At 48.3% G+C, this 51,150-nt stretch overlaps 2 protein-coding genes, 2 non-coding genes and 1 pseudogene across 4 annotated transcripts; 4 read left to right on the forward strand and 1 right to left on the reverse strand.

Annotated features, from left to right (window-relative positions):
* The first annotated feature begins 18,708 nt into the window (after positions 1-18,708).
* LOC105468763 (ribosomal protein S3) lies at positions 18,709-25,295 on the forward strand. Its single transcript, XM_011719096.2, has 7 exons — positions 18,709-18,848; positions 20,012-20,142; positions 20,973-21,066; positions 21,665-21,759; positions 23,329-23,516; positions 23,978-24,174; positions 25,217-25,295. The coding sequence occupies exons 1-6, from the start codon at positions 18,819-18,821 to the stop codon at positions 24,169-24,171; spliced, it is 732 nt and encodes a 243-aa protein (XP_011717398.1). The 5' UTR covers positions 18,709-18,818; the 3' UTR covers positions 24,172-24,174; positions 25,217-25,295.
* Positions 19,712-19,859, forward strand: LOC112424478 (small nucleolar RNA SNORD15). Its single transcript, XR_003015230.2, has one exon. It is a non-coding gene; the product is annotated as a small nucleolar RNA SNORD15 (small nucleolar RNA).
* On the forward strand, positions 23,727-23,872 carry LOC112424477 (small nucleolar RNA SNORD15). Its single transcript, XR_003015229.1, has one exon. It is a non-coding gene; the product is annotated as a small nucleolar RNA SNORD15 (small nucleolar RNA).
* A 7,767-nt stretch (positions 25,296-33,062) lies between the features above and the next one.
* Positions 33,063-41,396, forward strand: LOC139357542 (SIN3-HDAC complex-associated factor pseudogene; annotated as a pseudogene).
* Positions 41,384-50,236, reverse strand: LOC105468764 (kelch like family member 35). The gene is made up of 6 exons (XM_011719097.3): positions 49,058-50,236; positions 47,740-47,924; positions 45,844-45,962; positions 44,376-44,564; positions 42,696-42,884; positions 41,384-41,763 (listed from the first exon to the last, which is right to left on the reverse strand). Exons 1-6 carry the CDS (start codon positions 49,927-49,929, stop codon positions 41,575-41,577), a joined length of 1,743 nt encoding a protein of 580 aa, XP_011717399.2. The 5' UTR covers positions 49,930-50,236; the 3' UTR covers positions 41,384-41,574.
* Positions 50,237-51,150: the final 914 nt, after the last annotated feature.

A 51,150-nucleotide genomic window follows, 5' to 3' on the forward strand; every position in this document is an offset into this window, starting at 1 on the left:
TTAGTAAAGATGGGGTTTCACCATGATGGCCAAGCTGGTCTTGAACTCCTGACCTCAAGTGATCCTCCCACTTCGGCCTCCCAAAGTGCTGGGATTACAGGCATGAGCCCCTGTGCCAAGTGCTCTCACCTCTTTTTGGATCTGCCTTTCCAGTGGGAAACTGGATCAAGAATCCAGTTGGTGGTGGTAGTGGTGTTGCCGTCCCAACACTGTGGTCTTTGAAGTTGAGCTATCTAAACTCTCCAACCTCCTGAATCCTGAACAGCTCTGTTCTCAGACCAGAGGGGAACAGAGAGACAGGGGTAGCCACAAAAGTTTCCTAATCTGGGGCATGACAGGCTAAGCTGCATTTGTTATTTTATTATATGTTTTAATTTTTTTGAGACAGGGTCTTGCTATGTTGTCCAGGTTGGAGTGCAGTGGTGTGATCACAGCTCACTGTAACCTCAAACTCCTGGGTTCAAGTGATTTCCCTGCCTCAGCCTCCCCAGTAGGTGAGGCCACAGGTGCTCTCTCTCTCTCTCTCCATATATATATATATAATTTTTAAAAAACATATAATTTAGAGACAAGGTGTCACCATGTTGCCCAGGCGTGTCTCAAATAATCCCCCCCGCCTCAGCCTCTCAAAATGTTAGGATTACAGGCATGAGCCACCATGCCAGGCCCATGCCTGGCTAATTTTCAAATTGTTTTGTAGAGACAGGGGTCTCACTATGTTGCACAGGCTGGTCTCAAACTGCTAGGCTCAAGTGATATTCTCACCTCAGCCTCTAGAGTAGCTGGGACTACAGACATGAGCCACCATGCCTGGCTGAAGTTTTGTTTTAGAAAGCAGCTCTGAGAGGCTGGGCGCGGTGGCTCAAGCCTGTAATCCCAGCACTTTGGGAGGCCGAGATGGGCGGATCATGAGGTCAGGAGATCAAGACCATCCTGGCTAACACGGTGAAACCCCGTCTCTACTAAAAAATAAAAAAAAATTTTTTTAAAACTAGCCGGGCGAAGTGGCGGGCGCCTGTAGTCCCAGCTATTCGGGAGGCTGAGGCAGGAGAATGGCGTGAACCCAGAAGGCGGAGCTTGCAGTGAGTTGAGATCTGGCCACTGCACTCCAGCCTGGGCGACAGAGCGAGACTCCATCTCAAAAAAAAAAAAAAAAGAAAGCAGCTCTGATGTAGCAAGGAGGAGGCCTGAGGTGTGAAGAGAGAGACAGCAAGCATCCAGGAAGTGTGTGGGGCAGGTGTGGGCTGGCAGGACTGTGGGCAGGGCCAGGAGAAACCCTGAGCCTAGCCATCTCCCAGGGATGCTCTGAAATCCTCCTAAGCCCTTGTGCCGAAGCAGGTACTTACCTGACTAAAATTATCAGTAGCCACAAGTGGCTACTGAGCCCTTGAAATGTGACTAGTCCAAATTGAGAAGGGCAAGAAACAAAAACCATCAGATTTCAAAGACTTAGTATCAAAAAAAGAATGTAAGGTGTCTGTCTGAATGATATTTAGATTAATAGCATGTCAAAATGAGAACATTTTTGAATATATGGGGTTAGATTGAAATAGTATTGCAATTCAAGTCACCTGTTCCATTCATTTTTTTGAGACAGAGTTTTGCTCTTGTTGCCCAGGCTGGAGTGCAATGCACGATCTCAGCTCACTGCAACCTCCACATCCCGGGTTCAAGTGATTCTCCTGCCTCAGCCTCCCAAGCAGCTGAGACTACAGGTGTCCACCACCACGCCCATCTAATTTTTGTATTTTTAGTAGAGAAGGGGTTTCACCACGTTGGTCAAGCTGGTCTCGAATTCCTGACCTCAGGTGATCCGCCCGCCTCGGCCTCCCAAAGTGCTGGGATTACAGCGTGAGCCACTGTGCCGGGGCCCTGTTTCATTCTTTTTTTCTTTTTATGGTTCTCTTTTTGAAATGGAGTCTCGCTCTGTTGCCCAGGCTGGAGTGCAGTGGTGCAATTTCGGCTCACTGCAACCTCCGCCTCCCGAGTTCAAGTGATTCTCCTGCCTCGACCTCCCAAGTAGCTGGGACTATGGGCGTGCACCACCACGCCTGGTTAATTTTTGTATTTTTAGTAGAGTCGGAGTTTCACTATGTTGCCCCGGCCAGTCTCGAACTCCTGACCTCAAGTGATCCTTCGCCTCGGCCTCCCAAAGTTCTGGGATTACAGGCGTGAGCCACAGGGCCCGGCCTACTTTATTTCATTTATTGATTTTTTTAAGTGGCTACTAGAAAACTTGAAATTACCCATATGGCTCACGTTGGACAGAGCCACACATCCCTCCTGGGAACCTGCCTTCTTTCCCTTTCACAGAAGCTGGGTGCTTAGCGGCGAGGGCTCGGCATCAGAGGCGTCCTCCTGGGGCCAGGCTCTTTCTGGGTTCGCTCCTGCTGCGGAACCACAGCGCGGCTCCTGCAACCCGCCGGCTCCGCTGTGCTCTGCCGCCCCCTAGCGGCGCCTCTTCCAAGCTGCCCTCCCGCTCTTCAGCGACATCCCACCTTGGTTGATGTGACTGGGCTGGCTCCAGCTACTCAGGAAGCTGAGGCAGGAGAGTCGCTTGAACCCGTAAGGCGGAGGTTACAGCTAGCTGAGATCACGCCACTGCACTCCAGCCTGGGCGACAGAGTGAGACGCTGTCTCAAAAATAAATAAATACATAATATAAACAATTGTTTGTAGGTTTGGGGAGTGTTACTTGCCCCTGCATGCATTCTAGGGTCCTAGCTCAGAACCTTTTTGACGAGTAAACAGAGGGGGTGGGAAGAAACTAAATTTCTTTTTTCTTTTTTTTTTTTTTTTGAGCTGGAGTCTCACTCCATTGCCCAGGCTGGAGTGCAGTGGCACAAGCTCGGCCCACTGCAACCTCTGCCTCCCGGGCTCAAGTGATTCTCCTCCTCAGCCTCCTGAGTAGCTGGGATTACAGGTGTATGCCACCACACCTAGCTAATTTTGTATTTTTAGTAGAGACAGGGTTTCACCATGTTGGCCAGGTTGGTCTCGAACTCCTGACCTCATGTGACCCGCCCGCCTTGGCCTCCCAAAGTGCTGGGATTACAGGCATGAGCCATCGTGCCCGGCCAGGAAATAAATTTCAGTGGGTCACTGGGCTGGGAAAACATCCCGCTGGACAGGCTTTTCCTGGAAAATTACCCAGTGAGACCAAACCGAAGTCAACTCTGCCACCCTGGGCAAGGGGAGCGAGTGGGGAAGAGGTCATGGATCAACTCCACAGAGAACTCTGGATTTCCAGGGTGCATGAAGACATTCCCAGGGTTGTGCGGAATGGAAATATAAGTTCGAGAAGGAAATGAAACAATAAAAAATGTTCAACTGTTCAAGAAAAGCTTATTTGTGGCCAGGCGCAGTGGCTCACGCCTGTAATCCCAGCACTTTAGGAGGCTGAGGCGGGCAGATCACGAGGCCAGGAGATCGAGACCATCCTGGCTAACACGGTGAAACTCTGTCTCTACTAAAAAAATACAAAAAATTAGCCGGGCGTGGTGGCGGGCGCCTGTAGTCCCAGCTACATGGGAGGCTGAGGCAGGAGAATGGCGTGAACCCGGGAGGCAGAGTTTGCAGTGAGCCGAGATGCCCCACTGCACTCCAGCCTGGGTGACAGAGCGAGACTCCGTCTCAAAAAAAAAGCTTATTTGTGTATTTTTTAAAGTGGATGATTATGGGTATCAAATCACGGTGACATTTATATTATTCCCATGGATGCATTTTATTTTTTTTATTTTTTTTATTTTTTTTTTCTTTGAGACGGAGTCTCGCTCTGTCGCCCAGGCTGGAGTGCAGTGGCCAGATCTCAGCTCACTGCAAGCTCTGCCTCCGGGGTTTACACCATTCTCCTGCCTCAGCCTCCCCAGTAGCTGGGACTACAGGCGCCCGCCACCTCGCCCGGCTAGTTTTTTTGTATTTTTTAGTAGAGACGGGGTTTCACCGAACCCGGTGGTCTCGATCTCCTGACCTCGTGATCCGCCCGTCTCGGCTGCCCAAAGTGCTGGGATTATAGGCTTGAGCCACCGCGCCCGGCCCCATGGATACATATTAACAAGAGACTAACTGCTTTAAAGTGTCAACATTAGAGTAGTGCTGGAAATGATAGATTTTGCAAGTTTATTTAAACTTACAGTGAAAAGTTCTACTTATGTCAAGGTTCTACATAACTTTTTAAAAATTTATTTATTTATTTTGAGGTGGGGTCTCACTTTGTCACCCAAGCCAGAGTGCAGTGGTGTTATCTTGGCTCACTGCAACCTCCGCCTCTCAGGTTCAAGCGATTCTCCTGCCTCAACTTCCTGAGTAGCTGGAATTACAGGCGCATGCCACCATGCCTGGCTACTTTTTGTATTTTTAGTAGAGATGGGGTTTCACCATGTTGGCCAGGCTGGTCTGGAACTCCTGACTTCAAGTGATCCATGCACCTTGGCCTCCCAAAGTGCTGGGATTACAGGCGTGAGCCACTGCACCCTACCCAAAGTTCTACATGACTTTAAACACACAGAAGAAAAACACATCCTTCAAATTCTTGGAGGGGGAATGTGAGCACACCCTGAATCCCAGGACTCAGGCTGTATACCTGGGAGTGGTTCGTCTGAGTTGTAGGACTGCAGGATCAACATTCCTTAAGGATATACCAGACTCCACAAAGCGTCTGTGCTGGTGTACTTCCCCCCGAGCAGGCTTGGCAAGATCCATTGTTCCACATCCCTGTGAACGGGTAAAAGACGCGCCATCCTGAAATATGCCAGATTGGTATATTGACTATTGCAAGATGAAAACACTGAGAAATTGTAGTTTCTGAAAGGGTGAACTGACCTGTCTCTTGCTACATGCAGCAAGCAATAAAGATTCCTATGGGAGGAGTCCCTTCTCCACACCATAGAGAGAAAATAGCCCTTATCACCGGAGACTGGGAATTAGAGGTCACAATGGACCTGAATAAACATACTTAACAGTAACCCTTATCTTCCACTTGGTTCACACCTCCCCACCACCATGTATCTCCTAAGTGACTTCCCCAGAAAATCTACTGCCCCACAGCCAGATTTTCTTGGTTCTGTCATTTCTTCTCACATGTATCACTCTAAAAAGTATAAAAGTGTCTTGCTTTGGCCACTTCTTCATGCTTCACCCTCTTATGAACATCCCCATGTGCATGTAAAATTAGTGAAATTTGTATACTTTTCTCTTGTTAATCTGCCTGTTGGTGATTTCATTTCTAGATCCAGGGGAAGAGCTCACTAAGAGTTAAAAGAAGGAGTTAGAGGTGATCTCTGGCTCCCTGACACTTCATAAACTTGATGACTGGGTGGGGGTCTGCAGCATTCGTGAGGCAAACACATCCATCATCTCTCTGGGGAAGTTCAAACTAAGCAGAGGTTACTTGGAGCCAGGACCTCAGACTCCCAAGTCTGGTGAGTCAGGTTTTAGGGTTTTTGTATGTGTGTGTCTTGCTTTTTGTTTTTTTTTTTTTTCAAGACAGGGTCTTGAAAAACAAACTTGGCTCACTGCATCCTCAAACTCCTGGGCTCAAGCAATCTCCCACCTCAGCCTCCTAAGTAGCTGGGACTACAGGCATGGGCCACAATGCCTGGCTGATTTTTATTGTTTTTTTTTTTTTTTTTTTTTTTTTTTTTTGAGATGGAGTCTCGCTCTGTCGCCCAGGCTGGAGTGCAGTGGCTGGATCTCAGCTCACTGCAAGCTCCGCCTCCCAGGTTTATGCCATTCTCCTGCCTCAGCCTCCCAAGTAGCTGGGACTACAGGCACCCGCCACTTCAACCGGCTAGTTTTTTTTATTTTTTAGTAGAAACGGGGTTTCACCGTGTTAGCCAGGATGGTCTCTATCTCCTGACCTCGTGATCCGCCCGTCTCGGCCTCCCAAAGTGCTGGGATTACAAGCTTGAGCCACCGCGCCCGGCCAATTTTTATTATTACTATTTTTTGCAGAGATAGAATCTCACCTATGTTGCCCAGGCTAGTCTTGAACTCCTGGCCTCAAGCGATCCTCCTACCTCGACCTCCCAAAGTTCTGGGATTATAGGTGTGAGCCACCGTGCTTGGCCAAGAGTCAAGGTCTGAACTAGATTAGATGGTTCTAATAGCTTCTCTTTACGAAAGCCCTCAGCACTCACCTCTAAGTTAAAGCTCTCTCTTCCCTGTCATACCTGGCTCCTGTCCCTCCCTGGTCAGCTTGGCTGCTTGCCAGTCCTTGGCTCTTCCCCTCCCCACTTGCCTCCAAGCTAACCAGCTGCCTGTTCACACAGCCTTATTCTGCATAGGAAGCTGGGAAATTCCTGTCCTCCAGCTACCTTGGTGGAGTCACACAGTATATTCAGACCTATATGTGTGGATTTCACTAGTCAAATCCTGGGAAGTCAGCCTCCTGCCTGTGGTTTCTGTGAGGCATGCCCACCATCCGCTATGTACTGTTCTACGTGCTCAGACCTTTGAATGGAGTTTGAATGGGATTACCAATGGTGTCCACTTGGTTGGGGGCCAGGTTTGTAATGGCGGTAGGATGCGGAGAGCAGCAGCCCCAACCCTTTCTGGGAAACAAATTGACCACGTTGCTGTAGTTGGTTGTTATGGCCACCAGAGGGCGCAGTATGCACAGTTTTGGGAGAGCCACTTTGGAAGGGTGGCTTTTTTTTTTTTTTTTTTTTTTTTGAGACGGAGTCTCGCTCTGTCGCCCAGACTGGAGTACGGTGGCGCGATCTCGGCTCACTGCAAGCTCCGCCTCCCGGGTTCACGCCATTCTTCTGCCTCAGCCTCCCAAGTAGCTGGGACTACAGGCGCCCACCACCACACCCGGGTACTTTTTTGTATTTTTAGTAGAGACGGGGTTTCGCCATGTTACCCAGGATGGTCTCGATATCCTGACCTCGTGATCTGCCCGTCTCGGCCTCCCAAAGTGCTGGGATTACAGGCCTGAGCCCTAGGGTGGCATTTTAAATGTAAAATTAAGTGATAGCAAAGACGGAACTGATTATGAAGAAAAAAATGAAAATAAAATTAAACTGGATAAACCTACTGCCTCTGGGTATTCCAACTGTGTTCCCTGTCTTCAACCTGGGCTCAGTAACAGCCCGTCAAGAAGGATTCAGCTGGTCTTTCTTACCTGGCTGACCACTGAAACTGCCCTCCTGCTCCTGGCCCTTATTGGCCCTGGGAAGGCCCTTGATGCAGCTGCCCTTGGGCTCCATCTCTCTAGAACAGATGCTGGTCCCTTGCCCCTGCACGATACCTGATGGGGCTGGGACATCCTTGGCCTTTCTGTTCCAGCAGTCTGATCTCTGGCCAACTGCTTCCCACATTTTTCCTTCAAAGGAGCTTTCTCTGTCCTCTATGTCTTGGTAGTGTGGTCCTTTTGCCTGTAACGAAATAGTGCCTGGTGTGTGTGAGAATGAAAGGCACTGGTGTCTTGTGGTCTTCTGCTAAGAGCTGAGATGTGAACCACATGTTCGTGTTGGGTAGGGCATGTTGAAACTGACTCACTAAACAAAAACACTGAAGATTAATGTAAACCTAAATGCCAAATTGTTTGTCTGCATTAAAAGCAATGGTAATCCATTCCATCCTATAAGGATTTTCCATGTGCTAAGCACTAAGCTAAATGCTTTACAGATACCATTTAATTCAATCATAGAAATTCTATGAAATTAATGATAATTCCTCCACATTATGGATGAAGACTCTTAGACTCAGAAAGGTTAAGTGACTTGCCTGAGATCACAAAGCTTGCAAGTGGCAGTACTGGGGTAGCAAACAGACTGAGTTGGTTTCCAGTTTGCCCACTGTCTGCCTCCCCCTGAGCTGCCCACTCCCTTTCCACCCTCCAGGCACGGCGCCAGCGTCCCTCACCGGCCGGTGGGTGTATTGTGCGCCCCGTTCGTGTGATATTGCAGGTGCACATTGACTCCTCACAGTGGGTATCGACACCTAGGGAGAGATCTGGAAACGTGTGCCCCCGGAGTTTACACTGCCTTACCAGAACGGTGTCATTTTTATTTTCCCGGGTCTTTTTTCTTTTTTGAAAAGGAGTCTCACTCTGTCGCCCAGACTGGAGTGCAGTGGCGCAATCTCAGCTCTCTGCAACCTCCACCTCCTGGGTTCAAGTGATTGTCCTGTCTCAGCCTCCTGAATAGCATGAGGTTTCGCCATGTTGGCCAGGCTGGTCTCAAACTCTTGACCTCAAGTGATCTGCCTGCCTCGGCCTCCCAAAATGCTGGAATTACAGGCGTGAGTCACCATCTCCAGCCTTTCCTGGGTCATTTTTATTTCCTTCTTTGCTCTTTTCAATATTTTTAAATGAAAGCATTTTATTGCTTAAATCAAAAAACTATTTTCATAACTCAGGGGTGTTCTCTTGCTCCCAAAGTGTTCAACCCATTTACGCTGCCTGGTGTGTCCACTACTCTGGTAAACACCTGAGCCTCTTGTGAACCTCCACTGAACTGGAACTCTGCGACATCTTTTCCAACACCCTGCCTTCCCCAACGCCTTCTCACTGTAATGCCCCTTATGATGCCTATCACACTCATTTATCTGTATCCCCACTCCCAGCTCTGAGCTCCTGGAAGGCAGGAGCAGAGTCAGATTCTTCAGTGACCCTAGGATCTGGCATTGGCACTCGTTCCAAGCAAGAATAGCTAATGCCAATTGAATACACTGCATCCCAGGTGCTTTACTATGTGCTAAGCACTTTGCCTGTATTAATTCATTTACTCTTACAACTATTCCAGGGGGTGAGTTTACTATTATTTTCATCCCATTTTAGAGATGAAGAAACTGATGCAGAGATAACGCACCTGAGGTCACCTAGCTGGTAACTATAAAAACCCAGAGCAGGAATGCGAGACAGGCTGTCGGGCTCAAACATACGCCACACTGAAGAGGTGATTTGTAATGCTTCGCTAAATGAAAAAACCTAGAGTTTTTCCAAAGTATCATTCAATCTGAAAAGTGTTTTGAATACAGCTGGGAGCAGTGACCACACCTGTAATCACAACTATTTGGGAGGCTGAGGTATGAGGATGGCGTGAGGCCAGGAGTTTGAGAGCAGCCTGGGCAACATAGCAAAACCCTGTCTCCAAAATAAAGAAATAAAGAAATAAAATTGGTCATGGGGAGTGTTGAATAGTCCCAAAGGCAGGAATTCAAATCCACATCCCAGCCCACTGTGCAGATCCAGTGGCTACACAGCCAGTTTGTTCAGGAAAACCTGAACAAGGTTAAGTGGTTGCACTCCCTGAGTTCACCTCTCCTCATTTACTAAACCATTTGGACCTCAGTTTATAGAAGAGAAAGAACACGTATATGTGGGCGAGGGGCTGTGGTGGTCTCACTTCCCTGGCTCCAAGGCTCCAGGCCTCCAGGAACAATCCTGGACTTCCCTTAATCTGCCTCTTCCATCCTTATAAAACTAATCGTCTAGGTCAGGGTGGGGTCCCAGAAACTCACCTGACTATGAAACTTAACTGTGAGTTTGCTATCAACTGTCTCTAAAAAAGAAAAAGGAATTGCCACAGTCACTCCAGCCTTCAACAACCACCACCCTGATCAGTCCGCAGCCATCAACATCAAGGCAAGACATTCCACCAGCAAAAAGATTACAACTCACTGAAGTCTCAGATTATCATTAGCATTTTTTATCAATAAAATATTTTTAATTAAGATATGTACATTTTTATTTTAGAAATGCTACTGCGCACTTAATAGACTACAGTTAAGTGTGCAATAGTGCAAATATAACTTTTACATGCACTATAGTATAAATATAACTTTGATATGCACTGGGAAACAAAGCAAATTCAGGTGACTCACTTTGTTGTGATGTGTCTGGAGCCAAACCTGCAACATCTCTGAGATATGCCTGTAATTCTAAATGTCCTAGTAGCAAAAAACAGATGAACTTAATTGTAATAGCATTTTATTTAACCCATTATATCTAAAGTGTTATTGTTTCAACATGTAATCAATATAAAAATATTAATGAGACATTATATTCCTTTTTATATTTCCAAATCTGATGTGTATTTTCCTCTTACAGCACTTTTCCATCCAGACTAGCCAGTTTTAAGTGCTCAAAAGCCCCATGAGGCCAGTGGCTATGGTATAAGATGGTACAAATTTATAGTCTGATTAAGAGACTCTGAGTTTTTTGTTTTGTTTTGTTTTGTTTTGTTTCCAAGACAGAGTCTTGCTCTGTTGCCCAGGCTGTAGTGCAGTGGCGTGACCTCGGCTCACTGCGACCTCCGCCTCCCAGGTTCAAGCAGTTATCCTGCCTCAGCCTCCTGAGTAGCTGAGATTACAGGTGTGTGCCACCACACCCGGCTAATTTTGTTATTTTTAGTAGAGATGGGGTTTCACCATGTTGGCCAGGCTGGCCTTGAGCTCCTGACTTTTGGTGATCCACCTGCCTCAGCCTCCCAAAGTGCTGGCATTACAGGCATGAGCCACGGCTCCTGGCCCTAAGACTCTGAGTTTTCTATCATAGAACACGTTGTAGGTGAAAAGAAAAATTAAAAAAAAAAGACTGAGTTTTCAGAGGAAAGGATTATGACATTTTGTGTTGTAGACAAAGACATCCCCATTGTTTCACAAGTGGCCACATTATCAGAAATCCATATATGTTCGTGTTTCCTTACATTTTTTCTTTGTTTTCATTTCACAAGTAACACGTGAATATACTTTTTTTTTCTTTTTTGTGTTTTGAGAGAGTCTCGCTCTGTCACCCAGACTGGAGTGCAGAGGCTCCATCTGGGCTCACTGCAACCTCCGCCTCCCAGGTTCAAGCCATCCTCCCACCTCGGTCTCCCGAGTAGCTGGGACTGCAGACCCACGCGCCCAGCTAATTTTTGTATCTTTTTGTAGAGATGGAGTTTCGCCCAGGCCCGTCTGGAACTCCTGAGTTCAAGCAATCTGCTCACCTCAGCCTCCCCAAGTGCAGGGATTACAGGCGTTAGCCACTGCACCCAGCCAATATATTTTAAGAAAAGTCAAGCCGGTCGGGCGCGGTGGCTCAAGCCTGTAATCCCAGCACTTTGGAAGGCCGAGACGGGCGGATCACGAGGTCTGGAGATAGAGACAATCCTGGCTAACACAGTGAAACCCTGTCTCTACTGAAAATACAAAAAAAAAAAAAAAAAAATAGCCGGGCGTGGTGGCAGGCGCCTGTAGTCCCAGCTACTCGGGAGGCTGAGGCAGGAGAAGAGAATGGCATGAACCCGGGAGGCAGACCTTGCAGCGAGCCGAGATGGCGCCACTGCACTCCAGCCTGGGCGACAGAGCGAGACTCTGTCTCAGACAAAAAAAAAAAAAAGAAAAGAAAATTCAAGCCATAATTGCTCCTTAACCTCCCCTAATACTGCTGCATTCCCCAGAGGTAACCTTAGTTCTCTGTTAGTTGAGTATAAATCCTTCCATTCATTTACATGCATAGATATGTTTTATTATATTTTACATACATATTATAGAGTAATATTGTTCTGCAACTTGCTTTTTTTCACATAGCAGTATCACTTGGTGCTTTTTTCGTGCAAATACATAGATCTATTTCTTTTTTTCTTTTCTTTTCTTTTTTTTTAAAGAGTCTTGCTCTGTTGCCCAGGCTGGAGTGCAGTGGGGCCATCTCGGCTCATTGCAAGCTCCGCCTCCAGGCTTCACACCATTCTCCTGCTTCAGCCTCCGGAGTAGCTGGGACTACAGGCGCCCGCCGCCACACCTGGCTAATTTTTTTTTGTATTTTTAGTAGAGATGTGGTTTCACCGTGTTAGCCAGTATGGTCTTGATCTCCTAACCTAGTGATCCGCCCGCCTCGGCCTCCCAAAGTGCTGGGATTACAGGTGTGAGCCACTGTAATTTTTCTTTCTTTCTTTTTTTTTTTTTTTTAGTTATTACATAATATTCCACAACCATTTTCCTACTGCAGGGCTTTTTGGCTGTTTATAATTTAGTTTTTCACTATTACTAACAATGTTCTAATAAGCATTCTGCAATCACCCCATATACATTGTGTGAGTGTTTTTCTGAAGTAGATAAAAAGAAATATATTTTCTAGGCCAAAGGGAATCTACATCTTCAATTTTAGTGGATACTGCCAAGCTGCCCTCCAAAAAGGAAGAACCAGTTCACACCTCACCTACAGAGTGAGGATGCTTGTTTTAACACACCCTTCCATACACTGAATCTTATTTTTATTTTAAGTAGGGGTATTCAGAAGTGTGAGTCTTTTAAGCAATGATACAAAAGCAGTGAAAAAAGATCTGTTCAAATTTATTTGACAGCATTCTTCTATGAATATGCAGAGACTCAATTTGAGGCCCAGAGTGAGTCACCGATCTATTTTAACCAAATCACTGAGAATCCAATGACATCATTGTGTCTCTCTGGGGGTGTCAGACTCTAAAGTAAGTGACAACTGAATATGGTCGCTATTGCCCTAGAACAGCAATCCCTTAACAGGTGCCATAGTGGAGACCCATTTACCCTCTCTCTGTGAACAGAAGAAGCTCCTCTGTCCTCCCACCTCCCTCTGAGCCACTCTGGAGCAGCAAGGCAGGGACACCCACCCTTATTCCCACAACTTCAGTTCTCTCTCTGTCAAGCTCCTCAAGTGGGATTCAGGTAAGTTTTTCTTCCTCTTTCTTTTCTTTCTTTCTTTCTTTCTTTCTTTCTTTCTTTCTTTCTTTCTTTCTTTCTTTCTTTCTTTCTTTCTTTCTTCTTTCTTTCTTTCTTTCTTTTCTTTCTTTCTTTCTTTCTTTCTTTTTCTTTCTTTCTTTCTCTCTCTCTCTCTCTCTCTCTTTTTTTTTTCCTGAGACAGTCTCACTCTGTTGCCCAGGTTGGAGTGCAGTGGCACAATCTTGGCTCAGTGCAACCTCTACCTCCTGGGCTCCAGCGAGTCTTGTGCCTCAGCCTCCTGAGTAGCTGGGACTATAGGCCTGCCACCATGCCCAAATAATTTTTGTATTTTTAGTAGAGATGGGGGTCTCACCATGTTGGCCAGGCTGGTCTCAAACTCCTGGCCTCAAGTGATCTGCCTTGGCCTCCCAAAGTGCTGGGATTACAGGCGTGAGCCACCGTGCCTAGCCTTTGGATTCAGGTAAATTCAGGTAAATTCAATGCTTTCTATGAGGTTCTACTGTTTTCAAACTGTTCCCAGAAACTGTGGGCTGTATTCATTTGACCAGGGCAAATCTCACCTTTGGTTTTCAGGAATTTCAGGAAAGTCCTTTGTGACGCTCCAAGGGCCCATGCATGGCCCAAGTGTGGCCACAAAGCCATATGTTTCTCAGACACTCACAGTCCTCTCTTCACAATCCAAGGGACAATTCTGTGACTCTGTGGGCTAAACAGATAGAGTTTTGCTTTCTTTTTGGATACCCAGGGAGAGATTAAGGCACTCTCACTGTCCTTGCTCTTAGTAACAACTCAATGTATTACAACTACTATTGTTTCCACAGCATTGAGTACTATATTGCCTTTTTCTTATAATAGTCTTAGACAGAGGAAGGGCAGTATGATCAAGACAAAGGCTTCCTTCATGGACGTTCTCCTGGGACTGGGGGGTGACACTCAGGCAGGCAGCCTCCTGGCATCCCTGGGGAAGGGCAGCAGATGAGCTACCACATCATCAAGAGGTGGCATTTACCTCAGAGAACTTGCCACTGTCTGATCCTCAGCTTTGAGCCTCCAGAATTTGGTTTTCTGAACATCCCAGATAAGATACAGCATGTGCAGGCAAATTCATATTAGTTCCGTGCTACAAGGAATTATCTAAAAACTAGAATCCATGCATTTATTTGTTTGCTCTTCAAACTTTGACTGACACTGGGCCTGAGCCTGTCCAGATCCAAGCTCTGAATAGAATGAATAAAATAGGTTCAGTCCAGGCTCTTACAGAACCTACAGTCTACTGAGAGAAACACATAGACCATTCCAACCCAGTGAGATGAGTGTTACAGGAGGGGATGCACAGAACACTACTGAAGCAATGAGAGGAGGCACAACCCTGAAGAAGTGGTGTATTTAACATGCGGGCAGCAGGGAAAGGAAAGAGTCAGTATGAAGCGAGATGACCATGAGCAAGGGGGAGAATGATTGCTAGAGCAAGGTCTCAAGGAAACAGAACTAAACTGGGACCAGAACACAAATGGGAAGGCTGGCCTTGGGAAGAAAGATGGTCTCTTTCCTAAGCCGGGAAGGAAGGAGGAAAGGATAGCCAGGAATACACAGGATTATAGGATGGGCAGGAGGCAGTTTCTGGCTGTACAATCTATTAGGGGGCCAAGGGGCTAGGAGGGAGGTTGACTTCTGAAAGTGAGGAGGTTCTGGGGTTAAAGCTTTGTCAAATATTATAATAGGGACTGTGGGAGAATGTGAGGCATATGGGAATGAGGAAATAGAAGTGATTCACTGAGAGGGTCTAGGAGCCTGCTGTGATTTTACTCTCATCCCAGCACACAACGGCGGGTGCTCTCCTTCAGTACCCACATCTCTAGTGAAGACATAGGGAAATCAGGCAGGTGGATTTACCAGGCTCACGTTTTCAGCAACCTGGCACCACTCTATAGACAGACCAAGGAGCTGGATGAAGAGGCGCATGAAGAGCAGAGAGAGAGAACAGATGGACGGGGAGCGGGGTTGGGGGGGCAGTGGGAAGAAAAACAACTTATTCCTAGGTTCCTCATCTCGGTAAGGGTTGTCGCCAAGCATTCACGACTGAAGTCAGAAACTAGGGCATCTGCTGGGTGCAGTGGTTCATGTCTGCAATCCCAGCACTTTGGGAGGCCGAGGCGGGTGGATCATCTGAGGCCAGGAGTTCGAGACCAGCCTGGCCAACATAGTGAGACTCTGTCTCTACTAAAACCACAAAAATTAGCTAGTGGTGGTGCGTGCCTGTAATCCCACCTACTCGGGAGGTTGAGGCAGGAGAATCGCTTGAACTCGGGAGGCAGAGGTTGCAGTGAGTTGAGATTGCGCCACTGCACTCCAGCCTGGGCGACAGAGGGAAACTTTTTCCTAAAAAAAAAAAAAAAAGATAGATCTACAGCTACCATCTCTTTGGTTCTTTGGTTCGTCCACTTCTCTTTTCTTTTCTTTTTTTTTTTTTTTTTTTTTTTTGAGACGGAGTCTCGCTCTGTCGCCCAGGCTGGAGTGCAGTGGCCGGATCTCAGCTCACTGCAAGCTCCGCCTCCCGGGTTTACGCCATTCTCCTGCCTCAGCCTCCCGAGTAGCTGGGACTACAGGCGCCCGCCACCTCGCCCGGCTAGTTTTTTGTATTTTTTTTAGTAGAGACGAGGTTTCACCGTGTTAACCAGGATGGTCTCGATCTTCTGACCTCGTGATCCGCCCGTCTCGGCCTCCCAAAGTGCTGGGATTACAGGCTTGAGCCACCACGCCCGGCCTTCTCTTTTCTTTTCTTTTTTCTTTTCTTTTCTTTTTGATGGAGTCTCACTCTGTCACCCAGGCTGGAGGGCAGTGGTTTTGACCATGGCTTACTGCAATTCCACCTCCCGGGTTCAAGAGATTCTCATGCCTCAGCCTCCCAAGTAGCTGGGATTACAGGCATGCACCACCACACTTGGCTAATTTTTGTATTTTTAGTAGAGATGGGGTTTCACTATGTTGGCCAGGCTGGTCTCAAACTCATGACCTCAGGTGATCCACCCACCTCAGCCTCCCAAAGTGCTGGGATTACAGGCGTGAGCCAACGCACCCAGCCACTTTTTGTCGTCTTCCCTGGTCCCTCTGCTTAGCTCCTGTAGAACTCTGTTAATTCCATGATTATAGGACAGGTCACTTTACATCAGAGTTGTTTTAGTGCTGGAGTTAAACACTCCAATGGCTTCTAGGACCAGAAAATAACTGAGTGATGCTGCCAGGGAGTGTGGCACATTGGAAAGCCTCTTTTGGTATAACGGGGAAGGAGAGCACTGCCCATGAAGAAATGTGGGTTCACTATTTTGCTAGATATTTCTATATTCTTTTTTTTTTTTTTGAGATGGAGTCTCGCTCTGTCACCCAGGCTGGAGCGCAGTGGCGCCATCTCACCTCACTGCAAGCTCCGCCTCCCGGGTTCATGCCATTATCCTGCCTCAGCCTCCCGAGTAGCTGGGACTATAGGTGCCCACCACCACGCCCGGCTAATTTTTTTTTTTTTTTTTGTATTTTTAGTAGAGACGGGGTTTCATCGAGTTAACCCGGATGGTCTCCATCTCCTGACCTTGTGATCCGCCCACCTCAGCCTCCCAAAGTGCTGGGATTACAGGCGTGAGCCACCGCGCCCGGCGATCTTTCCATATTCTTAAGAAAAACCTGAAATAGTTTTAGAGAGAAATACCCTGACTTTTACATGAAGAAAACTATTCAGACTTAAAACTGTTATATATATATATATATATATATATTTTTTTTTTTTTTTTTTTTTTTTTTTTGAGACGGAGTCTCGCTCTGTCACCCAGGCTGGAGTGCAGTGGCCGGATCTCAGCTCACTGCAAGCTCCGCCTCCCGGGTTCACGCCATTCTCCTGCCTCAGCCTCCCAAGTAGCTGGGACTACAGGCGCCTGCCACCCCGCCCGGCTAAGTTTTTGTATTTTTAGTAGAGACGGGGTTTCACTGTGTTAGCCAGGATGGTCTTGATCTCCTGACCTCGTGATCCGCCCGTCTCGGCCTCCCAAAGTGCTGGGATTACAGGCTTGAGCCACCGCGCCCGGCCTTAAAACTGTTATTGAAGTGTTTAGGGGTAAAGTTTACCAATGTCTGCAACTTACTTTGAAATGCCTCAAAAGATATATTGGTGGGTGGCTACAGGGATGAGTAGATATATGATAAAGCAACAGCAAAATATTAGTTGTAGCATCATTCTCAATTCCCCCTCAGCTTGGTGATGCATACATGTACAGTTTTTCCAACTGTTCTGTAAGCTTCATAATAAAATGAACAGACATTTAAATTTTTTTTTTTTTTAGACTGAGTCTCACTCTGCTGTCCGGGCTGAGTGCAGTGGCACAATCGCGGTTCACTGCAGCCTAGACTTCCTGTACTCAAGCAGTCCTCTCACCTCTGCCTCCAGAGTAGCTGGGACTACAGGCACCCACCACCACACCCGGCTAATTTTCTTTTTTCACTTTTTGTAGAGATGAGAGTGTCTCATTCTGTTGCCCAGGTTGGTTTCAAACTTCTGGCCTCAAGCAATCCACTTGCCTTGGCCTCCCAAAGTGCTGGGATTACAAGCCTGAGCCACTGCAGGCTAGAATTTTTTTTTAATTGAAAAAGAAGGCCGGGCGCATTGGCTCATGCCTGTAATCCCAGCACTCTGGGAGGGTGAGGCAGGTGGATCACTTGAGGTCAGGAGTTCAAGACCAGCCTGGCCAACGTGGTGAAACTTCATTTCTACTAAAAATACAAAAATTAGCCGGGTTTGGTGGTGTGCACCTGTAATCCCAGCTACTCAGGAGGCCAAGGCAGAAGAATCGCTTGAACCTGGGAGGTGAAGGTTGCAGGGAGCTGAGATCGTACTACTGCGCTCCAGCTTGGGCAACGGGAGAGAAAAGAAAGAAAGGAGAGAAAGAGAGAGAAAGGAGGGAAGGAGGGAAGGAAGGAGGGAAGGAAGGAAGGAGGGAAGGAAGGAAGGAAGGAAGAGAGGGAGGGCGGGCGGGCACACGAGCCACTCTCTGGGACTTCTGTTCCAAATTGTAATGGACTTGATGAAAGTAAGGTGGAGTAAATGAAAACAACATAAAGGGCACAGAACACAGTCCCTAGGACACTTAGTAAATATCAGGTTTTATTATCATTTGGAATGGAGGAAATGGGCACAGACTGGGGGACATTCTTTTTTTTTTTTTTTTTTTTTTTGAGACAGAGCCTCACTCTGTCGCCCAGGCTAGAGTGCAGTGGTGGGATCTCCGCCCACTGCAACCTCCACCTCCCGGGTCCAAGCAATCCTCCCACCTCAGCCTCCTGAGTAGCTGGGATTACAGGTGCCTGCCACCACGCCCAGCTACTTTTTCTATTTTTAGTAGAGACGGGGTTTCACCATGTTCGCCAGGCTGGTCTTTAACTCCTGACCTCAAGTAATCCGCCCGCCTTGGCCTCCCAAAGAGGAGTCTTAAATGAATTTCACTGAGGGATTTCAGCAGATTTTCATTACAATGTCCACCCTGAAAGTGTAGGGGCCAGAGTTCCACGCTGGTTAAACTCTGTTGCTGTGTGAACTTATACCTGTAATTTCCACCTCTGCACCTCGCATTGCTTGTTTTTAAACTATGAGAATTGAACTCGCGGCCGGGCGCGGTGGCTCAAGCCTGTAATCCCAGCACTTTGGGAGGCCGAGACAAGCGGACGACGAGGTCGGGAAATCGAGACCATCCTGGCTAACACGGTGAAACCCTGTCTCTATTAAAAAATACAAAAAACTAGCCGGGCGAGGTGGCGGGCGCCTGTAGTCCCAGCTACTCCGAAGGCTGAGGCAGGAGAATGGCGTAAACCCGGGAGGCGGAGCTTGCAGTGAGCTGAGATCCGGCCACTGCACTCCAGCCTGGGCGACTGAGCAAGACTCCGTCTCAAAAAAAAAAAAAAGAGAATTGAACTCTAAGATCCTCTGAAGTCTAGCAGTCCTGCTGGTCGAACCCCCTTTGCTGTTCCTGCCTACACTCTTCCTTCCCTTGACGCTTTCTTTACGTAAAAACTACATTTCCCATGAGCACCCATAGGCGTCCACGTAGCGCAGCCCTCCGTCGTCGCTCGCGCCCTTTATACTCACTTCCGCCCGCCGGCCACTTCTTTTTCTTTCGGCGGAGCGCGGCGGCAAGATGGCCGTGCAAATTTCCAAGAAGAGGAAGGTGAGCCTCTGGGGACTGGGTTCGGGGAACGACTGCGCCGCGAGGGTCAGGGGCTTCTCGGGTGCCACCGCGAGGCCTGCAGCTCCGTGCCCTGCCCTGGGAAGCGGCTTAGGCCTCCTGGCATTCCCACGGGCCGCGGATGGCGGTGGATTGAGTGAGAGGCCCGAGCCAGGCGGGCGCTGTGTGGCCGGGTAAGGGAGAGACAGGTTTTTCTCTGGTTCCGAGTGAAGCGCAGAGAGATGGGGACCAGGCGCCCCTTCTGTCCCGGAGAAGGCGTTTGTGAGCATTTTTTGGTCAATGGAATTAGCAAACGTGGTATTTTGAGGGCGTGTGTCATTTCCCTCATGTTTTATCCCATGGTTTTGGGAAGGGGAGGCAGCAATGTATACTTGTCTTCTTTCTGGTCGAGTCTGGGTACAGTCTGCTGGTCCCACGACCTCAACATGAAGGGTTACTGACGATTGCTTGCTCCGTCTGAGGACCCCGGGAGGAAGCTGCCTCGGATTTAACGCTTTGTTATTCCATGGGAAAGAACTGTGTAAAAATCATTAGCTTTAAAAATAGACAGGTTGTCATTTCGTATACCTACACTTCGATGTTAAAATTAAATCCACAACTCTTGTGAGTTAGGATTTTCCAGCTCTGTTTACAGTTAAAACCACAGGTACCGTAAGGCCAGATAACATGGCTGGGATTCTTTAGACGGTCCAGGTTGTGTCTGCAAGTGAGAGAGCGTATGTTAAGTCCACTATCTATTCTGTTCCTTCACAGTGACAAGTACAGTGTCTTTGCTGTGCTGAGTGAAGTGTAAATAGGCTATTTTAGAGCAGTTTCTTGTTTTGCATGTGGAACTGTTTTAAACCCTTCGATGAAGAGATGATGACGAGTCTGACTTGGGGGTGTTGCCTTCGCCCAGGTTGCTTACTCTGTGCTGCATTCTGTGGCACAGTTTAAAGGGCCCTGGTTGAAGTAACTTCCTAAAGATGACCTAGAGGCATTTGTCTGAGAAGGGTTGCTGCACTCCTGTTGGAACAAGGGTTTGGAACCATTGGTTGGAGGTATTTAGTTTTGGGGAGGGATGCATTGACTAATAAGACACTGGCTCAGGCGAAAGTGAGCCTACACCGATGTCCTAATTTTGAACTTCGCTTTTTTTGGATTAGTTTGTCGCTGATGGCATCTTCAAAGCTGAACTGAATGAGTTTCTTACTCGGGAGCTGGCTGAAGATGGCTACTCTGGAGTTGAGGTGCGAGTTACACCAACCAGGACAGAAATCATTATCTTAGCCACCAGGTAAAACTCACTTGACTGGCCATCAGCTATAATTGTTGTAAATGCTAAGTTGGTTTATTCCTTTTTTTTTTTTTTTTTTTTTTTTTTTTTGTGAGACAGAGTCTTGCTCTGTCCCCAAGGCTGGAGTGCAGTGGTGAGATCTCTGCTCACTGCAAGCTCCGCCTCCCAGCTTCCTGCCATTCTCCTGCCTCAGCCTCCTGAGTAGCTGGGACTACAGGGGCCAACCACCATGCCCGGCTAATTTTTTGTATTTTTAGTAGAGAAAGGGTTTCACCCTGTCAGCCAGGATGGTCTGGATTTCCTGACCTCGTGATCCGCCCACCTCGGCCTCCTGAAGTGCTGGGATTACAGACGTGAGCCACCGCGCCTGGCTGGTTTGTCCTTTCTGAACTTAAGGGGATAGACAGCCAGTGAGTCTGGGCTTAGTGAATGTAATTGCTTCTTAAAAGCTGGATTTTAAGGCCAGGCATAGGATCGCTTGAGCTCAGGAGTTCAAGACCAGCCTGGGCAACATGCGGAAACCCCCTCTCTAAAAAAGATAAGGGTGTGGTGGTGCATACCTGTGGTCCCAGCTATTCCAGAGGCTGAAGCAGGCGATGGCTTGAGCCCAAGAGGTCCAGGCTGCAGTGAGCCATTGGTGTGATCCAGCCTGGGTGACAGAGAGAGACCCTGTCTCAAAAAAAGCTGCATTTTGAAAATTTAACTTTAGTTTTTGTCAATGAAAATTATATGCTTTGTGGCAGAGATTTTGCTACCACATATATATGCAAGATTTAAAGTTAAATCTAGCATTTGTGAGAGTCATGAATTGTCACTTTTTCCCCGCCCAGAACACAGAATGTTCTTGGTGAGAAGGGCCGGCGGATTCGGGAACTGACTGCTGTAGTTCAGAAGAGGTTTGGCTTTCCAGAGGGCAGTGTAGAGGTGAGTGATTCTGGCGTATGCCAGAGATAATGGCTCTTCAGAATGATAACTTCTAAAAACTGGGAGACTTTGTTCATTACAAATGGACTGATACAACTTTGTTGAAATTCTCTTAATGAATAATGGGCTTAACTTTGTAAGCCTGTTCTGCTAATGGCTGATAGTTAAAGGATTTTACATTCAACTTGGGTATAGAAATGATGCATATGATGGATTGACTATCCCCATTGGTGTACTTGGTATGGCCAAAGGAGCCAGGGTGGGAGGGCAAGGAACCTGCACTGTGTGTAGGTGGTAGAAGTGCTTTAGGAATTGAGGGATACTGAAATTATATGCTGTTTGTGATGGTGTTGTGCAGTCTTTTGGCCTCTGTAGGCCACGTTGGAAGAATTATCTTGGGCCACACTACTGGTAGTGCAAAAAATCACGATGTTCAATTTTTGTTGGGCCACAATCAAAGCCATCTCCTGGGCAGCATGCGGCCTCTGGGTTGGGCAAGCTTGGTCTAGAAAGTGATGCTTGTGTGACATGCCAAATTTTCAACTTTCAGTTGAAAACAGTGGTGATGGTAACAGGATGTCCCTTCCTTCCTTTAAAGCTTTATGCTGAAAAGGTGGCCACTAGAGGTCTGTGTGCCATTGCCCAGGCAGAGTCTCTGCGTTACAAACTCCTAGGAGGGCTTGCTGTGCGGAGGTAAGTGTCCTGAGACCTAATGGTCATGACCTTTTGTGTGTATCAAAATATATGTCTCCTGTTTGTTGATTAGCAGATGAACTGTTATAAAGTGACAGGATCTGCTAGTCTCCCAGGATTATAGTAAGATACTAAACCATGCCCTCACTGAATTGGCAGACTAGCAAGACTATGAAAGCAGCGAGAACCATAAAGGGTGGTCAGTACTGTAATGGAGAAGTGTTCTGGGTGCTTTGGGAGTTCAACACAAATAGAACTGTCCAAGGAGGGGACCAACTCCTGTTGGTCTTCTCGAGGAGGCTTTACAAAGAGCCCTGTCGGGGAGTGCGGTGGGCAATGAAGAATAATTAGGCCTGTTACTGGGTGTGTGTTATGTATCCCTAGGTAGAAGTGCCTTAGTACTTGTGGGATACCATGAAACTTCAGTAGGAATCATTTAGATCTACTTAATGTGTTCACTCTTAAAATGGTACTCTGAAGAGATAAGATAGACCTGATGTGAGAGAGCTTAAAATCTAGACACTTAACCTCTGAGTTGCATGCAGATAGTAATGTGAGGGTGTACTGGTAAGATTTCAACAGGAAGTTCTTTGTGCAGTTTGACTGTATGTAAAGGCATTGAAATGCCTTGCCTAGAGGAATGATAGGAAAACTGTGCTGTAGGAAGGTTGACTGGTAGGGATGGGTAGTGTAGACAAGGCCGTAGGTAAGGACCTAGAAAAGACTGCTTACCTGGTTCGAGTGCCCGCTAGGCGCTTAGAACAATGGTTCTCAGAAGATTAGTGCCAGTCCTAGACCCACCAAATAGGAAACTGGATGTGTGACTCAGCAGTCTGTCTTAGTAACCCCTCCAACATGCTAGTTGCACACATTGAAGCAAGTTAATGTACTTCTGAGCCTGGGATCTACTATCTTCTAAGGTGGACCATCATACCACCTCTTAGTTGTGGAATATTAAGTAAGATAATGTGAAAGGGCCTGGAGGTGGCTAGCTCTCCAGTTAGTATCTCGCAGAGTGTAAACTACTGAATGAGTTGGGGGGTAGGGCATATTTTAAAATGTTTTATCAGCATTCTAATAGCAAGGTAGCCAGGATCCTAGGTGGGTTAGCTTTCCTAGTGAATGAGACTTCGGAGGTTGCAGAGTATTACAAGGGACCACAAAGTGGGTAATTGGAGTTTAAAAATGTGGTTCTCAATTTTGATTATACGTGAGAATCACCCAGGGAGCATTTTTAAATACATGTGCCTGTACTTTGCCCATTTAATTGGCTTAGAGTAGGGCCTAGACATCAGGGTTTCTTTTGTTTTTTATTTTAGCCTTCCGAGGTGATTCCAGTATGCAGCCAGAGTTGGAAAGTACATGTTTAGGAGCTTGACATACTTGATGAATATTACCCTAAGATTCCGTGTGATAGGTGTGGAAGAGAATTGGTATCATTGGGGCCAGATTCTGGTCAAATTTATTCTCTATTAAAGGAACATTGAATACTAAGTTTTTGTTTTGTTTTTTAAACTTGGTGGAGGTCCTTGATAATAACACAAGTAGATTTCTTCTTTTCTTCTAAAGGGCCTGCTATGGTGTGCTGCGGTTCATCATGGAGAGCGGGGCCAAAGGCTGCGAGGTCGTGGTGTCTGGGAAACTCCGAGGACAGAGGGCTAAATCCATGAAGTTTGTGGATGGCCTGATGATCCACAGTGGAGACCCTGTTAACTACTACGTTGACACTGCTGTGCGCCATGTGTTGCTCAGACAGGGTGAGCAGCTGAGAGTGCTTGTCAAAGGGCATTTGTGGATAGATTTGGTTTTCCACAGACATCTAAAAATTTGGGGGAGTTTATCATGGAAGCAGCTGGGTATGTTCATATTCCTTGGTATATCGATTACCACATTGATCTGTAAGAATCAAATTGCTGAGACCTGTCAGATCCAAGAGTTGGTTTGTCTTTTTTAGCCATCTGTGTACCCTTCAGTGATGACATGATGACGAGTCAGAAAGGTCACCTCCTGCTCTTGGTCCTTGTCAGTACCATGTTCTGTGGTGCTGTGCGTGAGTTCCTTCTGCAGAAGTGTCCTATTCATTGATTGATTTAGAGGCATTTGTCTGAGAAGGGACCAGACCCAGGAGTGCTTGAGTAAACTGCTTGCTCTCTTTGGTGTTGTGTGATGGGGGCCGGTGAGATCCCAGCTGTGTGCTAACAACTGTGGTGTCCTCTAGGTGTGCTGGGCATCAAGGTGAAGATCATGCTGCCCTGGGACCCAACTGGTAAGATTGGCCCTAAGAAGCCCCTGCCTGACCATGTGAGCATCGTGGAACCCAAAGATGAAATACTGCCTACCACTCCCATCTCAGAACAGAAGGGTGGGAAGCCAGAGCCGCCTGCCATGCCCCAGCCAGTCCCCACAGCATAACAGGTATGTCTGCAGGGGCAGGAGCCTCTTGGGGCAGAATAGGGTCCTTCCTAGTCTTTCTGTTAATACTTGTATCCCACATTCTGGTAAGCATTTGGTGAATAAAAATTGCATTTATTTACTTTATGTGGGAGAATACAAGTTGAAACCTGGGGTCTATTTAACCCTCAGTTCCATTGGGACAGGTGTTTGCCTTTATTTTCAGAAGTTCCTGCTTTCACTCGTGTGTATGAAATGAAATAGTTTTCCCTTATCTTCCCTTATTTGCTCAAGATTTTTTTTTTTTTTTTGAGACATAGTCTTGTTCTGTCACCCAGGCTAAAGTGCAGTGGCACGATATTGGCTCACTGCAACCTCTGCCTCCCGGGTTCAAGCAATTCTCCTGTCTCAGCCTCCCGAGTAGCTGGAATTATAGGCATCTGCCACCAAGCCCAGCTAATTTTTGTATTTTTAGTAGAGACAGGGTTTCACCATGTTGGCCAGGCTGGTCTCGAACTCCTGACCTCAGGTGAACCACTGTGCTCAGCAGCTATGGTCAACACCTGGGGTTTTTTTGTTTATAGGTGTTGTGTCTCTAGGTGCCTTGTATTTTTTTTTTTTTTTTTTTGAGACGGAGTCTCGCTGTGTCGCAGGGGCTGGAGTGCAGTGGCTGGATCTCAGCTCACTGCAAGCTCCGCCTCCCGGGTTTACGCCATTCTCCTGCCTCAGCCTCCCGAGCAGCTGGGACTACAGGTGCCCGCCACCTCGCCCGGCTAATTTTTTGTATTTTTTAGTAGAGACGGGGTTTCACTGTGTTAGCCAGGATGGTCTCGAGCTCCTCACCTCGTGATCCGCCCGTCTCGGCCTCCCAAAGTGCTGGGATTACAGGCTTGAGCCACCACGCCCGGCCGCCTTGTATTTTTTTTTATATATAAAAAAGGACAAACCCTTATATATTTTGTTAATGTTGCTGCAAACCCTCAATGGGAGTGTGTATCCATTTGGTAAATAAGGAACTTAATAACTCTGGTAAAATTTCTTACTTTTGTGCTTTATTTGGTTTCAGGGTCTCCTTGGCAGCTGTATTCTGGAGTCTGGATGTTGCTCTGTAAAGATCTTTAATAAAATCTGGTACAAAGACACAAGGCCTGAATAGACTGTTTAGTATTCAGACTGAGGGGCACGTTGGCCTCTGGAGCATTACATATTTTCTTGGTACCATACTTGAAGTATTTGCAAGGGCCAGAACTGTAAGACCCAAGCAGAGCTAACCAGAGAGAGATCTTTGTGTGATAGTGAAGACTGATAGCAAGCAAGGCAGCACCTTGATTCGTTGTCCTGTAGTTCAGGGTTATAGGTTTAGAAGAGGGCTGTATTTGAGTTTTTCCTATGCATAAGGCGATCCACGTTGCATATAGAAAGTGAACATAAATGGTCATTATATTTTGTGTCATGCTGTGCTCTAAGTATTCTTTACATATGTACTCGTTAATCAACCTCTCTAAAGTGTAAAGGAAATTTGCTTGTGCCACTGAACTTAAGATTCAGAAGTAAATTTGCCTAAGCAGTATAAAGCTATCATTAGAATCCACATTCCTAAGTTGTGTTCTCTTAGGGGATCATGGAACCAGTCATTGGTACTACAGGCCATTATGTTCTAGAGACCTGTAAAGAACATTTAAATTGTCTCTGATTTTATCTGTCAGTATTTTGAAGTATTTTCTGCCAGTGTCTGTATTTTACAAGAAATTGGGCACTATTTTCTCAGGCAAAACTAGTGAGGGACAGGTTGGCTTGAAAATCATACAAGACTGATGATAAATCACAGTCTGGTTGATCACAGAGGGGAATTCCAGGGACAGCTATTATAGTCCTGGAAGGCCAAATCTGGTGGCTGCTTCCTGGTGATGCAGCCTGGCGGGTGAGATAACCCTGGCTCCATAGACTGCTCAGCAGATGCTGTGATTATTTGGTTGTCTTCTCAATTAGACTGAGCTGCACATGGTAAGGGCTTAATATTTGAGGTAATTATGTAGGGCGCACACTCACAAGTTATCTGCCCACTTCCCTTTCTGACTCATAAATGGGTCATCTTAACAATTTTAAGTGTACACTTCTATAGTGATAGCCCTCTGTCCAAGGGTTTTGCATCTGGATTCAACCAACTTTGGATCAAAAATAATCAAAGGATGGTTGTGTCTACTGAACGTGTAGACTTGTTTTCAAAATATTTTCTTATGTTGTCACTTTCTTGTACACTGCAGTGTAACAGCTGTCTGTAGCACGTACATTAGATATTAAAAGTAATCCAGTGAAGATTTAAAGTCTTAAGGATGTGCCTAGGTTATCTTAGGTGTAAATACTCTACCATTTTGTATAAGGAATTTGAGCATCTGGAGATTTTGGTATTTGAAGGGGGTCATGGAACCAATCATTGGTACTGCAGGAAGACTGCTGTATATTCTTATTCTGCATCAATCTCCAGAACTTCATCTTGCAGATGTGCTGCCCCTCCCTCACCTTGTTGAAAGAGACTTTGATGGTTCTACAGATTCCTGTCTTTTTTTTTTTTTTTGAGGTGGAGTTTTTCTCATCTACCAGGCTGGAATGCAATGGTGCTGTATCAGCTTACTGCAACCTCTGCCTCCCAGGTTCAAGTGATTCTCCAGCCTCAGCCTCCCGACTAGCTGGGATTACAGGCACCCGTCACCATGTCCAGCTAATTTTTGTATTTTTAGTAGAGATGGGGTTTCCCCATACTGGCCAGACTGGTCTCAACTCACCTCAAGTGAGGCCAAGCACCTCGGCCTTCCAGAGTGCTGGAATTATAGGCATGAGCCACTGCACAGCCAGTTGAACTTATTTGAACATCTGCAAATCATTAAGTACTGGAAACAGGTTAAGACTGTACTGCCCTGTACTTTAGATTAGGTGATCTTTTAAATTCCTCATGAGTTTTCTTGAGTCCACTTGGAAGTTCAGCCGGTAGGAGAAGGTAGTGCTGTTAATTCCCACTAGGTGTTGCTGTTAACAAAGGAAATGTGCAGTAAGAGTAATAGCTTAAGGAGAAAGAAAGAAACGTAATGAATTGTGACAGAAAAGTATGTAGATTATTAGCATATAGATTACTGAATTATTTAGGAGAAAGTGCTGTTAATTACCACTAGGTGGTGCTGTGATAAAGGCAACGTGCAGTAGGAGTAACAGCTTAGAAATAAAAATTGTGACAAAAATATGAAGATTATTAGTGTATAGATTACTGAATTATCAAAGTGAACACCCCTGTGTAACCATTTAAAAATACCAAAATGTGTCTGGCTGTGGTGACTCACACCTGTAATCCCAGCACTTTGGGAGGCCACGGCAGGTGGATCACTTGAGCCCAGAAGTTCCAGGCCAGTAATCCCAGTACTTTGGGAGGCGGATCACTTGAGGTCAGGAGTTCGAGACCAGCCTGGCCAACATGGTGAGAAACCCCCGCCTCTACTAAAAATACAAAATTGGCCAGGCATGATGGCCAATACAGTGGCCACTGTACCCAGCCTAGTCTTTTACATCTTTTTCAGAAAATGACATAAGACAAACGTAGAGCTCAGGTGAGCACTTGGTAACTAGAATATTGAGACAGGGTCTGGCTCTATTGCCCAGGCTGGAGTGCAGTGGCAGTGGCACAGTTTCACTGCAAACTACCTCCTGAGCTCAAGCCATCCTCCCACTTCAACCTCCCAGGTAGCTGGGACTATAGGCACGTGCCACCACCTCTGGCTAATTTATATTTTTTTAGTAGAGATGGGGTTTCACCATGTTGCCCAGTCTGGTTTCAAACTCTTGACCTCGAGTGATCTGCCTGCCTTGGCCTCCCAAAGTGCTGGGAATACAGGTATGAGCCTCTGTGCTTGGCATTTACCTTGATTTTTAAAGTAATTGCCTCCCTAGACAGTATAATAAAAAGTACTAGCAAGTATTTTTATTTTATTTTTGAGTCTTGTTCTATCACCCAGGCTGGAGTGCAGCGGCGTGAGCTCAGCTCACTACAAGCTCCGCCTCCCGATTCACGCCATTCTCCTGCCTCAGACTCCGGAGTAGCTGGGACTACAGGCGCCCGCCACCACGCCTGGCTAATTTTTTTGTATTTTTAGTAAAGACAGAGTTTCACTGTGTTAGCCAGGGTGGTCTCGATATCCTGACCTCGTGATCTGTCTCGGCCTCCTCCAAAGTGCTGGGATTACAGGCGTGAGCCACCGCGCCTGGCCTGTATTTTTAAAACTTAATACGTCTTGGCCGGGCGTGGTGGCTCATGCCTGTAATCCAGGAGTTTGAGACCAGCCTGGCCAACATGGTGAAACCCCATCTCTACTAAAAATACAAAAATTGGCCAGGCGTGGTGGCGGGCATCTGTAATCGCAGCTACTTGTGAGGCTGAGGTTGCAGTGAGCCGAGATTGTGCCACTACACATTATGCTTGAACTCAGGAGGCAGAGGTCGCAGTGAGCCAAGATCCTCCAGCTTGGAGGACAGAGTAAGACTCTCTCAAAAACAAAACAAAACTTGGTATATCTTCTTTTTTTTTTTTTTTTTTTTTTTTTTTTAAGACGGAGTCTCACTCTTGCCTAGGCTGGAGTGCAGTGGTGCGATCTCAGCTTACTGCAACCTCTCTCCTGGGTTCAAGCAATTCTCCTGCCTCAGCCACAGGAGTGCTGTTCAGTAGAGGAGTTTAGTGGTTCCCTGAACTTAGCTGCTATTGGAGAAGGTGGGAAGACCTCTGAGGTAATTCTTAAAGGCCTTGTGGCTCTTGGTGAAGCAGTCTGACATTGTCAGTGTCCTGTAGGAACAACCATTCAGCCTTAGGTGGTGCTGAACACAGCCAGAGATCTTAGCTTGTAATCTGTAGATACAAGTAGCAAGTAGTGAAAGTAGAGAGAATCCTGCTGCAGTAGTGGTCATGGCCCCACCCTCAGGGCTGCAAAAGGCTTCCAGTTAAATATCCAGGTGAAGCCCATCTACAGCACCCTTGAAGGAAAGGCCAAACAAGGACTCACCTTTTCCTCTGTGCTTTTGTACCTGGCTGTTTTTTTTTTTTTTTTGAGACGGAGTCTCGCTATGCCACCCAGGCTAGAGTGCAGTGGCCGGATCTCGGCTCACTGCAAGCTCCGCCTCCCGGGTTCACGCCATTCTCCTGCCTCAGCCTCCCGAGTAGCTGGGACTACAGGCGCCCGCCACCACGCCTGGCTAGTTTTTTGTATTTTTTAGTAGAGACGGGGTTTCACCGTGTTAGACAGGATGGTCTCGATCTCCTGACCTCGTGATCCGCTTGTCTCGGCCTCCCAAAGTGCTGGGATTACAGGCTTGAGCCACTGCGCCCGGCCGTGTACCTGGCTGTTTACACTGCTTGCACCCTTGTGACTGACTCCAGTAGAACTCAGTTGAAATTTGCCTTTGTGAAGTCTTCCCTGATCTGGCTTTTGCTGTTATGGCCTGATTTATGTCCCCCCAAATTGTGATGTTGAAGCCCTAACCTCCAGCACGACTATTTGGAGATAGGGCCTTTAAGGAGGTATTGTGGCACTGGCTTGGCTCTTGTCATGGACTCTATTGCCTTTCCTGGCTGGACCTCTCTGCAACTCCATCTTTCCTACTTCCACAGTTGGGGCTTGATGAATGAGGAGAGATTTGCTTACTTATAGCTCTCCTGAATGTTCTTCAAGCCAAGGCTATCACTACTTCCCTCTGTTCCTTTCCAGTTGAAAATAGGGTTTGGAAGAAGAGGGCAAGAAGAGGCATTGAACATGCAGATGGGGGTACATACTGCCCTCAGGGACTCCTGCCACCACCCATCACACTGCCAGCTCTCCCATCCTCCACCCCATCAGTGATCCCAAAGTAATTGGATGTTCTCTGCAGGAGAGTAGGAGGCTCAGACCAAAGGAGCCAAGGCTGAGGGCCAGGGGTCACAGGAAAGCTCGAGAGTCATTTTCTTTCTGTCAGGGCTTCAGATATAAAATCTGATTACCAGTGAAATAAAGATGACACTAGTCTATGTGTTTTTATTTTTATTTTATTTTTCCTGAGACAGAGTCTCACGCTATTGCCCAGGCTGGAGTGCAGTGGCGTGATCTCAGCTCACTGCAACCTCTGCCTCCCAGGCAAGTGATTCTTGTGCCTCAGCCTCAAGAGGCTGTATGAGGCACACGCCACCATACCCAGTTAGTTTTTGTAATTTTTTGTAGAGATGGGGTTTCACCATGTTAGCCAGGCTGGTCTTGAACTTCTGGCCTCAAGTGATCCGCCCGCCTCAGCCTCTCAGAGTGCTGGGATTACAGGCATGAGCCACCATGCCCATCCTGTTTTTATTTTAACTTGTGAAAATTACATGTGTTCCAAATAATATTTTAAAACAAGTTAGTCTATTCATAAACATGGTAAAAATTCTAGAGTACAGAAAAGAACCCCTCTCCCACTGCTGAGCTCACCCTCTGCAGAGGTGCTCTCCACTGTTTCTTGTATATATTTTTTTGAGACGGAGTCTCCCTCTGTCACCCAGGCAGGAGTGTAGTGGTGTGATCTCAGCTCACCGTAGGCTCCGCCTCCCGGCTTCACACCATTCTGCCTCAGCCTCCTGAGTAGCTGGGACTGCAGGTGCCCGCCACCAGGCCTGGCTAATTTTTTGTATTTTTAGTAGAGATGGGGTTTCACCATATTAGCCAGGATGGTCTCAATCTCCTGACCTTGTGATCTGCCCATCGGCCTTCCAAAGTGCTGTAAAGTGCTGGAATTAACAGGCGTGAGCCACCGCGCCCGGCCTTTCTTGTATATTCTTAAAGAGAGACACTCCATGTATACACAACTGAGTGTGTGTGTATTTTTATCTTTTCCCAGATGCTATTACCTTAAGTATGACAATACTGGCAGCTTAATGCACAATTTGTTCAGAAGCCATTTTAGAAAGAGGCCTGCCCCCTCAGGGTAACCTCATCACAACAGGATTTTAGAGAAGACTGCCACATTGGAGGCAAGAACCCTCTGAGCTGGATGCTGTCCACAGCACGTTAGGTATTGTATCTGCAAGCAAAAGGAGAAACTGGCTAACAAGCAGCACAGAACTTTATTGGAAGGATCTCAGGTAACTCAGAATCTATGAGAAGCCTGGAAAACTCAGCTCTGAAATGAGATCTAGGGAGGCTGACATCAGGGAACACAGCCAAGGTTATGACTGAAAAGCAGTCTGGTCTAGGATGTCATCACCAGACTCTCCCAGTGAATGATTTTTCACCTGTCCCTTTTTCTTTGTGTCACTGTGAGGTTTAAAGTTGTGGGTGAGAGCATCTGATTGGCCAAGCCTGGTGTCTGACCCAGCTGTTGAAAAAGATAGCTTTGGCTTCTACAGTGGAAATGAGGCCCAGCCCAGTGCCTTACTCCATGCACTTCTCCCCCAACTAGGTAAGGTGTTGATGCTTTGTGGCATTGTGAAATTGTCCTTGAAACCCACTGGTAGAAATATGGCTATTGGCAACATGGAGACAAGGGCTGACGCCTTTCATTGACTTCTCATCAAAGGTTACTGTTGGCTAGGCGCGGTGGCTCACGTCTGTAATCCCAGCACTTCAGGAGGCCGAGGTGGGCGGATCACGAGGTCAGGAAATCGAGACCATCCTGGCTGACAGGGTGAAACCCTTTCTCTACTAAAAATACAAAAAATTAGCCGGGTGTGGTGGTGGGCACCTGTAGTCCCAGCTACTCCAGAGGCTGAAGCAGGAGAATGGTGTGAAGCCAGGAGATGGAGCTTGCAGTGAGCTGAGATGGCCGTCTCAAAAAAAAAAAAAAAAAAAGGCTACTGTCAGGCTCTGAGGAGTTAGGCTCTAGTCTTGAGGTTTCCTGGCAGCTGGTGACAGACTGGGAGCTGGGAGCTGCTTAACTGATGAGCTTGCCCATCAGTCAAAGAGAACACCTGCTAGTAATGTGAGCTCTTGGGGACATACCCAAAGGGTGAGCCAGAGTCAGGGATGGAACCACCACCGTTAGCGTAGAGAACCAGGAGAAGCACAATGTATGTGAGAGGACAGTGGATAAAGGGTTTTTTGGGGGTCCACTCCCAGACAGAATCTGGGCTGGCAAGGCTGCTGAAGCCCACAGCGTAATGTGATACTCTGGAGCCTGCTACCTGCATCTGTGACCTCACCCCCAAGGGGAGGTCCAAGAAATTTCAGCCACAGACCCCACCCAGCTCACCACCTCCAGTCAGCCATGCTCCACACCGTTACCTGGGAAATGAAGCAAAGGCTATGAGTATCTCAGTGCTGCTGTGGTGGTGAGGCGAGTGGGAACACCTTCCTCTGCAGTGCTTTTACTAAGGAGACTTGAGATGTGGGGAGAAGCTGAGCATTGCAATCAGAGACCTGGGATCAAATTCTGGCACCAGCACTGATTCATTGAGTGGGTGACCTTGGACCTTTCTGATCCTCAGTTATCTCATAGGGCTGTTGTGGGAATTAAAGGAGATGTAACTATTAATACGTGTTTCTGTGTTTCTTCTCTAGTGTTTATCATCTAGTATATTACCTCTGTTTGGAGACGTTATAACAGCTAAGAGCCCAGCTATGGCGGAGTGTGGTGGCTCACACCAGCACTTTGAGAGGCCTAGGCTGGTGGATCAGTAGAGGCCAGAAGTTCGAAAACAGCCTGGCCAACATGGTGAAACCCCATCTCTACTAAAAATACAAAATTTAGCTGGGCACGGTGGCTCACGCCTGTAATCCAAGCACGTTGGGAGGCCGAGGCAGGTGGATCACGAGGTCAGGAGTTCAAGACCAGCCTGGCCAAGATGGTGAAACCCCATCTCTACTAAAAATACAAAAATTAGCCGGGTGTGGTGGTGGGCGCCTGTAATCCCAGCTACTCGGAAGGCTGAGGCAGGAGAATCTCTTGAACCCGGGAGGCGGAGCTTGTGGTGAGCCGATACTGTGCCACTGCACTCCAGCCTGGGTGACAGAGCGAGACTCCGTCTCAAAAAAAAACAAAAAAAAAGGAAAGCGGAATCTACACCTTCTCGGCCAGCGGTAGCAACTGCAGAACTGCAGGAGACAATCTTTCTAGACAAGGCAGTTGAGGAGGAGGGAGTGCTTGAGGGGGACTGTCCTGGCGTGCACTCCGCACCTCGGGGACGTTATTGAGTGTGGAACGGCTGCTTTTGGAAGACTATTGCCCAGAGGAAAAGATGTTTAGTTTTCACAAGCCAAAGATGTACCGAAGTATAGAGGGCTGCTGTATTTGCAGAGCTAAGTCCTCCAGTTCTCAATTCACTGACAGTAAACACTATGAAAAGGACTTCCAGAGCTGTTTTGGATTGCATGAGACTCGTTCAGGAGACATCTGCAATGCCTGTGTCCTGCTTGTGAAAAGATGGAAGAAGTTGCCAGCAGGATCAAAAAAAAACTGGAATCATGTGGTAGATGTAAGGGCTGGACCCAGTCTAAAGACTACATTGAAACCCAAGAAAGTGAAAACTCTATCTGGGAACAGGATAAAAAGCAACCAGATCAGTAAACTGCAGAAGGAATTTAAACGTCATAATTCTGATGCTCACAATACCACCTCAAGTGCCTCCCCAGCTGAATCTCCTTGTTACAGTAACCAGTCAGATGACGGCTCAGATACAGAGATGGCTTCTGGTTCTAATAGAACACCAGTTTTTTCCTTTTTAGATCTCACATACTGGAAAAGACAGAAGATATGTTGTGGGATCATCTATAAAGGCCGTTTTGGGAAAGTCCTCATTGACACACATCTCTTCAAGCCTTGCTGCAGCAATAAGAAAGCAGCTGCCGAGAAGCCAGAGGAGCAGGGGCCAGAGCCCCTGCCCATCTCCACTCAGGAGTGGTGACAGGTTTTTATGTAGAAGGGGAACAAAAAAATCTAAATTTTGAAAAGACCACAAAGCAACAAACTGACCCTCTGTTTTGTTTTTGTTTTTTTTTTTTTTGAGATGGAGTCTTGCTCTTGTTGCCTAGGCTGGAGTGCAGTGGCGTGATCTTAGCTCACTGCAACTTCCGCCTCCCGGGTTCAAGTGATTCTCCTGCCTCAGCCTCCCAAGTAACTGGGTTTATAGGTGCCCACCACCAGAACCCAGCTAATTTTTTAGTTTTTGTAGAGATGGGGTTTCACCACGTTGGCCAGGCTGGTCTCAAATGACCCTCCTAGTTTTAACTTGGATATCTGCTATTCTGCCAAAAGACAATTTCTAGAGTAGTTTTGAATGGGTTGATTTCCCCCAGTCCCACAAACTCTGAAGCCAGTGTCTAGCTTACTAAAAAAAGAGTTGTACATAATATTTAAGATGCTGAGTATTTCATAGGAAAGCTGAATGCTGCTGTAAAGTGCTCTTTAAGTCTTTTTTTTTTTTCTTTTAATCCCCTTCTAATGAATGAAACTAGGGGAATTTCAGGGGACAGAGATGGGATTTGTTGTATGATAAACTATGTAGTTTTTAGTCTTTCTGTATTGAGAAGCAGTGGTTGGGGCATTTTTTAAGATGGCTGGCTAAGCTCTTGTTTTCCCTCACGATAATAAATTTGTCATAACTCAGTAACATGGACTTGGCCCTAGAGGTAGTTGTTGATAATTCTGAAATATTAAGGTCTTGCCAAGCTTCTGATGATTCAAACCTGTACTACTGATTATTAAGCAGGACAGATTGAGCTTTCTGTTGCAAATACCTTGGAGGAGAAAGTAATTTCTAAATATACAGAGGTAACTTGACTATATATGTTGCATCCTGTGCCTCCCTTCATATTAATATTTGATAAAGATTTTAATTTATGTAAAACTTCTAAAGCAGAATCAAAAGCTCCTCTTTGGGAAATGGCAGGTCTTTAGGACAGGCGAGACCCCGTATGAATAGTACCAAAGCATTACCGCATGGTAGAGAGCACACTCTATTAAAAATGTTAAGCTATCTGAAAAATAAAATGTGCAAGTCTTCAGGATGGCACAAAACAAAGGTTAATGCTTCTTGGGGCACATTTCTTAGAGGGCTTGTTGAGTGTGTACATATAATTGACTTTTGTTTGTGTTACATGACTTTGATGACCATTGAAAATCTGCACAATTCAGTTTCAGCTCTGGATTACTTCCGTTGACCTTTGTGAAGGTTTTTATCTGTGTAGAATGGGTGTTTGACTTGTTTTAGCCTATTAAGTTTTTATTTTCTTTCACTCTGTATTAAAAGTAAAATTTACTAAAAGAAAAAAAAAAAAATTTAGCCGGGAGTGGTGTGGTGGCATATGCCTGTAATCCCAGCTACTCGGGAGGCTGAGGCATGAGAATTGCTTGAACCCAGGAGGCAGAGGTTGCAGTGAGTCGAGATCGTGCCACTGTACTCCAGCCTGGGTGCCAGAGCGATACTTTGTCAAAAAAAAAAAAGATATCAACACTCATTGTGGAAAATTTGGACAACAAAGGAAAACATGGCTAAGAGAAAAATAAAAAAGAGCCCAGCTCTTCAAGCTGGACAGTTTGGATTCAGCACCAGGTATACAACTTAGCAGTATGGGCCCCAGCACATCAGTTACCTCCCTGTGCCTCCCTTTGGTCATCTGCATGTAGAGTGCTTAACACAATGCCTGACCTATCACAGCAAGTGCCCAATTAGTGCTAGCTGTTACTATTACCACTACTTAAGCATATCCTCTTGGATTTTAATAGCTAAATTCATGATATTGGATTCTCCCCATCCCAACTATATGTACCCTGACCACAGGTGCCATGCTTTCTGCTTCTACTGAAAGGTGGGCATAGCTGGGCAGATAATCATCCCCATTTTACAATGGTGAATTTGGCCTTTTACTGTGTGCCTTGTTCCATTTTCCATCTTGATTATTTCTAATTTTTTTTGTTTGTTTGAGGTGAAGTCTCATTCTGTCACCTAGGCTGGAGTGCAGTGGCATGATCTCGGCTCACTGCAACCTTCGCCTTCTGGGTTCAAGTGATTCTCATGCCTCAGCCTCCCGAGTAGCTGGGATTACAGGTATGCACTAGCACACCTGGCTAATTTTTGTATTTTTAGTAGAGACGGGGTTTCACCATGTTGGCCAGGCTGGTTTCGAACTCCCAACCTCTGGTGATCCGCCCACCTCGGGCTCCCAAAGTGCTGGGATTACAGGCATCCATCTAGTGATTATTTCTGATATCTGATGTTGCTGTGTATAAATGCAGCTGTTGTATTTCAAAGTAGGGCCTGCCAACATGAGACAGGAAAACATTGAAGTATCGTAGAGAGTTAATAGTTTCAACCTCAGAGATTGTTTTTCTTACTGTTCTCCTCAGGGACATTAGAGTTTGATAATGTTTTATCTACCAAACCATTCTCTCTTTTTTTTTTTGTCCTTATAATACCCAGATTGGTATGACTCTCTGTTATTAACCAAAGCTACATTTATAGCGTAAGCATGACCATGGTGAGAAGATAATTGTTATATGCCCTGAGCTTTCTGTAAACATTTAATCTCCTGACATCCCTTATAGTGGACACATTTCATTACTAACTTCATTTTACAAGTTTAACCCATGCAGTACATCTTAGGGGGAGTTGTTGATTTTTCTTAGGCTTTAAGAAATATTGGCAGGGTATGGTGGCTCACATCTGTTATCCCAGCACTTTGGGGGGCCAAAACGGGAGAATCCTTTGAGCTCAGGGGTTCAAGATCAACCTGGGCAACATAGCCAGACTCCATCTCTAAAAAAATTTAGGCCGGGCATGGTTGCTCACGCCTGTAATCCCTGTACTTTGGGAGGCTGAGCCAGGCAGATCACGAGGTCAGGAGATTGAGACCATCCTGGCTAACAAGGTGAAACCCTGTCTCTACTAAAAATACAAAAAAAATTAGCTGGGCATGGTGGCGGGCACCTGTAGTCCCAGCTAGTTGGGGGACTGAGGCAGGAGAATGGCGTGAACCCGGGAGGCAGAGGTTACGGTGGGCCGAGATCGCGCCACTGCACTCCAGCCTTGGCGACAGAGCGAGACTCCATCACATACACACACACACAAATTTAAAGACTAGTCAGACTTGGTGGCACATGCCTGTAGTCTCAGCTACTGGGAGGCTGAGGTGGGAGGATCACTTGAGCCTGGGAGGTGAGAAACATTGGCTGGTCTCCTGGCCCCTTCCCAGAGCCACAGCCCCAGGCCCTTGCTTTCTGAGGTGCTGCTTGTCCCAGGGGACTCAACTGCTGATGGTGTGCCCCAGCTGCAGGATATTGCCACCGGAAAGTACACCTGTAAGGGGATGCTGGGGTCTTGGGAAGGAAGGTGACTGTTAACCTATGGAGATCAGCTTACTGTATGAGCATTGGCCAAAATGACCCTGCTGCCCAGCCTCGGCCCAGATCAAGATCTAGAGGCCAGGAAGGAAGTGGGCCTGCCTCCCCACTGTGCCATGCAACTGGTCAGATATAAGAGGTGGAGATACGGGCTCCACCCCTCCAGGACCACCAGCAACCAGGGTGTTTGCAGCCTGGTTTTCCACAAGTCTGCCCCACCCCTAAGGCCACACAGCTGAAGCTTTGGCTCTGCTTTCTTGCTTTCATTCCAGGGATGGGCAGGCTGCCATTGGGCCACCTGCTGCCCCTGGCCCCAGACTCTCTGGGTAGGTGGCCATGTGATCCAGCTGGCAGGACCACCCCACCCATTTCAGTGTCCTAATTCTTACTTTGTTATGCCATTGTGGCAATCTGGTGGTAAATATAACCTTTTGACAGAGTTTTTGAACTGCCTGGAACCCAAGATCCTAAACATTTTTTAACCGTATTTGGGTTATCTTTTATTTTGGTTTTTATCCCCAATGGAGAAAAATCAATATGGAAAAAAGTTATTTTAAAATACACGATGAGTGGCAGCAGTGGTGGTAGGGGAAAAAAAGGTTAAAAAATTTTTTTAAATAAAAAATAAAATACAGGATGAAGTGAATTAAAAGATTTGTTTAATGTACTTCAAGGATAATATTTGTGTCTGCAAAATTTGAGAATAAATTGGTCTCGAATTAAAAAAAAAAATTTAGAATGTCAAGATCCTAACTTCCAATTTGAGAACAAGTAACATGAGTCTGTGGATTGGAATGACTTATGTGATCCCAAACCCTCATTTTCACAAAGAAGTAGATGGAGGCCCAGTAGCTTTGAAATTCAAATGAAGCCATGCCTCTGCTGCCTAGTCCAGTGCTTGTGCTAACCACTCAGCCTGCCCAGGTACAACTGGGTCTCTGTCCACAGAGCAGGGAGTCCACTGTGATGTATGCATCCTGCCCTCACTGGCAGGCCATTGACTACAACTGCAGCCAGCCAATTCTCAACAGCCCTTAGTGTGGTGAGCAGGAGAGCTCGGCGCTTTGAGCCCTCAATTGCCTGGAGAGAAGGTAGAGCTGGCCTTTAATTAAGGACTTTTTTGCTTTTTAGAGGGAGCTTCCGGGGAAGCATAGCACAGCAATAGGGCCACTTTCCTGCCAGAGGGGGTGGGTGCCAAAGGAGGTGGATCTTTTGCTCACTGGTTTACCCTCAACATACCAGGAAGAATAGTCATCCTGATTCACTGTTTGGTTCAGGTTTTTATCACACAGTATTGTGTGATAAGTAACCACTGTTTGGTGGTTACTCTGACTCGGTGTGGTGGCTTATGCCTGTAATTCCAGCACTTTGGGTGGGAGGCCAAGGCGGGTGGATCACCTGAGGTCAGGAGTTCGAGACTAGCCTGACCAACATGGTGAAACCCCGTCTCTACTAAAAATACAAAAATTAGCTAGGCATGGTGGTGTGCACCTGTAATCTCAGCTACTAGGGAGGCCGAGGCGGAAGAATCGCTTGAACCCAGGAGGTGGAGGTTATGGTGAGCTGAGATTGCGCCACTGCACTCCAGCCTGGGCAACAGAGTGAGACTCTTTCTCAAAACAAACAAACAAAAAATGAAAATCTAATATATCCATATGGTAATGAATGTTTCCTTTTATTTTGTTTTTATTTTTATTTTTTATTTTTGAGATCGAGTCTCACTCTTTGCCCAGGCTTGGGTACAGTGACACAACCTAAGCTCACTGCAACCTCCACCTCCTAGGTTCAAGCAATTCCTCTGCCTCAGTCTCCCCAGTAGCTGGGACTACAGGCATGCACCACCATGCCCAGCTAATTTCTGTATTTTTAGTAGAGATGAGGTTTTGCCTTGTTAGCCAGGCTAGTCTTGAACTCCTAATCTCAGGTGATGCACCCACCTCGGCCTCCCAAAGTGCTGGGTTTATATTGTTGTTTTATTTTATTTTTTAAATCTTGTTCTTTGGAAGAGCATTAAGAATAGTCATAAAATGACTAGTCTCCATGCTGGGGGAGGCAGCATGGAGAGATCTGGCTTCAGAGATGGCTGGGCCCAGGTCTGAATCCTGGCTCTGCTGCCACTCTCCAGCCCAATGACTTTAGTCACTTCACCTCACAAGGCTGAGTCTCTGTTTCCTTATTTGTGAGGGGGCAGGTGGGCGGCAGTAGTGCCTGCCTTACACTATTACACGATTTGGTGTAGTCAGTGGGAAGCCTTGTTCCAGGCACTGGAGGACACAGGTGAAACTGACACCTTTCCTGCCTCAAGGGCCATCCTATGGGTGTGTCAGGGGACACTACACAGGTCACATAAAAGACCTGCCATGTGCCTGGTGATAGAGGAGGGCAACTCTGGGGTTGAGGTTATAAGGTGGGCCTGGGCAGACAAAGCAGGAGAAGGTATGTGCACGAAAGCGCACTGGAGGTATAGTCAGCTTGGGGGAAATGGGGCGCCCTGCCTGGCATGTGGAAAGGGTTCAGTCAGCTATGATGCCCATATGTTTGGGAGGAGTGTGCCCTGGATCTGCCCCTATTTTTTCCCTGGGTGGGCCAGTGATACGGTGCCTTCTTTGCTTTGTCCTGAGCATTCCCCTTGGGGTGGGCACAGGCAGACTCAGTGTCCCCACTCCCCTCCCTCTGCTGCCATTATCAGCTGTGTCCAGATGGTCACAGGCTCCCTAATCTGGGATAATCAGTGGGTCAGAGCTCAGCTGGGACCCGGGCCTTTATGCCTGCTGTGATGGGCCGGCCCCAGCTGGAGAGACCCTGTAGACAGGGCCCTGGGGCTTTGGAAGATGGGGTAGGATGTGGGGCTGGCTCTGTGCTGGAGGGAGATGCAAGAAGCAGATGATCGCTCTTCTTCCAAAGGCAATCTGAGTACAAATGAGGGGGAGCCCGCAGCTGGGGCCTGGCCAGCTCCTCCAGGCCTCACAGCGATACGCACAGAGCCTCACAGAATCTGCCTATTGCATCTTTTGTTCCCTTTCTCTCCCTCTCTGAGCTCACCCCTCCCTACCCAGCAGTTTGTTGCTGCCCCTAGAGCCCCAGGCTTATGACATCAGTGGCTTGTGCCCCCATTGACGTTGGACACCTAACAGGTTCAGGTGCAGAGCCAGGGTGACTGACTTCTCAGGGGCCCATGGCTATGGTGCCCCCACCCTGGGCCTGCAGTTTGCTGTGAGCCTCCACTCCGTGGTTGTTCAGGGATCCATAACTGTTTTTGTTTTGTTTCAGCCTCTTCCATGAATGGGGGGGGGGGGGCCTGCTTGTCTCCGGCTCCTAGCAGTGAGTGCTGATAATCTCAAATTTAAGGATGGTAACTTCGTCTCGGAGGAGCGTGGGAAAGGATGTGTTTAGGAACAGACACAGGCCTACAGAGTTGTTTGTAACCATCTCTTTCTAAGTGGTGGGAAACAGACATTTTATTATTCTTTAACTGTTTATATATATAGTGTGTTTTTTATGCATGAAATATAGTTTTTTAAAATGCTCACACTACTATTTTGAAAGTAAATGAGGTAATGTATGTGTCAAAACCTAATACCCAAAGCGATCATAGTAAGAGGTGGGGCCTTTGGGAAGGCATTAAATTGCTTAGGGAATGAGGGTGGAACCCTCATGAATGGGATTAGAGCCTTATAGAAGAGGTCGGAAGGAGCTGCCTGGCCTCCCTCTCACATGTGGAGACTCAGCAAGAAAATATTATTTAGGAAGCAGAGAGCCCTCACCAAACACCAGATCTGCTGGCCACTTGATCTTGCACTTCCCAGCCTTGAGAAGTATGAGAGATAAATTTCTGTTGTCTATAAATCACCCAGTCTAAGGTGTTTTGTGATAATAGCCCAAACAGATATAAAAGTGCTTCATCAAGAGTAAACACAGGGAGCAAATATTGGACATTCCATCTCAGTCAGGGCAGACTGCAGCTGGAACACAGACCCAACAAGGTTTTATTTCTACAAGAAAAGAGACCGTTAAGTGAAGGGCTGTTTGTGTGGAGGTGCCACGAGGGAGCAGAGTGTGCGCCTGAGCTCCGCGTGCCTCTCCGCCTCCTGGCTCAGGCTGTCCAAATCTGAGTCACCTGCCCAAGCTCTGGATGATGGTGACACAGCCGTGGGAGCTGGTGCAGCGCTGCAGGGATGGCTGGGCCTCCACCTGCCCACTGCTGGGGTCAAAGGTGAAGACCTTATCGGTGCTTTCTCCGTGATCATCCCGCCCACCAAGGATGTGGACCTTCCCGTCACACACAGTGACTCCACAGCTTTCCTGAGTGGACAAACAGAAAGACAATTAACTATCAGGTTCAGCCTGGGGCTCCTTCTGTCCCTGCCTGGCCAGGCCAGATAATAGGACCTTGACCCACAGACTGTGAACAGGCAATCTGGATTGTAGAGAGGCAGGAAACTGGATGGATCTGAGTTCCAGCTCTAACTTGATCCTTATTCAGTGAATGGCCTTAGGCAAGTCGCTTAACCTCTCTGGACCTCAGTTTCCTCATCTGCAAAGGGAGAAGAACCAGAGTGCCTTCTTCACAGGGTTCCCTTAACAGTTAATGGAAGTTAAGCATGTAAAGCATTTTATATAGAGCCTGGAATATGGTAAGCACGCCAATAACAATAATCTCGACTGCCGCCATCTTAGAATCGCAGACTCAGGGAAACCTGAATTCTCACCACTTAAAGTCACCAAAGGTCAGAACTGGCAGAGACCACCAGTCCAACCATACCTGTGTAATCTCTGGAGTTTCAGGGGATGGAGACGAAGGTAGGGGAGGCAAGGAACTGCAGGGGCCAGAGCTTCCAAGACTTGGGCCTCCCTGCTGTGATATCACTAGAGCAGAACTTAGCAACTCCCTTCCCCACCTCTTACCCCATGATTGGTTACTAGCAGTGGCCTTCAGGGCAGGAGAGGCCACAGGGTCATTTGGACCAAATCCCCACTCAAAGCTATAGTACTTGGGACTGCAGGGTTCTAGACTCTGCCTTAACAGGGCCTAGTTGGCCTGGGCCAGGTGCTGAACCTCTCTAAGGCCAGTCTTCTCATCTGTGAAATGCATGGTTCACTATCACTGTGAGGACAAAGCTAGAGAGCGACGTATAATAAAACCACCTAGCGTGGAGTCACACAAGATTCACAAGCTCCAAGATCCAGAGCCTTAGAAGTGGGTTCCGCTCTCCTGCCTTGAAGCCTCCACTTACCACAGGACTGGGGAGGACAGCTGCCTCCCCCCACACATCTGTGCCTGGATCATAGGTGAAGATTTTGCTCATGAGACCCCCCATGACATAGATGGTGTCCTCAAAGGAGATGGCCTCGAGACACCGCTGTGAGAAGGGTGCTGGTGACCGCAGGCTCCACTGGTCCTCCTTGGGGTCAAAGCACTGCACCTGAGGGGCAAGAGGAGCAGCGGTGATGAAGACTCACTGCCCCATCCCAAATGCCCCACTGCCCACATGCTGCCACCTGTCTCCCTGGGGGCACTCATTCAAAACGATGACACCTGGCCCGAGCAAGCATCTGGGAGGGAGGGGGAGATCCACTGTCCCTGTCCTCAAGGGCTCTTCATCTAGTTATATGTTCTGTCCTCTGCTTCTGGACTTCCTTTGTCAAAAGCCTCCCCATCTTTTAAGGTCCTGCTCAAATGCCACCCCATCCTTAAAGGCTTCCCTGGTGTTCCCCCTCCCCACCCCCCAAAACACACACATAGGAACAGTCTCTCCTTTGATGGAGAACACAGTCGCCTCATGTAAGATTAATCATAGAGCACATCATACCGAGCGAGAAGAGGTACCGTCTGCTTTAGGGTTACAGAGGGTTCTCATAGCAGACCCCCCACAGGGATGTGTTCCTGGCTGCATACACTGTCAACTCACTTTTTCCCTGGTGCTCTCAGGTCATACAATTCCAGCTGAGGTGTCTTGCAGCCCTATTTCTACAGCTGTCCACATGCCCATGGGTGTTTCTGATGCCCTTAACAGTTTCTGTACTTAGCTGCCTGCTCACCTCACTCTCTGTTTCCTCAACTGTTTCCTTGGAGACCCCCACCTTCCACCACAGCAGCCTATAACAAATCAGTGCTGCATGGATGGTGTTAAATGGGGCCTCCTACCATGAGTGCCCATCACTCAGCTCCAGGAGGGTTTGCTGAAAGAATGTGGTCAGGGAATAAGGAAGGGTGGGCACCCAAATTTGGGAAAGAGTCAAGTCCCAGGACCACAGGCTTATGAGGCCATCAGGGGAGGGAAGGAACTGCTATGATAAATATTTTTATTTGCAAAAAGCCTAAATGTCCAATAAAAGATGAGTAGACTCTAGTTCATCCACCAAGTGGAATAGTACAGGCATTGAAATGATGGCTGTAAAGTTGCTAATCACGTGGAAAGTGCTTATACCTAAATTAGAATAAAATGCAGAATGCAAAATTCTAACAGTGAGAAAACAGAACTATAAGAAAAACAAAAATCAATTCAGTGGAAGCCTGTAAGGCAATGCACCAAAATATAAATAGCAGCTCTGCCTGGATGGTGGGATTATGGTTTTTTTTTTTCTATTTTTCTGTTTTCTAAATTTTCAGTAATGTATTATTTTTGGAATGTAACAAAAGCATTTTAACTATCTTGCCCTCAATTTTTAAAATGTATGAAACTTATGTGGTGCCAGCCCATACATTTGAGTCCCAGTGTGCTGCTGACCCACTGTGACCTTGGGGTCATTTTTATGCTCATTTCCTTCCCTGAAACATGGAGGTGACTGGTCTGGGCTGTTGATGGGATTAAGTGAAGAAATAGACAAGGGCACGGAAACGCCCAGCTCTCCGCCTGGCACACAGTGGTCGCCGCAGCCTTCAACGCCCTCTTGCGCCCGAGGCCCACGCCCACCTTGTCCGTGTTGACACCGCCCTGCCTGGCGCCCCCGATCACGAAGAGCTGGCCCGCGCAGGATGCCACCGCCGCTGAGCTCACGGCCTCCGGGAGGGGGGCGGCGGCCGCCCAGGTGTTGGAGAAGGGGTCATAGCGCTCCACGCTGTGCAAGCGCCTCAGGCCGTCGAAACCACCCACTGCGAACAGCTGCAAGTGAGGACATGGGCCGGGGGGCCGGGTGTCAGGGCCTTAGGCCCCTCGGCCTCACCGCTTCAGTTTTACAGTCTTTGAGCTGCAAATTTTCCCTGTCCCCAACCCAGCTTCAAGACCAAACTGACCCCAGAGCCCAGTGCTGCCACCACCTGGGCGGCCTCCACCCAGTTGCTGTACCTCCCTGAGCTGGTTTCCTCTCATTTAGGGGGGATAATGCGACCTGTCTTTAGGATGGGTACTGAATGCGGGTTACAGCTGTAAAACACCTGGCACCAAGCTGATGCTTAATAATAATAGCTAGGCCGGGCGCGGTGGCTCACACCTGTAATCCCAGCACTTTGGGAGGCTGAGGTGGGCGGATCACGGGTCAGGAGATCGAGACCATCCTGGCTAACTCGGTGAAACCCCGTCTCTACCAAAAATACAAGAAAAATTAGCCGGCCTGGTGGCGGGTGCCTGTAGTCCTAGCTACTCTGAAGGCTGAGGCAGAAGAGTGGCATGAACCTGGGAGGCGGAGCTTGCAGTGAGCCAAGATTGCACCACTGCATTCCAGCCTGGGCCACAGAGAGAGACTCCGTCTCAGAAAAAATTTAAAAAAAAAAAAAATAATAATAGCTATATAGCTAGTTTTGAGACTTTACCACCCCACTTAATTGATTCTAAGAAGCATTTTTGTTTCTGAATTCGGGATGTAGCTTACGAAGACAGTTGAGAGATTCTTTTTTTTTTGATACGGAGTCTCGTCTCCCAGGCTGGAGTGCAGTAGCATGATCTCGGCTCACTGCAAGCTCTGCCTTCTGGGTTCACGCCATTCTCCTGCCTCAGCCTCCTGAGTAGCTGGGACTACAGGCACCTGCCACCACGCCTGGCTAATTTTTTGTAGTTTTAGTACAGACGGGGTTTCACCGTGTTAGCCAGGATGGTCTCGATCTCCTGACCCGTGATCCGCCCACCTCAGCCTCCCAAAGTGCTGGGATTACAGGTGTGAGCCACCGTGCCCGGCCGACAGATTCTTTTAGTCTTGAGTGGCACAATCAAGATTCAAACCTAGATTGTATGGCCCCAGAGCCCACACCCTTGACCATCAGGCTGTTACTATTACAGTAATTGCTATTATTATTAACATCAGCCATTATTATGTTACCTTGGACAAGTCTCTTTTTTGGGGGGCCTCAGACCCCTTCTTACAAAGAGGGTTTTAGATAACCTCCCTCCAGGACATCCATAGATCTGTACCTTGGGTCCCAGGGCAGCCGCTGCAGCTTGTGCCTACCTGCCCCTGCACAACTGCCATCTTGTGCCTCCACCTGCCCTTGTGCAGAGAGGCTACCTTGATCCAGGTGTGCAGATGGGAGCTAAACATCCACACATCATGACTGTTGATGTGGCCTCCTAGGGAGAGAGAAGCAGCTGTTGCCCACAGGCTCTCTTGCTATCCCAAGTACCCGCAAAGAGCTAGAAACTAGGGCCCCCAGATCCAAAGGAAAGGTTAAGGGAAGGCAGCAAGAGGACTTCTTGAGCTGGTGTAAGACTCTGGGCCTGTGACCCAGACAGTGTGCTTTGAATAAGTGGTGAGAATGTCTTGAGTTATAACCCTTGAGGGGAGAAGCCTGACAGATTCAGGAAGAAGTGGCTGGTTTTCACTGGGCGCCTTATGGTGGTGCTGGTGGTGTGCCAGGCTCTGTGCTCAGGGAAGCAAAGAGGGGGCCGCTGTACGAAAGGTAAGAGTACAAAGGGTACCCAAGGCAAGCATCTGGAATGTACTAGGGACCCAGGAAAAGCAGAGTCAGCTGCACTAGGAGCCAGGAGGGGTAGAGGGTGACCCAATAACCCTCCCTCCCACCTTCACCCGCACAATTTCATTTCTGATCTCATCCCTCCATGAGGTGTTGGGAATATTACACCCAGTTTACATATAAGAAACTCAGATGAGGCTTAGAGACCAACAATGACCTGCTGAAGACTACATGGCCCAGCACTGGTGCTGCTGGAGGACATGGTATGCCCTATGGGGCCAGGCACTGGGGACGCAGGATGTGGGCTCTCCCTTCCCATGTCTGGCCACCCTGGGGATCTCGGCCGGGGATTCACCTCTCAATGGGAGCCTCTTTGGGGACAACCCTAACTGCACCCTTCAGCCTGAGCCTGTGACCAGAGCCACATCTGTTTGGTAGCCCCCATCTTTGTTTATTCCTAGTGGCACCCAACAGAGGCCCCACATGTTGCTCAGAACCATCAATGGCCTTGGATAAATTGTCCAGTGGTAATCTGTGGCCTGGATGATCTGTGAGGCCTCCCTGGCTTATTCTCCTGCTCCTTACCCTTTGCAGGCACCCATAGTTCTTTACAACGTTAAGGTCAATCCACCTAGCCCCAGACTCAAAGCCTCCGTGATCTGACTCCTGCCTCACCTGTGTTACTCAACCTGCACTTCAGAGCCCTGAGTCCCCAGTGTTCCTTTCTGCATGTCCCTGCCCTTGTGCCTTTGCCTATACTGTTCCCTCCAACTTTCAAGGTCCAACTGAAAAATCATCTCTTCTATGAACCCTGGCTAGATTCCCTGAGTGGCATTCCAGATCATCTGGGGACTCTGAGAATTCCGATCACATTCTGCCTGGCGGTAAAAGTGAAGTCTCTCTCTCCTCTCCAGGACACTCCAGGGGAGCAAAGACTGTTTTATGCTTCTCTGAGTCTTCAAGGGCCTGAGCCTCAGGGAGGACACAGTTTGTTGCTATCAAACAGATGTGTGTTCCTCCTAGCTTTGCCATTTTTGAGACAATGGGGGAAATTCTGAGCCTCTCTGATCCTTTCTTATCTGTAAAACAGCATTGTAGGGGGATTTAATGATAACGAATGTAAGCTTCTTAGCATAATAATGTTCGGCACATAGTAGGCTAGATGAAGTGATTATTAATACTAATACGAATTGAATTCCCTAGGAAACCTGCTCAGAACAAAAAGTAATCATATGAATTGAAGTTAACATTGCTGAATAACTGGGGAGGGGGGGGTCACACCCGTAGTTAGCTCTGCTCACTTCAGCCAATAACTGTAGGTTATCAGAAAACATCCCACCCCCCTCTCCCAATTGGAGGAAAAAGCAAAGGGGGCGGAACGCGGAGGCTATTAGCCAATCCCGTGTGAGCTCCCGTTGCGGCTCCGCCCTCACCGGAGACGTAGACGTCATTGCGGAGAGCACAGGCGGCGAATTCTGAGCGAGTGTAGCCGGGCAGGCTGGGCAGTGGGGTCCACCGCTGGCTCTCTGGGTGGTAGGCATCGGCGAAGGGCAGCTTCAGGAGACCTTTGCGGTCGCAACCGCCGATGACTACGATCACTTCAGCTAGGTCCATGAATCTGGCGTGCGGATAAGCCCACTGCCTGTTGGGCCGCACCCAAGTTCGGCCCTCTCTTACCCTCTCGTCCCTTTCATGAGCTTTTGCCATCACCCCCGCCCACCCGACCCCCCGGCCCCACTCCCGCTAGACTCTGCCACTTCCAACTTTCCCTGTGGGTATTGGGAAGAGAATCGCTCATTCTTACCGCATTCTGCTGACCTCTAAACTACAGAAAAAACAAAACAAAACAAAACAATCTTTACAGAGCCCTTGCCCTCACCTAGAAAAATAACCTCGTTTAATCCGTATGGCAATTATATTAGTAGGGATTATTACCGCTTTCACACGGAGGAAACTGAGGCTCACATACCATGGCGTGCTCAAAGTCATGCAGCCATTAAGCGTCATGACGAGCTGGAATTCAAGCCCAGGTCTGTCTGTCGCTAACTCATCTTCAACACTCTTTTCTCACCTCCAACCGCTGATTCTGCTGCCTCCCTCCTCCTATGACATCCCCTTATCCCTAATTCCATTAAGCCGGATAACTCGCCCTTTCAGCCAATCATTCTTTCCTCTCATTGACGCCTCAAGCATCTGACCCCACCAGAATTACCATACCCTTTAGCCACCGGTTTTCTAATTCCTTTGGCACATATTTGAGGATCTCTGTCCCAGGCCCTGTGCTTAGTGTTAGAGATAGTGTAGTCTCTGGGGGCATGATTAAGGGCTACTCTGCTCAGAGCCTCTCAGTCTGGCTTTCCAGGGGTGGGGCAGTCCGCTTTCACCCTTTCCCCATGCTCCTGCCTATTTCTATCCCTCATTAGACTGCGAGCTCCCAGAGGGCAAACTGTTTTCAAATCACTTCCACACCCAGGCACCCTGCACAGAACTTGCGTAGAGTAGTAAGTACTCGGAATTACGGTTGCATGGGCGAAAGAAACAGTGTGCGCAGGGGTGGGGTCTCTGCATCTCCCTCACTGGCTTGTTAACTCTTCAAGGGCAGAATTATGGGCACCGAGCCTCTAAAATGTTTAACGAATGTCTGTCTGCATATCATCAAGAGGCAGTACTAAAGGATGATGAAGGAATGAATGGGCGGTGGAAGAAGGTGAGAAGAACTGAGGGCGGGAGGCTAGGGGACGGCGGCCGTACCTCCGCGGCCGGGTCCGCAGCGCACCGGCCTCGCGGCCCAGGATGAAGCAGGCGCGGGCCTCCAGCAGCAGCGGGCGGCACTCGCCGCAGGCCTGCAGCAGCTCGTCCGCCTCCACCTTCTCCAGGAAGTAGGCGGGCGACAGTAGCGGCAGGCGCACGTGCTCCAGCAGGCGTCGCAGCTGCCCGCGGCGGGCCGGCGCGTCGTGGCGCACCCAGCGCATGGCCGCCTCAAACACGGCCTCCTCGCGCGCCACGCCCAGCGCAGGGTCCGCCAGCAGCGCCGCCACCTCGTCGGGCGCCAGCTCCAGGAAGTCGGCGTGGCGCGCCACCTCGGCGAAGGCCTGGCGCAGGACGCGGCCGCAGCGCTCGGCCAGCGGAGCCAGCGAGAAGGCGACGGCCACGCGGCGCAGCGCTAGGCTGTTGGCGGCGCGCAGGCTGCCCTCGAGGAAGCGCACGCAGGCCTCACGCAGGCCCGCCACGCCCAGCCGCTCCGCCAGCGCTAGCACTGCCGCCGCCTCGTCCTCCTCGCGCAGCCGCACGCCCGCTCCGTACACGTAGTCGAGCACCACGGCCAGCGCCGCCGCCGCCCCGGCCGGGCTTGTGCCTGGCGCCTCGGCAGCCACCGGCACCACTGCCGGGCCGCGCTCGGGCCGCCCGGCCGCGAACAAGTTGTGGAAGTAGGCGCTGGCCGCGCTGAGCGCCGCGCGGTGGCATGGAAAGTCGCGGCCGCCGGCGCGCAGCACCACGTCGGTGAGGGTACCGCTCCGCCGGTACGTGTTCAGGGTCTGCAGCACGCGCTGCGCGTGGCACCGGCCCGCGCACGGCGCCTCGCAGCCCGGCTCCGACTCCTCCGGCCCAGGGCCTTGCCGCATCCTGCTGGGGAGAGAACACAAACAGCATCGGGGAAGTCACCTGGCTGCGCCTGGGAGAGGCGACCGCCCTCATCCGTTTATTTCCAGCCTTGACCACTTGTTAAGCGACTGTCCCCTCCGTTCAGGTTCCTTATGGCTACAGTGCCTCAGCCCCGCCTCACCAGCACGACATTCTGCCCTGCCTACCCACTCAGACACTCAGTGCCCCTTTCGGTTCTTCAAACTCGCTGAGCGTTTTCCTATCGATATCTGCAGAAGACAGATGGCACGCTCTCAAATAGGATAATCGGAGGAGGGTCTAATAAAGGAACTATTTTCAACAGCGGAGTCGGCGTTAGGGACTGCGGCAGGAGGAGGGCTGTTCCCCGGGCTACTAACAGCAAGGCGCCTTGGCCGCCCCGGGGTCTGAAGCGGGGGAGCAGGGAAGTTACTGGAACCTGGAAATGTATCTGTGTAAGGAGGGTCCCGTGACAGGAGTTGAAGCCCTGGGTCAAGGGACTAAGGCCGCCCCACAGAGACCCAGTGTGTGCGTGTGCAGGAGAGAAGGTACAATAACTCGACTGTCCTCTGCTCAATCCTGCCTGTCTCCTGCCGATCTCCGGTAGGTGCTGAGCACTGACCACACCCTGAGCACTCCCCTGATAGACAGCATCATACACACAGCATTCGCGCAAACAGATTCGACGAGTATTTATTGGGAGCCTTTTCTGTGCCAGGCAGTGAGCAAGACAACCATAGTTTCAGTGTGCCCGGAGGTCACAGTCTGGCGGCGGTGCCATGGGGAGGCACCGGGTGTTAGGGGAGTTCATAGAAGGGGCGCTGGACCCAGGTGGAGGGGAGTCAGGGAGGGCGTCCTTGAGGGGAACCTTCCAGCTGAGAAGGATGGGCGAATTCTGAGAGGGTGAAAGGTTAGAGCCCAGGCTGAGGGAAGCTGGCCCTCTCTCTAGTGAGTTCTCTTGGTGTTCTCCAGGTAGCACCGTCTGGAAGTGGAAAGAACTCTAGGGACAAACTAACCCAGTCCCTGCCACTGGCTCACGGTGTGGCCGGGGGCAAGTCACTCCTCTCACCTGCCGGTCCTGGCCTCAGTTATCTCATCTGAAATGGGATCCCTACCTCACAGGGCTGTGGCTTCATGACTATTACATGGGCTTTATGAAAAGTGCTGGTACACAGTACGAGCTACATGGGTGTTTCCCTGTATTGTTTTTACTCGAGAGGAAG

Source organism: Macaca nemestrina, chromosome 12 (assembly GCF_043159975.1).
Source record: "Macaca nemestrina isolate mMacNem1 chromosome 12, mMacNem.hap1, whole genome shotgun sequence".
Classification (NCBI taxonomy): domain Eukaryota; kingdom Metazoa; phylum Chordata; class Mammalia; order Primates; family Cercopithecidae; genus Macaca; species Macaca nemestrina.

What these genes read in the sequence shown, in the direction of transcription:
- LOC105468763 (XM_011719096.2), top strand. Translation starts at nt 18,819, where the DNA reads ATGGCCGTGCAAATTTCCAAGAAGAGGAAG. An exon ending in AAATTTCCAAGAAGAGGAAG is followed by an intron (nt 18,849 to 20,011) that starts GTGAGCCTCTGG and finishes TTTTTGGATTAG; the next exon opens with TTTGTCGCTGATGGCATCTT. An exon ending in GGAGGGCTTGCTGTGCGGAG is followed by an intron (nt 21,760 to 23,328) that starts GTAAGTGTCCTG and finishes TTTCTTCTAAAG; the next exon opens with GGCCTGCTATGGTGTGCTGC.
- LOC105468764 (XM_011719097.3), bottom strand. Translation starts at nt 49,929, where the DNA reads ATGCGGCAAGGCCCTGGGCCGGAGGAGTCGGAGCCGGGCTGCGAGGCG. An exon ending in CAATGACGTCTACGTCTCCG is followed by an intron (nt 45,963 to 47,739) that starts GTGAGGGCGGAG and finishes CTCTCTCCCTAG; the next exon opens with GAGGCCACATCAACAGTCAT. An exon ending in TGGCAGTTGTGCAGGGGCAG is followed by an intron (nt 44,565 to 45,843) that starts GTAGGCACAAGC and finishes CCTCACTTGCAG; the next exon opens with CTGTTCGCAGTGGGTGGTTT.